This window comes from Molossus molossus, unplaced genomic scaffold (genome assembly GCF_014108415.1).
Source record: "Molossus molossus isolate mMolMol1 unplaced genomic scaffold, mMolMol1.p scaffold_m16_p_10, whole genome shotgun sequence".
Lineage (NCBI taxonomy): Eukaryota > Metazoa > Chordata > Mammalia > Chiroptera > Molossidae > Molossus > Molossus molossus.
Window position 1 is genome coordinate 77,272,054 of NW_023425345.1, and position 70,727 is coordinate 77,342,780.

Sequence of the window (70,727 nt, forward strand, 5' to 3'; positions counted from 1 at the left end):
TTAGTTGCTTGGCTCCAATCTCTTCTTCAGCCAAAAGATCTTTGACTATGAGTGGTTCACAAAGTTGGTGCTTCGTGAATTCCAATAGAGACAAAGAGACAAAGAGAAGTGAACAAGAGACAAAAAGAAGTATAAAGATATGGGCAGATTCGAATCATTCTCTCCAGAGGCATCTTTTCTCCCAGGACAACTCTATTAACTCTGGAACATTGATTCAACTCCATGTTGATAGAGAGTGGCATGGTCACATGACTAAACTCAATCTCTAGCCCCTTTGCAGCAAGGTATGGTCTTATATAACTGGTGATAACCAATGGAATATAAACAAAAGTGATATGTTACTTCCAAGCTGAGGAAGCTAAGAGTGGTTGTGCCTTCTCCACCTGCTTGCTCTTTCCTCTTCCCAGCAGGATGACAGCTGAGTAACCTGAAGCCACATATTTAAAGTCACAGATACACAGCATGAACATATCTGGATTCCTTGACCCCAAATACCCATATTGGACTATGGAATACATAAATCTTTGATGTTAACACACTGAGATCTGGGTTTTGTCTGTTGCAGCTGTTATATCTACCCTAACTAATACGTGAATCAAAGTAGTAAGGCCAAAATGACAAGAAACCAGGCTTGAGGTACTGTAGAATTTGAACTGTGAGGGATATAGAGGGAAGAGGGGAGCACTTAGGAGTAAGAAATTCTTGATTAGAATCCCATACTTGCTGTGTGACTTTGGTCAAGTTATTCAATATTTCTCAGCCTTGGTTTCTGATAAAATTACATAACAACAATTATGATCCACTTTGTAGTATTGGTTATGAGGGTCAAGTGAATCCAAAAATGTTAAAGGCTTTTGAAAGCAGAAAGCTTCAAATGTCACTGGCTATTATTTCAGCAGTTGACACAAAATGCTTATTTAAAATATTTTGTGTGGGGTGGGGGTAGACTGAAGAGGGCAAAAGGGGTCAAATATATGATGACAGAAAGAAACTTGGCTTTGAGTGGTGTGCACACAATGCAATATACAGATGATGTATTATAGAATTGTACACTTGAAACTTATATAATCTTATTAACCAACATCAACCCAATAAATTTAATTTTAGAAAAATTTTAATAAATATAAATGAATGAATAGGAACAAATAGGTGGAGAATATCTCAGAGTCACATCTTACTCCCCATTGATAAAGAAAGGACTAAAGCAATCTGAACACTTTGAGATTAGAGTGGGTTTGTGGGTCTGTGGAATGAAAAAGGAGCTACAGGACCTGAATATTATGGAGAACCCTAATGCATCCTTCTACCCAGTCCATGGAGCCAAAGAAATAAGAGGACAAAAGAAAATGGGACATAGACCCCCAAAGAAAAGTCCAAAACAATTAGACTTTGCCCTAAAATTATGTTAATGTTTTTCCTATTATTATAGACTGAATGTGTGTGATCACCCAAAATCCATATGTTGAAGCCCTACACTGTGATAGTATTTGGAGATAGTACCTTTGGAGGGTAATGAGGGTTAAATGAGGTCATAAGGATGGGCCCTTCATGATAGAATTAGCGCCCTTATAAGAAAAAACAAGCGATGTTGCCTTTTCCCACTCTCCTCCATGTGAGAACACAGTGAGAAGTTAGCTGTCTACAAGCCAGAAAGCAAGTCCTCATCAAGGAACCAAATCAGCCAGCATCTTGATCTTGGACTTCTGAGCCTCCAGAAATGTGGGAAATAAATTCTTGTTGTTTGTGTCACCCAGCCTATGATATTTTGTTATAGCAGCCTAAGCAGACTATAACACCTACTTCCCACAGAGTCCATAGTTTGGAAACACTAAGCAACAGCCTACAAAAACTGATACACCAGCTGCTTCTGTTATGTTTGTAAAGCACCCAACAGAGTACCTGGTACATGGCAGCCACTCAGTAAATACTAGCCATTATAATTTTCTGAGAAGCATTTGTGTTATATTGGAAAAGATAGAAGTTTTAGAATGAGATTGTTCTGAGACACCTTGGGTAAGTTACTCTTCGAGGTTTTTTTTCTGCATCTGTAAAATCTAATAGCACCTTGCATAGTTATTGTGGTGATTTGACAAGTGAAAGAGCCCTCTCACATAATAGGCACTCAACCAGTGGTAGCTCCTCAAAGCATTCCAAGGGCCCAGGACAAGCTTCCATTCAAAGTTTATTATGTATCAGGCACTGGGCTAGATGAAGAAATACCAGAGTTAGGAATTTTACAAAAGAGAAAAAGATTTTAAACTTTAGAAAATAGGATTCATTTCACAGCAGCTCCTTCCACAGCCTCTAGACACTAGACAAAATGAATCTCTAGAGTCTAGAGAGAGTCTTGTCAATCTTCTCCCAGCCCCAGTCAGGAGTTAGCCTATATTCTGAAAACTCCACAGTTCAAGATCTCACAGCCACACTCAGGAGTATTTTTGGATACCTATAACTGTCACTTCCAACAGCCTTCACACTAACATTCCCTTTGTTAAAAAAAAAAAAAAATAAGTCAGTGACTAACTTTCTGTTCCTAATGGGAATCAAGTCCAAATCTTTTAACATGATGTATTCATTAAGAAAATATGATTGGTCCAGCTGGTGTGGCTCAGTGGTTGAGTATCGACCCCGGCACCAAGAGGTGGCCGGTTCGATTCCCGGTCAGGGCACATGCCTAGGTTGTGGGCCAGAGCCCCAGTGTGGGGGCATGTTCTCTCTCGTCGATGTTTCTATCTTTCGGTTCCTCTTCCTTCCTCTCTCTCTAAAATCAATAAAGAAAAAAAGAAAACAATGTTAGCCTGGCCAGTGTAGCTCAGTGGTTGAGTGTTGACCCATGCACCAAGAGGTCACCGGTTGTGGGCCAGATCCCCAGTGGGGGGCGTGCAGGAGGCGGCCAATTGATGTTCTCTCTTATCAATGTTTCTGTCTTTCTCTCCCTCTCTCTTTCTAACATCAATAAAGGGAAAGAGAGAGAGAGAGAAAAGAAAACACTATTGCCCTGGCCAGGTAGCACAGTCAGAGCATCATCCTGATACACCAAGGTTTTGGGTTCAATCCCCAGTCAAGGTACATACAAGGGTCAACCAATAGATGCATAAATAAGTGAAACAGCAAAGTCAATCTCTCTCTCTCTCCCTTCCTCTCTCTAAAATCAATAAATAATTTTTTTTAAAGAAACACTATTGCCCTGGCCGGTTTGGCTCAGCGGTTGGAGCGTCGGCCTGCGGTACAGAGAGACCCGGGTTCGGTTCCCGCTAAGGGCACGTACCTCGGTTGCAGTCAACCAATAGATGCATAAATAAGTGAAACAGCAAAGTCAATCTCTCTCTCTCTCTCCCTTCCTCTCTCTAAAATCAGTTTGTCCCCGGCCCTGGTTGGTCGTACGAGTGGCAGCCACTCGATGTGTCCCTTCACATCGATGTTTCTCTCTCTCTCTCTTCCTCTCTCTCCCTCCCGCTCTATCTGAACAAAAAATGGAAAAATGTTCTCGGGTGAGGATTAAATAAATAAATAAATAAATAAATAAATAAATAAATAAAAAGAAAAACACTATCTACTATAAGACATAAAGCCCAAAATTCTAATGGTGTAGCAACTAGAAACTGATTTAATGGTCAAGTGGAATTCAAAACACATGTTCGGGGATTAATATCCAAAATATATGGACTACTCATACAATTCAATAAAGGAAGACAAACAATACAATTTAAAAATGTACAGAGGACCTAAATAGACATCTTTCCAAAAAGGACATATAAATGGCCAGGAGACATATGAAAAAAATGCTCAATATCTCTAATCATCAGAGAGATGCAAATTAAAACAACTATGAGGTATCACCTCACACCTGCCAGAATGTCTGCCATCAACAAATCATCTGTAACCAAAAAAAAAAAAAAAACAGATTATCAAACAACAAGTGCTGTCGAGGGTGTGGGGTAAAGGGGACTCTAATACACTGCTGGTGGGAATGCAGACTAATGCAGCTGCTGTGGAAAACAATATAGAGTTTCCTCAAAAAATTAAAAATGTAACTGCCATTTGATTCCACATCTTAGAATATATCCTGATACACCAATCAGGAAGAATATGTGCACCCCTATGTTCATAGCAGCGCTATTTACAATAACTAGGATCTGGAAGCAGCCCAAGTGCCCATCAGTAGATGAGTGAATGAAAAAGCTGTGCTATATTTACACAATGGAGTACTATGCAGCTGTAAGAAAGAGAGATCTCTCATCCTTTGAGATAACATGGAGGGACTGGAGAGTATTATGCTAAGCAAAATAAGCCAGGCAGAGAAAGACAAGTACCTCATAATCTCACTTATTTGTGGAACATAATGAACAAAATAAGCTGTCGACCAAAAGAGATCCAGAGTCATGGAAGTACAGAACAGACTAACAAACCTCAGAGGGATGGGAAGAGATAAAGCAAAGAATTTATATGCATATATGCACAGCCAATGGACACAGACATTAGGTTGGGGAAAGCAGGAAGGGGGGTGGGAGCGGGAAGGAGGGGGGTCAATGGGAAAAAAAGGGGGACATCTGTAATACTTTCAACAATAAAAAAAAACAAAAATTATGTTCATGATTAGCAGGGGCTCTGTCAAGTGGTGATTAAGGGATCTAGAGTCCTTCAAACCTGTGGTCCCATCATCTTTAACGATTGGTCTCCAAGGTCACTGTGCTTAAGGTCATATGCATCAAGCCAGAAAGGAAAGAATGTGAAGGATCTCCCTTAAGAGGTTTTCATGGGTCAAACCTGGAAGTGAAACAAATTATTTAAAGGGAAACTGATAAAATGTGATCCAGATATGTGTCTAAGAAAAAGAAGGAAAACCAGGCTGGTGTGGCTCAGTGGTTGAGTGTCGACCCATGCAACAAGAGGTCGCTGGTTTGTATTCCCAGTCAGGGCACATGCCCAGGTTGTGGGCCAAATCCCCAGTGGGGGGCATGCAGGAGGTGGAAAATCTGTTTTCTCTTGTTGATGTTTCTATCTCTCTCTCCCTCTAACTTCCTCTCTCTCTAAAATTAATAAAGAAAACAAAAATTTTTTAATGGAAAAGAAGAAAAGAGATTCTGGTGAACACATAGCAGGCTCTGCCTCACATGGCATTCAGGATTTCTCCACACTCTGGCTTACACTTACCTTTCAAACTTGCTCTTTCAAAGTTGATACCATTTTCCAGTTATGGTTATTAGTCAGCTTTGCTGCAGTAACAACCAATCCCAAAATCTCAGTGGCTTACAGCAGCAAAGATTTTTGTCTTTTTGTTGTTGTTGTTGTTGTTGTTGTTAGTCCTCACCAGAGGATATTTTTTCCATTGGGTTTTAGAGAGAGTGAAAGAAGGGGGAGAGACAGAAACATCAATATGAGAGAGACACATTGATTGGTTGCCTTCTACACGCACCTACCCTGACTGGGGGCTGGGAATAGAACCTGCAACCCAAACATGTCCTCAACCAGGAATCAAACCCTCAACCCTTCAATGCATGGGCCAACGCTCTAACCACTGAACCACACCAGCCAGGGAAAGGATTTATTTCTGACTTATTTTTACGTAGGTTGTGGGCAGGCTGCCGTTCTACTCTATGGGTCTTCTGATTTCAGGACTCAAGTAGAAGGAACAAGTCTCCTGTGGAATATGCCCATTCAAGTGGCAGAGAAGAAAATGGAAACACATTCTCAAACATGGTATAAGTCACATTTATTCACATCCCATTGGCCAAAATATGTAACGTGAGCAAGTCCAAAGTCAGTGAAATGAGACATATACTCAGGAGATACACACGGCAATGGGCAAGGAAGTGAATAATTTCAAACAGTAAGTCAATCTATTACAACTGCTATTTTTTTTTTTTTGCAATGTTTATTAATTTATTTTTGTTACAGATGTTTCTCCTTTTTCCCCTCCCCACCCCAGCATTGTTGTCTATGTCCATTGGTTAGGCATATGTGCATATAAGTTCTTTGGTTTATCTCATTCACCTCCCCCAACCCCCTCCTCTGAAGTTTGTCAGTCTGAACTGTACTCCTTTCTATGTCTCTGGGTCTATTTTGTTCATTAACTTATTTTGTTCATTATATTCCACAAATAAGTGAGATCATGTGGTATTTGTCTTTCTCTGATTGGCTTATTTCACTTAGCCAGATCCCTTCATGTTGTCTTAAAGGATAAGAGATCTTTCATTCTTACTGCTGCATAGTATTCCGTTGTGTATATGTACCACTGCTTTTTTATATACTCATCTATTGATGAACACTTGGGCTGTTTCCAGATCTGAGCAATTGTAAATAGTGCTGCTATGAACATAGCGGTACATATATTCTTTCTGATTGGTGCATATTCCTAGAAGTGGGATCACTGGGTCAAATGGCAGATCGAGTTTTAATTTTTTGAAGAAATACCATATTGTTTTCCATAGTGGCTGCACCAGTCTGCATTCCCATCAGTAGTGTACTAGAATCCCCTTTTCTCCACATCCTTGCCAGCATTTGTTGTTTGATGATTTGTTGATGGCAGCCTTTCTGGCAGGTGTGAGGTGATTCCTCATAGTTGTTTTAATTTGCATCTCTCTGATGAATAGTGGCGTTGAGCATTTTTTCATATGTCTGTTGGCCATTTGTGTGTGCTTTTTGGAAAGATGTTTATTTAGGTCATCTGCCCATTTTTTAATTGAGTTCTTTGTCTTCCTTTTGTTGAGTTGTATGGTACTCTATATATTTTGGAAATTAACCCCTTATCTGATGTTTCGTTGGCAATTATGCTCTCCCATTTGGTGGGTTCCCTTTCCATTTTGATGGTTGTTTCTTTTGCTGTGCAGAAGCTTTTTAGTTTGATGTAGTCCCATGTATTAATTTTTTCCTTTGTTTCTCTTACCTTAGGCATTGTATCAGTGAATATTCTGCTGTGTGTGATGTCTGAAATGTTGTTGCCTACATTTTCTTCTAGGATTTTTATGGATTCATGAGTCACATTTAAGTCTTTTATCCATTTGGAGTTTATTTTTGTGTATGGTGTAGGTTGGTGGTCTAGTTTCATTTTTTTGCATGTAGCTGTTCAGTTTTCCCAACACCATTTATTAAAGAGGCTGTCTTTACTCCATTTGATTTTTGTTGTTGTTGTTTTTCCTTTTTTGATTTTAGGGGGGGGAGATAAAAACATCAATGTGAGAACACTGATTGGCCGACTCCTACATGCCCCCCACTGGGAATCTGGCCCACAACCTGAGCATGTGCCCTGACCAGGAATCAAACCAGCGACCTCTTGGTGCATGGGTCGACACTCAACCACCAAGCCACTCCAACTGGGCTATCTTTACTCCATTGTATGCTCCTGCCACCTTTGTCAAATATTAGTTGAGCATAACGTCTTGGGTCAATTTCCAGGTTCTCTGTTCTCCTCCATTGATCTATATGCCAGTACCATGATACAACTGCTATCTTCTATCTAAGTACATGACAGACATTATTAATTAATCCCAGAATTCTTTCTTCCCAAACCTTCTCAACACAACATTTCAGGCAGTCATTACCAATAACCTGAGTTTGGAAAGAAAAGAAAGTTAAAATTGATGTGCTGTTCTTTGTTGTTTTTTAAATTTTTTTCTTTATTGCTTTCAGAGAGAAAGGAAGGGGGAGAGAGAGAGAGAGAGAAACATTGATGAGAGAGAACATTAACTGGCCACCTCCTGCATGTCCCCCACTGGGGATTTGGCCCACAACCTGGGCATGTGCCCTAACTGGAAATCGAACCGGCGACTTCTTGGTGCATGGGTCAATACTCAACCACTGAGCCACACCAGCTGGGCTGTGCTGTTCTTAAGTGACCTCCTAGACTCCATTAAACATTACATATTTCCACCTCTGAATCTTTGCTTCAGCCTGGAATAAGCTCATCCTTCCTAGACTTGGTCCTGCAAACTATCTAAATCTAATCCATCTTGCAAATATCTATATTCATTCTTTCAACAAAGTTTAATGACTACCTAGCCTAGTACCTGACATATATTTACCAAATGAATCTGTTTCACACCACCTTACGCCTTGCACATAAATACCCAGTAAACATTTGTTCCCTGATTAATTAATAGTACAGTTTGGTTCCTTAGAGCAATAGAATTTAGTATCACATATCAGGAGATTTGGGGGTGAGAGTATGGTGTACCTACTAATGACTATGGTGTACCAACTACTTAGGCTTGAATCCTAATTCTACCATTTACTAGTTGGATGACCCTAGGTAAATCACTTAATTATCTGTGCCCTCATTCTTCATCATATGTAAAATAATTTGGGGGGGGGGGGCTACTATATAAGGCCATTATTGTATTAAACAGAACACCTCTTCGTATACTTTAAACACATTGTAAGTGCCCAATAAATGGAAGTTATTATTTTTAGCTCCAGTTGAGACAGACTGCGTTTTCATCCAAGCATTTATTCTGGGTGTAAGACATAAATCAAGAACACTTGGAACTTTGGTCCCTGAACAGGCCTCACTCTTTTTTTTTTTTGCAAGTCTTTTTTTGTTTTGTTTTTGGCCTCACTCTTAACTTACCCCAGGACCTTGAGCTCATCCAGTGACTTGTAACTCATAAATCCTAACTAATTACACAGATGTCCTCCTTAGTGTTTGTGAAGCCCAGTGACTTATAGTTAAGTGCTTGGAGATCTTCAGATGAAAGGGCAGGCACCAGACACCCTATTCAGTCATGAAAACTAAAAAAATACTACCGAACAACTTGGAAAATGCAGGGACCCAGAAAGAACAAATCACTCATTAGACTGTAAGCCCCTAATATGGAGTCGGGGAGAGAGGTCATTCAGAATGCCTCAGACTACTCGGAGGGTCCAGGACCAGGTGGGGGACAGGATGCCTAAATCTAACAAAACTTGAGCTATGGGAGGAGTGTGAATCTTTCACCTCTCCTCAGTTAAAACAGGAGCAACAACATGTATTGTTATCCTAATTAATTTAAGCCAGTTAAAAGGCTTGGGCAAACTGGCCCCTGTAAGTGGCTTGTTTGTGAGTTGTGACTGGTCCTGAATTATGTCAGGCTCCCCTTCCAATTTCCTGCTTCTACTTCACCTCCTCCAGCCCACCTCCAACCCCACCTCCTCCCCTCAGGCAATGGACCCTCTTCCTAGACCCAGAGGTCACTTGAGGGGAGCCCAGTCGAGGAGTGTATTGCCAGGCCCTTCACTGAAACCTTCAAATTGGGGGGGGGGGGGGGTACTAGCGGTGCACGACATGCAGTTTTTACAGGGACTGTCCCCGAGGTTGAAACAAAGACGAAACTGCTAGCACAGCTGTTAGTTTCCCATCCCTTAAATGGCAGGTAGTTGTGAAGTCGTGGCAAGAACACTGCACTTAAGAGAGTCATGCAATCCTGGTGTTCTATCATCTCATAACTTTGATATTTTAGACTGGTTCCTTAACCGTTTTTGAACTTTAGTTTCTTCCTGTATAAAGTGTGGAAAACAATACTACCTATCTCACACTTCGTTGTTAAAAGCAAACGAGAGTGCATTTGAACTCGTTCGGCCGGCCCATTGTAAAGTATTACACAGAGAGCGTTAGAGCCGTAACCCCTCCCCATCCCCCAACTACGCACGTTACAAACCAGCAGTCACCACTAATACAGCCTGCCCCCTCCTAAGGGATCATGGGCCGTGAAGTCTTTTGATGGCCACACCCTCGTTTGCTATCCTGCAAGCGAGAACTACGCCTCCCAGAATGCAATGATGAGGCCGCCGCCACGACTGCTCTCCACTCCGCCCTCCTTGCTCAATGGCCTCCTGGGATATGTAGTTCCAGATCCAAGTTGGCTCGCCAGCAAAAACCGGTAAAGGAACCACAACCCCCAGAAGTCCTCGCGCCCACTCTTCTCCCTCCCCTCTCGGAGTCGGAGTGCTGTTTTTGTTGTTGGTGAAAGGTGAGGGAACAGCTGATCCGTCTGTGGGGTAAGAAACTTGGCCTAATCTGGGGGGATCTTATGGGGAGCCACCCAACTTTCCAGTCTGTAAAAAGATTAGCTAAGGGCACTATAGAAGGGGGATGCAAAAAGCGTTTGGATTTTATTTTCCGTACTGAAGAAGCCACCCCCACTGTTTTGGGTGTTCTTGGTCTCAAGGGGGCCCTGATCAAAGGTTGCCTCCCTCACTGTTCTCACCTTCCTCTGTCCTTCTCTAAAAAGCTTGGTACGCTTAAAGGAGCTGGGGGGAGGCTGAAGTCTTGGCTCATTCTCCCCCATACAAGACTTGGCCCTCACAAACCTTCCCTTTCCCCTTACCACCCCCACACCCCTCTTCAATCCAAAAGCGGGGGGTGGGGGAGACCTTCCAAGGTGTAGAATGTCAAGGAACTCTGGAGCCCTACGGAGTGGAGTGATGGTGTCCCACCATGCGAACACCTCAGTTTGGCTGCACACAGACACCTTAGGTACCCAGATCGCTCTTTCAGGCCTGGGGAATGTTTCCAACTGTTAAGGATTTATTTGTGTCAAGTATTTGGGATTTCCAGACTTAGATCTTTGAGATAATTTATCCCCCCTTAGAAGCCAAATAATTGTATTTGGAGAAGACATTAACTAGTTTTAAGTAGGGATTTTAAGAGAGATGAAAATCCAAAGAAATCTTTTTCCCTTGATTTAGTCTCTATTTTGGAAGTAAAAGTTGCTCCTTTTTGTAGAGTTGGCCCACCTTTCTTGCTCTACTGAGTGCCTGTCTTCCTTTAAAGTTACTATCCCCTTTACTTCACTCTGGTGTGAGTTTGTGATGTTTGGGGGTGTGCACATGACTAATGGCTATGGCTGATTGGAGGCAGTCAGCTGTAGCTGACACAGGATATAGATTAGTTGGCGAGAGAGGGGTGATGAGGAGGGCCATGTCACAGCCCTGGGCTGAGGAATTTTCTTGCTTGTTATTGTTCTCTTTCCTCACCACACCCCCATATTTTCCAGTTAACTCTCCCCACCTAACTTGGAACACCTCTTCCTCTCAATTTCATCCTATAGTGTGCTTCCAACTACCAATCCAAGCAGATGGAGGAGTGGAGGAATTCAGCACGTGGAATTGTGGCTAAGGGGAGCAGAGAGAGATGGGGAGGGAAACACTGGAGCTGTGTTGCCTATAGTCAGACCTGTCAGTTTCTAGTCCTACTTTAGGCAGGACCTGAAGAGAAGAATATTAAGTTCTTTTTGAACTATCTCTTCCTTCTTTCAACATTATATATACATTGCCCCTTCTCAAGGTTCCTTACTTGCCACCTTCCAGTCTGTCCCCTGCCCAGAGGTGGGGCTTTCCTGGCTCCAGGCCCCCACATTCCATCTCCCCACACCACCACGTTCCTGCTGAGTGTTTCACTCCACCCCTGTAGCAGCCGCCTCCAGAATTCTTGACTTCCTGGAATAATGAAGTTAAGGACTGAACTTGTCTTTCCTTGTATCCTCCCTTTTCCTATGTCTTTTAGATGAGAGTGAAGTTGTTTTGTGTTGTTTTGTTGTTTAATTCATGGTGTTAGACAGCTGGGGGGATGGTGAGAGCTCAGGAGCCTGAGGATTGAGCTATAGCTGCTCTCCCCCCCTCCACTCCCCAAGCCATATTTTAGCTCTGAAGATGCAGTCATTACTTTCAGAGATTGCTATTTCCAGGTGTCATAGTCATTCCTGTGTACGGTTGGGTCAACAAGTTCAGGAGTACACAAGGAGACCTGATCAGAATGAGGGGACCCCACACCTCAGTTGGATTTTTAATTCCAGAGACAGATGATGTGTGGGATGGGATATAGACATGGAGGCTAAAGATTTTGAAATTCTCAAGGATGTTAAGAGGTGAAAAAAGAGGGACTGAGGAGGACAGAGCCTGGAATAGTGAGATTTGATCAATGGGGCAGTGAAAAGGGAGCAGAAATGAGAGAGACCTTAACTCTAGGAAGATTTTATGACTTGGAGTGGATGTAGTGTGAGACAGGACCAGGACTGACATGGAAGGCCAGATTTATGACCTGTAAACTAAAAGTGACATCTCTAAAAGGGTCCTGTAGCCCTCATGGACTAGATACTAAATATGACTTCATCTCTAGGTATAGTGGCAGAGGCTATGTGGAGTGGGATGGAGTTGGAGAGAAAAAAATGGAGTGGAGAGACTTTAAGATATTAACCCTTTTTTCGTAGGAGGGCACATATCTCAAGGGAAAAATGGAAGACTCATCAGTAAGCCGAGTACCATCTCGGGGTGGAGTCAGCTTTCTGAATGTGGCCCGGACCTACATCCCCAACACCAAGGTGGAATGTCACTATACCCTTCCCCCAGGCACCGTACCCAGTGCCAGCGACTGGATTGGTATCTTCAAGGTATACCTAGAACCTTTTGATTCAAGTTTATTGGCCATGGGTTGGTTGGAATAGGGAGACTGACTAGGTTCTTGGATTTTCAACCTCAAGTTGATATAAGAGGAAGCAAAAAAGATGTCACAGATGAGATTCCATCTATATAAGCAAAGCTCATCTTCTTCCCATCTTAGCCTTGCTCTCTCTCTTTTTTTTAAATCCTCACCTGAGATACTTACCTGGCAGGGGAGATACCATGATCACGAAGGTTGTTTTCCCAGGGCAAAGCTTATCCATTGCACTCCAGATGTGCTGACCCCTGCGATTTCCCCAAATGTGGCAAACTCGACTGTATAATTTGTGGTAGTGGGGGACTGCATTAAAAAAAAAAAAATCCTCACCTGAGGATACTTTTTCCATTTATCAGAGTGATGTGGGGGGGGGGGAGAATCGATGTGAGAGGGACATATTGACTCATTGCCTCCCGCATCACCCTGACTAGGGCTGGGGACCCTTTGGTCCATGGGCCAACGCTCTAACCGCTGAGCCAAACTGGCCAGGGCAGCCTTACTTTCTTTTGACATATTAGTATCCCCCCACTTTCCCTGTCTTTCATCATCCTTACCACTGAAACACCATCCTATTTCCCCATTCCATCCCTCAGCCCTTTCTACCATCTATAGCTGGTAGTTCCATCACCATAACCCTCTCTCACCTTGGACTTTCACAGGTGGAGGCTGCCTGTGTTCGGGATTACCACACATTTGTGTGGTCTTCAGTGCCTGAAAGTGCAACTGATGGTTCCCCCATCCATGCCAGTGTCCAGTTCCAAGGTACAAGGGAAGACAGAGAACTGGGAGGGAAGAATCAAGGGGATGGAGGTTTGGAAAAATGAAGTGGACTTAGAAACATAAAGGTTAGGCATAGAGAACAAGGAAAAATAAGTGCAAATAAAATAATATGCAACAGGCTCAGCAGACATGGAGTTATCACAGAATCAAGGACATAGAGATGGAAGGAACTGTACAGTGCAACTAATCCCACCTCCTACTGAAAGAAAGAGGAACTAGAGGGTAGGGAAGAGGGAAAGGTGGTGTCATATATTGAGAAGGTAATCATTAGATTCTGCAAGACGGGTTCAAATCTCAGCTTTAATACTTACAAGCAGTTTAACACTGGGCAAATTACTCAACCTCTCTGTCTGTTATTTTAACATTAAAAGGGAATGCCTGGTTAATAGAGATAATAAAAGGCTTTTAAATGATATAGGAAAAACTGTTAGCACAGTGCCTGGTACATAGTGGGCATTCAATAAATAGCAACTGGTATTATTATTATTATTATTATTATTATTATTATGTAGGGTAGATTTGGGAAAGAGAGGAAGAAAAGGACTAGGCAGAAAGGAGAGAGAAGAGAGAAGAGTATCCCAGGGAACAGAAATAGCCTATGGGCAGTGGAGAGGAGAGAAAAAAGAGTATGGAACAAGGAGCAAGGGGCCAGAGCCAAAGACAGTGGATAATAAAAGATACCAAGGGGACCTGCTGAGCACTGGAGGGCCTGGGACCATACTATGGTCCTGGGTCCATTCTTCTTCCCACAGCCAGCTACCTGCCCAAACCGGGAGCCCAGCTCTACCAGTTCCGATATGTGAACCGCCAGGGCCGGGTGTGTGGGCAGAGCCCCGCTTTCCAGTTCCGAGAGCCAAGGCCCATGGATGAACTGGTGACTCTCGAAGAGACTGATGGTGGCTCTGACATCCTGCTGGTTGTCCCCAAGGCAACGGTGCTGCAGGTGAGAACAGAATAACAGAGCTGTTCCTGGGCATGAAAGTGAGAGGACAGCATTGCAACGGGCCCCTTCCCGCTGCACCCTCTCCTAGGCTATAATTTCAAGTGGAGACCTCACTGGGAGTTACACAGAGTCTTGCCTTCAAGAAAGTCTCAATCCACCCAGCCGGTATGGCTCAGTGGTTGGGCGTCAACCCATGCACCAAGAGGTCGCTGGTTCGATTTCCGGTCGGGGCACATACCCAGGTTGTGGGCCCGATCCCCAGTGGGGAACATGCAGGAGGAGGGCAGTTGATGTTCTCTCTCGTTGATGTTCCTATCTCTCTCTCCCTCTCCCTTCCTCTTTCTCTCTAATATCAATTTTTTAAAAATTTTTTAAAATTTTTTTAAAAAAGAAAGTCTCAATCTAACATAGACACAAACATGTAGGACAGGAAAGCAAGCCACCCACAAGCCAACATTACTCAAGATTCCATCAGAACTTTTTGAGCATTCCTTCTTCAAGTGCTACATCCTGCCCTAGGCCCTAGGAGAAGGTGCAAAGGGTAGAAGAAGGCCACTTCACGAAAGAAAAGACCAGAGGAAGGGGAGGATGAAACCCAGTCTCAGAGCAGGTGAGGAGTGAGAACAGATAGATAGGGTTCCAGACCTGTGCCGTCCAATACTGGCGGTGCTACCCACATGTGGCTCTTGAGCACTTGAAACATGACTGGTCCAAAATGAGATGTATGGATAAAATACTGACTTTAATTTTGAAGACCTAGTCTTTTTAAAAAGTGTAAAGATCTCCATAATTTTTACATTGATCACGTCAAAATAATATTTTGGATAGACTGAGTTAGATAACATATTATTAGAATTAATTTCACCTGTTTCTTATTAGCACTTCTAAGTGTCTACTAGAAAATTTTAAATTATATATGTGGCTTGTATTATTTTTCTGTGGGACTAAGTAGAGAAGAATTAGGGAGTAAAGGCAGATGTTAGCAAGGGAGACTTCCTGAAGAAAGGTGAGGACCAGGGCTAGGTGGGGAGGAAGTACACTCCCAGAGAAGAGGACAGGCTGGAGGAAGGTCAGATAAGGAGAATGAGTAGCTTGTCTTTGATTTGGATAAACTCCAGCTCTCTAGAACCCTGTAAACACATGGAATCAACACAAGAAAGAAGACATATCTTTTTTTTTTTTTTTTTATCCTCACCTGAGGACATTTTTCCATTTTCAGATAGAGTGGGAGGGGGAGAGAGGAAGAGAGAGAGAGAAATATCGACGTGAAAGGGACACATCGAGTGGCTGCCACCTTTACGACCCAACCAGGGCCGGGGACAAACTGCAACCGAGATACGTGCCCTTAGCGGGAACCGAACCGGGGTCTCTCTGGACCACAGGCCGACACTCTAACCACTGAGCCAAACCGGCCAGGGCAAGACATTTATGTCTTACATTAGTCAGAGATGTATAAGCTCTTACACTGTATTCTGTTTTTATATTTATTGTTCTCATTATAATTATCTTACAACAACCCAGGCCAAAGGATCATTTTACGGGTGAGAACACAGAGGTTCAGAGAAGTTAAGTCACTTGTTCAGAGTCTCATAGCTCATAAAAATTGTATTGGAGATTTAAACCCAATGTCTGGCTCCATAACCAATAGGTTTAAATTAAGGGAGCCATCTCTTTTGTCTGTGTGGATTGAGAAAGATTTTTACCAGATGAGGTATTCCTGCAATTGCTGAGCCAAGAAGGGGCCAGCCCTCAGGTGGGAAGAAGTAAAAGAGGAGTGGGGCCCTGGCTGGTGTGGCCCAACTGGTTGAGCATCGTCCTATGCACCGAAAGATTGCTGGTTAGATGCCTTGTCAGGCACATACCCAGGTTGTGGGTTGGATCCCCAGTTGGGTGCATACAGAGGCAACTAATAATGTTGCGCACTCACATTGATCTTTCTCTTTCTCTTTCCCTCTCCCTTCCTCTCACTCTAAAATTAATTAAAATATTTAAAATAATAATAATAAAAAGAGCCCTGGCCAGTTTGGCTCAGGGGTTGGAGCGTCGGCCCGCGGACCGGAGAGTCCCAGGTTCAGTTCCCGCTAAGGGCATGTGCCTTGGTTGCGGTTTGTCCCCAGCTCTGGATGGGGTTGTATGGGTGGCAACCAATCAATGTGTCTCTCTCATGTCGATGTTTCTCTCTCTTCCTCCCTCTCTCCCTTCTGCTCTATCTGAAGATAAATGCAAAAAAATGTCCTTGGGTGAGGAAAAAAGAGGAGTGGGCAGTTAAGAGTGCCTGAAGCTGGTGTGTCTGGTGGGGGGCGGGGGTTAGGGTACAGTATCCTATGCTGAAGTAACTTCCCAACCCTGAAATGCATTGCAGAGTGATGGGGTGGGATCTTGGAATGGGTGTTTCACAAGCACATCCCCTTCTCATCCTGCCCCCTGTAGAACCAGCTGGATGAGAGCCAGCAAGAGAGGAATGACTTGATGCAACTGAAGCTGCAGCTGGAGGGACAGGTCATGGAGCTGAGGAGCCGAGTGCAGGAGCTGGAGACGGCTCTGGCAACTGCCAGGCGGGAGCACGCAGAGCTGAAAGAGCAGTACAAGGTGGGATTTGGGCTGGGAGAGGACAGGGCCTGGCTGCTCACCCAAGGTCCAAAATCTGAACCCAGTGAGGAGGATAAAGGGGAGATTGTAGTGGGCTTTTCATGGTTCTGGCATCAGAGAAATAGGTTTAAAGTGTAACAAGTGGGATCAAGCTTGATATGACAGGAGACATGTCCCAGATTTGTAAAAGACTCAGTTCTCTGAACACAGGAATGCTGAGGTAGGGTAGAGGTGGCTGTATTCACTGTTAAGGAGACTTTCCCTTATAGTTTCTTTTTCAAGGAAAGTTACTGGGTAAGGGGGTGGGAACAAATTCTGGTATATTCCTCCTAAGTCTTTGCTCCACTCTTTGAGATGAGCCTCAGCTTTTCTTCTGGGGGAACCTTTATTCCAGGGGCTTTCTCGGTCCCATGGGGAACTCACAGAGGAGAGGGACATCTTGAGCCGGCAACAGGGAGACCATGTGGCACACATCCTGGAACTGGAAGATGACATCCAGACCATCAGTGAGAAAGTGCTGACAAAGGAGGTGGAACTGGACAGGTGAGGGGACCTTCTATACTGCATTACATTTTGTGTTTGAGGCAGGCAAACCTACTCTCTGTCTCAGGTGGTTTCTCTTTCCTTTCTCAACCTCACTTAGGGTATTTCAATGACTGAGGATATCTTTTTTCTCCCTTGCTGTCTTCCATCTTTCCTAACTTGTTCTGTATTCCTCACCTTCAGAAGTAATCATAGTTACCAATTATTGCGTAGTAAAGGCTAAGCAGGACCTAGGAGAACATTTGAAAAAAGAGAATGGCCCTGGCCAGTTTGGTTCAGCAGTTAGAGCGTCGGCCTGCGGTCCAGAGAGACCCAGGTTCGGTTCCCACTAAGGGCACGTACCTTGGTTGCAGTTTGTCCCTGGCCCTGGTTGGGTTGTGTGGGTGGCAACCACTCGATGTGTCTCTCTCACGTCGACGTTTCTCTCTCTCCTTCCCACTCTATTTGAACAAAAAATGGGGGAAAAAATGTCCTTGGGTGAGGATAAAAAAAAAATGGCTAGAACAATCAACACAAAGTAAGAGGATGGATTTCAGATTTTACCACAGCAAAGAATAAGGTTTAGACTTTGTTCTCACTATTAGGAAGTGATAGAACTAGTGATTCATAAATGTTATGGAATCTCCCCTGAAAAAAGGATTAAATCATAGATTTTTTTTTTTTTCTTTTTTTTTTTTTTATCCTCACCTGAGGACATTTTTGTATTTTTTGTTCAGGTAGAGTGGGAGGGGGAGAGAGGAAGAGAGAGAGAAACATCGATGTGAAAGGGACACATCGAGTGGCTGCTACCCGCACGACCAACCAGGGCCGGGGACAAACTGCAACCGAGGTACGTGCCCTTAGCGGGAACCGAACCCGGGTCTCTCGGGACCGCAGGCCGACGCTCTAACCGCTGAGCCAAACCGGCCAGGGCTAAATCATAGATTTTTAGCATTGGGAGGAATGTAAGGTATTTAAGAGGGTATGTAAAGAAGATCACTACCTCGGGAGGCAGCCCCCTACCTCGGGAGGCAGCCTCTTCTGCTGTTGGACAGCTGACATTTTTGTATCTTTTGTGTTAATTCAAGCTCTACCACTCTGTAACTTTTACCCTTTGGTTTAGACCTCTGGAGCCACAGAGAATACATTTCTTTCTTCTACCAGCCAACTATTATTTCTACCAAATAACACAAATATTGACCTCTTCCTCAGCCTGTTCTAGAGAAATACTCTAGTTCTTTCTTCCATCAAATCACAATTTTCTTTCATTAGTACTGGTAGATAGACTGTATATTTTTTCAAACTCTTTAAAGGAAAGAGGCATCTGTCCAAAGCCCAAAGTAAAAGTGATTTGCGTCCTGGCCAGTTTGGTTCAGTGGTTAGAGTGTTGGCCCGCCGACCAGAGTCCTGGGTTCGGTTCCCACTAAGGGCATGTGCCTCAGTTGCGGTTTGTCCCTGGCCCCAGTTGGGGTCGTGCAGGTGGCAGCCAGTCAAAGTGTCTCTTTTACATCAATGTTTATCTCTCTCTCTTCCTCCCTCTCTCCCTCCCACTCTGTCTGAAGATAAATGCGAAAATGTCCTCGGGTGAAGATAAAAAAAAAAAAGTGATTTGCTCCCTGAAGCTTTTTCAATCCAGGATAGTTAGTCTTGCCCTAGGGAGATACTAAATGTCTAGGTTCTATTTTATTTTTTTTTATTTTTTTTTATCCTCATCCGAGGACATTTTTCCATTTTTTGTACAGACAGAGTGGGAGGGAGAGAGAGGAAGAGAGAGAGAGGGAAACATCGATGTGAAAGGGACACATCGAGTGGCTGCCACCCGCACGACCAACCAGGGCCGGGGATAAACTACAACCGAGGTACGCACCCTTAGCGGGAACCGAACCCGGGTCTCTCCGGACCGCAGGCGGACGCTCTAACTGCTGAGCCAAACCGGCCAGGGCTAAATGTCTAGGTTCTAGATCATGGAATAGAAAAGCAGGGGTCAAACTGAGCATCTGGGAAAGATTAGGGACTGTCTAAACCAGAGGTCAGCAAACTATGGCCCACATGCCAAATCTGACCTGCCACCTGTTTTGTACAACCCGCAAGGTAAAAATGCTTTTGATAGTTTTTAATGGTTGAAATATTTTTGACGTGAAAATAAGTGGAATTAAAATTCCAGTGTTCATGCTCTGGCTGGGTGGCTCAGTTGCTTAGAGCGTCATCCCAATACACCAAGGTTGCAGGTTCAGTCCCCAGTCAGGGCACATACAAAAATCAATCAATGGATGCATGGATAAGTGGAACAACAAATCAGTGTTTCTCTCCCTCTCTCTTTCAGATCAGTCAGTCAATCAGTTGTTTTTTTTTTTATCCTCACCCAAGGACATTCCTCCATATTTTGTTCAGATAGAGTGGGAGGGAGAGAAAGAGAGAGAAACATCAATGTGAAAGGGACACATCGAGTGGCTGCCACCTGTGTAACCCAACCAGGGCCAGGGACAAACTGCAACTGAGGTATGCGCCTCTAGTGGGAACCGAACCCCGGTCTCTCTGAACCGCAGGCCAACACTCCAACCGCCGAGCCAAACCAGCCAGAGCAGTCATTCAGTTTTTTTAATCCTCACTCGAGGATACTTTTCATTTTTTTATTTTTGTTGTTAATCCTTACCCAAGGATATTTTTCCATTGATTTTTATTTTTATTTTTTTTATCCTCACCTGAGGACATTTATTTGCATGTTTTGTCAGATAGAGCAGGAAGGAGAGAGAGAGAGAGAGAAACATTGACATGAGAGAGACACATCGAATGGTTGTCACCCACACAACCCCAACCAAGGCCAGGGACAAACTGCCCCTAATAGGAACCAAATCCAGGACTCTCTGGTCCTCGGGCCAACGCTCTAACTGCTGAGCCCGACCGGCCAGGGCTGATTTTTTTTTTTTATCCTCACCCGAGGACATTTTTGTATTTATCTTCAGATAGAGCTAGAGGGAGAGAGGGAGGAAGAGAGAGAGAGAGAGAGAGAGAGAAACATCGATGTGAGAGAGACACATTGACTGGTTGCCACCCACACGACCCCAATCAGGGCCAGGGACAAACTACAACCGAGGTACGTGCCTTTAGTGGGAACCGAACCCAGGACTCTCCGGTCCACAGGCTGACGCTCTAACTACTGAGCCAAAACAGCCAGGGCCCCATTGATTTTTTAGAGTGGAAGGGAGAGAGAGAGAAAGAGACAGAGAGAAACATCAGTGTGAGAGAGACGCATCAGTTGGTTGCCTTCTGCACCACCCCAGCCAGGGCCAGGGATCAAACCTGCTACTGAGGTATGATTCCCTTGCCAGGGAATCGAATGCACAACTGTCAGTCTGAGAGCCAAGACTCTAACCACTGAGCCAAACCAGCCAGGGCAATAAATTGTTTTTTAACTTCCAGTGTTCATAAATAAAGTTTTATTGGAACAGCCATGCTCGCTCATCTACTTTTTTTTTTTTTTTTTTTATTTTAGAGAGAGAGGAAGGGAGAGGGAGAGAGAGAGAAACATCGATGAGAGAGAACATCGATCGGCCGCCTCCTGCATGCCCTGCACTGGGGATTTGACCTATAACCTCGGCATGTGCCGTGACCAGGAATCGAACCAGCGACCTCTTGGTGCATGGCTCAACACTCCACCACTGACCCACACGGGTCGGGCTCATTCACTTATTATTTATGGCTGATTCCTCACTACAGAGACAGAGTTGAATGGTTGCCATGGAAACCACATGGCCTGCAAAAAACCCACCATTTTTTTTTTTTTAATTTTCTTTCTTTCTTTCTCTTTCTTTCTCTCTCTCTTTCTTTCTCTCTTTCTTTCTTTTTAAATATAGTATTTGTGACCTATTTTTTTTTTCTAATTTTTTTTTCTTTATTAATTTTAGGGAGAGAGAGAGAGAAACCTCAATGAGAGAAAACATCGACTGATCGCCTCCTGCATACCCCCCAACTGGGGACCTGGCCCACAACCTAGGCATGTGCCCTGACCGGAAATTGAACCAGCAACCTCCTGGTGCATGGGTCGATGTTCAACCACAGAGCCACAGCAGCCAGGCAAAAAATATTTCTTAAAATATATCTTTATTGATATTTTTAGAGAGAGAAGGGAGAGATAGAAACATCAATGTGAGCCTGGCCGGTGTGGCTCCATAGTTGAGCATTGACCCATGCATCAAGAAGTCGCTGGTTCGATTCCCAGTCAGGGCACATGCCCAGGTTGTAGGTGGAATCCCCAGTGGGGAGCATTCAAGAGGCGGCCGATCAATGTTCTGTCTCGTCGATGTTTCTATCTCTCTCCCTCTCCCTTCCTCTCTCTCTAAAATTAATAAAGAAAAAAAATTTTTTGCCCTGGCCAGTTCAGCTCAGCAGTTAGAGCATCGGCCTGCGGACCAGAGAGGCCCAGGTTCGGTTTCCTCTAAGGGCACGTACCTCAGTTGCAGTTTGTTCCCGGCTCCAGTTGGGGTCGTGTGGGTGGCAGTCACTCGATGTTTCTGTCACATCGATGTTTCTCCCTCTCCCTCTTACTCCCTCTCTCCCTCCCACTCTATGTGAAGATAAATGCAAAAATGTCCTCAAGTGAGGGGAAAAAAATTTTGTTTTAATTTCTTTTTATCTTTATTGTTGAATGTATTACAGATGTTCCTCATTTTTCCCCCATTGATACCCTCCTCCCCACCCCCGCCCCCCTTCTGCCTTTCCCACACTGTTGTCTGTGTCCATTGGTTATGCATATAAGTTCTTTGGTTTATTCTTCTCACCCCCCAATCCCCTTCCCTTTGAGGTTTGTCAGTCTAGCAACCAATTTGTACTTCTTAATCCCTTCATGTTTTTCACCCATTACCCCAATCCCCCTTCCATCTGGCAACCAACAATATGTTCTCTGTATCTATGAGAATGTTTCTGTTCTGCCTGTTCATTTTGTTTGTAGATTCCATTGTCAATAGATATGTATTCATTGCCATTTTGTTTGTTTATATAGTTTATCTTTTTTTTCAAAAAGACCCTTTAACATTTCATATAATAACGGTTTGGTGGTGATGAACTCCTTTAATTTCTTTGTCTGGGAAACTCTTTCTATGGCCATCGAGTCTAAATGACAGTTTTGCAGGATAAAGTAATCTTGGTTGTAGATTCTTGCTTTTCATCACTCTGAATATTTCTTGCCACTCCTTTCTGGCCTGCAAAGTTTCTTTTGAGAAATCAGCTGACAGTCTTATGGGAGACCCCTTGTAGGTAACTAACTGCTTTTCTCTTGCTGCTTTTAAGATTCTCTCTTTGTCTTGAACCTTTTGCATTTTGATGATGATGTGTCTTGGTGTGGGCCTCTTGGGGTTCATCTTGTTTGGGACTCTCTGTGCTTCCTGGACTTGTATGTCTGTTTCCTTTACCAAGTTGGGGAAGTTTTCTGCCATTATTGTTTCAAATAGGTTTTCGATTTCTTGTTCTCTCTCTTCTCCTTCTGGCAAATGTTGGCATGCTTGAAGTTGTCCCAGAGGTTCCTTACACTATCCTCATTTTTTTGGATTCTTTTTTCTTTTTGCTGTTCTGATTGGGTGTTTTTTTGCTTTCTTATATTCCAAAACAATGGTTTGCTTCTTGGATTTACCTACTCTACTATTGAATCTGTGTAAATTATTCTTTATTTCAGTTAGTGCCTCTTTTTTTCAACTGTGCATCCTTCATTTCTGACTGGTCCTTTTTTATGCTCTTAAGGCCCTCACTAAGTTCCCTGAGGTTCTCACTAAGTTCATTGAGTATCCTTATAAGCAGTATTTTGAACTCAGTATCTGTTAGGTTACTTATCTCCATTTCACTTAGTTCTTTTCCTGGGGTTTTGTTCTGTTCTTTCATTTGGGACGTGTTTCTTTGTCTCTTCATTTTGGCTGCCTCCCTGTGTTTGTTTTTATATATTACTTAACGAGAGGTATGGGGCTCACTGAGACCAGATGCTGCTTGTTTGAAAGAATTTAGGAAAACCTGAAGCAGGATCCAAGGCAGGCCAATCTTATGGTTAAGCAACTGGCAACAGCTTGGATGGGCCTGAAAAGTGGGTGGGGCGGGGCCTCAGAGAATCACCAGGGCGGGGCAACCAGTGTGAGTCAGGTTGCTGGAGTCCCAGATATGGTAGCTGTCTGCATCCCCGGGGAAGGGCTCACCAAAGGAACAAAGGCCTCTGATAGCATGTTTGTCCTGGAGAAAGCCCCAATGCCAAACAGTTCAGTTCTTCCCGTATGTCTCTGGTGCCCCTCTAGCTGCCTCCCCTTTAGCTTAGAGGGAGTGAGTCCGATAAGTCCGAGTCCGATCACAGGCCCTATAAGAGGAGCTGCCTGGTGCTCCAGCTACCTCAGCCTCCCTGAGCCTCAGTTCCCTCTGGTTTTTCCAGCCAGAAGTTATGAGGACTTCTTTTCCTGGCACTGGAACCCTGAGCGGGGTGCCTGGTGTCGGATGGGGACCCCTCAGTCCTCAGAGAGGACCTTCCCAGCCGAAGTATCCCCCTGATTTTTATCCACCACACGTGGGTGTGGGACCAGCCTGTCTGCCTCCGCCCCTCCTACCAGTCTAGATGTGGCTGCTGCTGCTTTAATTCCATAGTTGTAGGACTTCCATTCAGCTTGATTTCAGAAAAAAAAAAATTTTTTTTAAGCCAATAATTAAAATAGAAACATCTATGTGAAAGAGAAACATCAATCAGCTGCCTCCTGCACGTCCCCTAATGGGGATCAAGTCCACTACCCAGGCATGTGCCCTGACCAGGAATCAAACTGGGACCTCTCAGCCCATGGGACAGTGCTCAATCCACTGAGCCACACTAGCCAGGCAAAGCCAAAAATATTTACTATTAGGCCTTTTACAGAAAAAGTTTGCCAACTTCTAACCTAGACCAAAAGTTTATAATCAACAATGACTATCCCTTGTCTAGAAAAGGCTGGATTCTGGTCTCTTGACTTAGTGAAAACAACCAGAGAGCCATCAACAGAACACTCCTTAAAGTAATACAAAAGAGAAGAAAAAACTGTTTATTTCTAGATTGTGCTCTAGAATCAGGAGTCTTAGGTACTTGGAGCTTAGAACTTGGTTTGGGAATTTGGGCATCTCAGAGGGAAGTGGAGGTCTGGGCCCAGCGGAGCACCAATAGAAGAGCAAAGACAGAAGTTCAAGTCCTTCATTCCTTCTCTGGTGACCAGTTGATTATCTGACCTTCCATCCCCCATTCACAGGGTTAGAGACACAGTGAAGGCCCTGACTCGGGAACAAGAGAAGCTCCTTGGGCAACTAAAGGAAGTGCAAGCAGACAAGGAGCAAAGCGAGGTAAGGGCTCAGGGCTGGTGTGCTTTCTCAATTGTTCATCCAGTGTTTGTTGGGCACCAAAGCGGATAAAAATGTAAAGAAACGTGTACACTCTCCTAGGAAACATAAGTCATACACATAAATCAGGATTAGTCAAAGGGGAATATAATAAGTGTCAACAGAGAAATGTAATAAAGTGTTATGATGCTCCACAGAGGTGAATGGGAGCACATCTTGTTAGGAACATTAGAAAGGACTTTTAAAAGAGGGACGTAAACTAGCTTAGTATTTCTAAATTATTTTAGCAGCAGAACCCTTTCTGTTCCATCTGCCAGTGAAGTTTCACATCTTATTTGGAACCTCATTGAATAAATAAAAGCAATATTTTATTACTATAAAGTAATATTTGTAAAGTCAAATGTATAACATTTACATATGTGGTAATGAAAGCAATTAGGTCATTTTGATGGATACCAAACTGAAATTGGAGGCTGTAGGTAAGTATTCTGTCAGCCTCAGTAGCTAATGTATTTCTGTATTTTGTTAGAGTTGAATTGGTGATCGCTAATGTATTAACTTGTGAGTTTGTACATTTTATCACAAAATTTTTAATATTTTTAAATATTTTAAGTTTAAATGAGTATTTGCAGAACCTCTAAATGGCTTCCTCAAAACCCTAGGCGTCTATGGAAGATTGTTTGAAACCATTTGCTCAGCAGTAAAAAATAAGTAGAATCTGAGTAAACAGAGATGAAGGGAGGCCATTCTAGGAACATAAGGCTCAGAGTCCAGAACACTCAGGGCAAGTGAATGTGTGGGTGAAGAGTTGAGATAAACTCTGGTCAGATTGTAGACAGTCTTGAGTTTAAACTTTATTCTGTAAGCAGTGAGAGGCACTGATGATTTTCAAGTAGGTGACATGTACTCAAAGAAGGTTAATCTGATTGCCTTGTAGAAAATGAGCTAGTTGTGAGTTTTTTGTTTTTATAAACTGCCTATTGTAACAGTTCATTGCATTTTAACAAGAAGGAAATGGAAACATTTTATTTTATTTTTTTTTCTTTATTGATTTTTTTAGAGAGAGAGAGGAAGGGAGAGGGAGAGATAGAAACATCGATGAGAGAGAACATCGATTGGCCACCTCCTGCATGCCCCCCCACTGGGGATTGGGCCTACAACCTGAGTATGTGTCCTGACCAGGAATTGAACTGGTGACCTCTTGGTGCATGGGTCGACGATCAACCACTGAGCCACACCGGCCAGGCAGTTGTGAGGTTTTTTTTTAGCGCTCCAAGCAAGAAATGACCAGAGCCTGAGCTAACATGGTTGTGGTGATAGTAGAAAAGAGAAAAATGCCTGAGAACAAGATGGAGGATGGAGAAGCAATAGGCTTTTCTGTGGGCTGCTAGGGAGAGAACAGAGCCAAGCATGGCACCAGGGTATACAGCTTAAGTGACGAAGGAATTAGTTTGAGCCATGGACAGAAATAAGAGTGGAAAGACCTAGTGTAGAATGGGAGGTAGAATATGCTGAGTTTGCAGGGCCTAGAGGGCGTCTAGACTGAGTTTTGATTTAAAAGCAAAAGTGGGCAAGCAGAAATGGAACTTGGGATACCTAGTTTTGTAAGACCCTAGGCTGTGTTGTTGGATAGCTCACTTTGGGAGATGGAGACTGGATGTTCAGGATTGAATCGCTTTGAGCTGAGAACCCAAGAAGAACTGCAAGAGCTGAATGCTTGAGTTTATGTTTAATCTGAGAAGTGGAACTTCCTTATCACCCCAAATACATATACCCCTTTCTTTACCTGCTCTCCACCTCCATCAGGCTGAGCTCCAAATGGCACAACAGGAGAATCGTCGCTTGAATTTGGAGCTGCAAGAGGCCAAGGGCTGGCAGGAGGAGCAGGTTGCTCAGACCCAGCGACTAAAAGACAAGTTGGCCCAGATGAAGGACACCCTAGGCCAGACCCAGCAGCGGGTGGTGAGTGAAGCCCCTAGGCAACAAGAAGTAAAGAAAGTTCCAAGGGCAAAGTCTGGGGAAAGACACGACTAACTAAATACCCTAATCCTGAGTCCTAATGCAGGGTGGGGGAGGAGGTAGCCTAGTTACTACCTTCCTGGTTCACAGTGACTCACTGGGAGCCCTGATCTCCATCTCTTCCTTTCTTCGGAGGCTGAGCTGGAACCCCTGAAGGAGCAGCTTCGAGGGGCCCAGGAACTTGCAGCCTCAAGCCAGCAGAAAGCTGCCCTTCTTGGGGAGGAGCTGGCCAGCGCAGCAGGAGCCAGGGACCGCACCATAGCTGAACTACATCGCAGCCGCCTGGAAGTGGCTGGAGTCAATGGCAGGCTGGCTGAGCTCAGTCTGCATTTGAAGGAGGAAAAAAGCCAGTGGAGCAAGGAGCGGGCGGGGATGTTGCAGAGTGTGGAGGTAGAGGAATGAGGGGACCTGGCAGGCTCACAGCCACTGCCCCTACCTCTATATGGTCAGATCTCCTAAGAGGAGAGAAAGGGGGGAGTGGGAACCTCTAAAGACTTAGGGGTGGGGAGGGGCTGTGAGGGAGAAACACTTCACTGTCCAGGTGTGACCCATCCCTAAATAGAGTGTCCCAACCCTGATCTCTGTAGCACCTTCCTTGGTTACCATCTTGACTCAGAAACATTTACCATTCTAGGCACCAGACCCTTGACCTAATGACCATTGCTGGTCAGCAAGGTGCCTTGCTTTCAGGTCTCTTCCTTCATTCATGACCTAGAGAGAATGAGGAAGGCAAGAAGGGGAAATCGCTCCCAAAAGATTTAGTTATGTAAAGGAAGGGTCACAGTGAGGGATGGTGCCATTGCCAATGTAGTCTCTTTTTCTTCATTCTCCTATTTTCCTTTCTGGCCATCTCCCAGGCAGAGAAGGACAAGATCCTGAAGCTAAGTGCAGAGATACTTCGGTTGGAAAAGGCAATTCAGGAGGAGAGGACCCAGAATCAAGTGCTCAAGACTGAACTGGCCCGGGAAAAGGATTCTAGCCTGGTGAGGCACCCAGCCACCCCTGAATCCTGGTCCTCCTGAGGCCAATGCCCCCTCTGTCTTAAGTGTGAGCTCAGAAGTGTGAGGTTCTCACTTGTATGTTATGTGGCATCTCACTTGCACACCTCCCAGCCCTCATTGATTTGAAACATTCAGTGTCCCTTTCTGCTCTCAGGGCACACATTCTGGGCCTAGTAGTGATGACTTGGGAGAACTATGGAATGCCCCTGCTATGCCCCTGCAGCCCAAGTAAACCAGGTCCACACTCAAGAGGCAGAGACTGAATCTCTTGTGGCCAAGAAAAGGGGTTCATAGAAAAGTGGTGGGGCTTCCCCTGTGTGTGCTGGGGCAAGGGAGGAATGAAGGCACAGAAACATTGATTGTTGGGTCCCAGTCCCAGAGCCCAGGTTGTTTTGTTTTTTTTCTTTTTTCTTTTTCTTTCTTTATTTTTTTAATCTTTATTGTTGAGTGTATTACAGATGTTCCTCATTTTTCCCCCATTGACCCTCTCCTCCCCACTCCCGCCCCCCTCCCACCTTTTCACAGACTGTTGTCTGTGTCCATTGGTTATGCATATAAGTTCTTTGGTTTATTTTTTCCCATCCCCCAACCCCCTTCCCTTTGAGGTTTGTCAGTCTAGTAACCAATTTGTTCTTCTTAATCCCTTCACCTTTTTCACCCATTCTCCCAACTCCCCTCCCATCTGGCAACCAACAAAATGTTCTCTGTATCTACGAGAATGTTTCTGTTCTGCCTGTTCATTTTGTTTGTAGATTCCATTGTCAATAGATATGTATTCATTGCCATTTTGTTTGTTTATATAGTTTATCTTTTTTTTCAAAAAGACCCTTCAACATTTCATATAATAACGGTTTGGTAGTGATGAACTCTAACTTTTCTTGTCTGGGAAAGTCTTTATATGGCCATCATTTTTAAATGACAGTTTTGCCAAATAGAGTAATCTTGGTTATAGGTTCTTGCTTTTCATCACTCTGAATATTTCTTGCCACTCCCTTCCAGCCTGCAAAGTTTCTTTTGAGAAATCAGCTGACAGTCTTATGGGAGACCCCTTGTAGGTAACTAACTGCTTTTCTCTTGCTGCTTTTAAGATTCTCTCTTTGTCTTGAACCTTTTGCATTTTGATGATGATGTGTCTTGGTGTGGGCCTCTTGGGGTTCATCTTGTTTGGGACTCTCTGTGCTTCCTGGACTTGTATGTCTGTTTCCTTTACCAAGTTGGGGAAGTTTTCTGCCATTATTGTTTCAAATAGGTTTCGATTTCTTGTTCTCTCTCTTCTCCTTTTGGCATCCCCAAGATGCAAATGTTGGCACGCTTGAAGTTCTCCCAGAGGCTCCTTACACTATCCTCATTTTTTTGGATTCTTTTTTCCTTTTGCTGTTCTGATTGGGTGTTTTTTGCTTTCTTATATTCCAAATCGATGGTTTGCTTCTTGGATTTACCTACTCTACTATTGAATCTGTGTAAATTATTCTTTATTTCAGTTAGTGCCTCCTTCATTTCTGACTGTGCATCCTTCATTTCTGATTGGTCCTTTTTTATGCTCTTGAGGCCCTCACTAAGTTCATTGAGTATCCTTATAAGCAGTATTTTGAACTCAGCATCTGTTTGGTTGCTTATCTCCATTTCGCTTAGTTCTTTTCCTGGAGATTTTTTCTGTTCTTTCATTTGGGACGTGTTTCTTTGTCTCTTCATTTTGGCTGCCTCCCTGTGTTTGTTTCTATGTATTACTTAACAAGAGGTATGGGGCTCACTGAGACCAGATGCTTGTTTGAAAGAATTTAGGAAAACCTGAAGCAGGATCCAAGACAGGCCAATCCTATGGTTAAGCAACTGGCAACAGCTTGGATGGGCCTGAAAAGTGGGTGGGGCGGGGCCTCAGAGAATCACCAGGGCGGGGCAACCTGTATGAACCAGGTTGCTGGAGTCCCAGATATGGCAGCTGTCTGCTGCCCCAGGGAAGGGCTCACCAAAGGAACAAAGGCCTCTGACAGGATGTTTGTTTTGGAGAATGCCCCCTCTCCAGCCCTCGCTCCAGTGCCAAACAGCTCAGTTCTTCCCTGTATGTCTCTGGTGCCCCTGGAGCTGCCTCCCCTTTAAGCTTAGAGGGAGTGAGTCCAATAAGTCCGTGCACGGGTCCTTTAAGTGGAGCTGCCTGAGGCTCCAGCCACCTCAGCCTCCCTGAGCCTCAGTTCCTGCTGCCTTTTCCAGCTAGAAGTTATGGGTACTTCTCTTCCTGGCACTGGAACCCTTAGCAGGGTGCCTGGTTGGTATGGGGACCCCTCAGTCCTCAGAGAGGACCTTCCCAGCTGAGGTATCCTGATTTTTATCCACCACATGTAGGTGTGGGACCAGTCTGTCCACCTCCGCCCCTCCTAGCAGTCTCGATGTGGCTGCTGCTTTAATTCCGTAGTTGTAGGACTTCCATTCAGCTCAGTTTCAGGCGGTTTTGAATGATGATTGTTCTGTAGTTCAGTTGTAACTTTGATGTGGTTGTGGGAGGAAGCGATACCATGTTTACCTACGCCGCCATCTTCTCCATCTCCAGAGCCCAGGCTTTTTGAGGTACCTTTTAGACTTCTATTCCATTTGACCCTTTTCCCTCAGGTGCAGTTGTCAGAGAGTAAGCGGGAGCTGACAGAGCTGCGGTCAGCCCTGCGTGTGCTCCAGAAGGAAAAGGAGCAATTGCAGGAGGAGAAGCAGGTGAGAATCTATAAGTCAGGCCCCCTGGTTGCCAGAATTGAGGGGTTGGGGGCTAAAAACTTTGTGTATTCTTGTCATCTCTTGGCTTAGAAACTGGTATCTCTTGCCCTGGCCAGTTTGGCTCAGCGGTTAGAGCGTCGGCCTGCAGTCCTGAGAGACCCGGGTTCGGTTCCCGCTAAGGGCACGTACCTCGGTTGCAGTTTGTCCCCGGCCCTGGTCGGTCGTGCGGGTGGCAGCCACTCGATGTGTTCCTTTCACATCGATGTTTCTCTCTCTCTCTCTGTTCCCCTCTCTCCCTCCCAATCTACCTGAACAAAAAAATGGGAAAATGTCCTCGGGTGAGGATAAAAAAAAAAACTGGTATCTCTAAGAGGGCCCAGAAGCTAAAAATGGAACCATTATTCAGCTGATTTGGTAGGACAGGATGATTGCTAGGGGCAGGGAGGGATGTAGCGGGTGAAGAATGGCCCTTGTGGGGACGTGAGGATCTACCTTAAACTTCCCCACCTTTGGTGAAGGTGTCTAGTCCTCAGGAGCTCAGTTAATCTTCAGTGCAAAAGAAAGTTCTACAGGTCAGCAAATTTGGCATCTTTCTAGCCTCTTGCACCTCTTTCTTCCCCAACACCAGGAACTGCTAGAGTACATGAGAAAGCTGGAGGCCCGCCTTGAGAAGGTCGCAGATGAGAAGTGGAATGAGGATGCCGCCACAGAGGATGAGGAGGCAGCTGCAGGGCTGAGTCTGTACCCTCCCAAACTTGTGACACCTCTTCCCCGCTCCACCTTGCCCTGTTGCGGAAAGCTCTGTGTGACCTCTCTGGGAGCTGCCTCTGCCTTCTGTGTTTTGCCTTTTTTCTTCCCAGTCTCTGGCCCCTGTCTGATTTAGCCGTATCCTTTACCCAAAGGAGTCAGAGATGATCCAACCCTCTAACAATGCATCCTTCTTTCTCTGCCTACTCCCTCACCTACAGGCTGCCCAGCAGCTCTGACAGACTCAGAGGATGAGTCCCCAGAAGACATGAGGCTCCCACCCTATGGCCTGTGTGAGCGTGGAGACCCAGGCTCCTCTCCTGCTGGGCCACGAGAGGCTTCTTCCCTAGTTGTCATCAGCCAGCCAGCTCCCATCGCTCCCCACCTCTCAGGGCCAATCGAGGACAGTAGCTCTGACTCGGTGAGCAGTGAGAAAAGACAGAGCTGGGGCAGGGAGGAGGGGTAGGGCCAAGCCCAAGTGGCCCAGCCTCCAGAGCAGGAAGACAGCTATACAGAGCTCTCATTTTCCCCTGGGGAAGAGGAAGCAGGCCCAGCCTCTCTTCACGGCCACTCAATGGACACCACCCCAAACCCAATCCAACCCAACAGCCTCACTACTGCTAGCCCCTGCTCCCCACACTTTCTCTTTTTATCCATCAGCTCTCTTCAAAACACCTTTCCTGCCCCACTCTTCTATAGCCCTCTGTTTTCTGGCCTGGACTGTTCCTCCCTTACGTGTCCCAATGGGCTACTCCCCCATCTTGAAACACTTCCCCCAAACCCAACCTATCTCTTTGGTGCCCAGGAGGCTGAAGATGAGAAGTCAGTTCTGATGGCAGCTGTGCAGAGTGGGGGTGAAGAGGCCAACCTACTGCTTCCTGAACTGGGCAATGCCTTCTATGACATGGCCAGGTGAGTGCAAAGAGAGGACAGGAGGGAGGTGGGCAAATGACAGCAGAAAGGGCATCCAGGTGAATAGTCCCTCTGTCCTTCCCCCAACCTTTCTCCTGTTGGTCTCAGCCAAGAAAAGGAGACAGAGGTGCAATTAACACAGAAAATTACCCACCACTCTAAATCCCAGGTGCCTTCTAGTAATCCCTCCCCTCAGCATAACACATGTGTATTCAGAGGCCCTGCCTTTAACTGGCTTCTGTGTTCTAGTGCCATCTTCCATGGAGCCCAAATTGCCCTGCATCCCCTCTCACCTGCCCCTACCCCTTTCCCAACCACCAGGTAGGTACCTAGGCTTCATCTGGAGGAAGGGAGGTAGGTGACCAAGCTCCCCAGGGCTAAGAACAGAGAGGAGACTGGGATCCAGCATCCATCTGGCCACTCCTGAGGTGCTGTCTCTTTCCTGACTTCCCTGGGGGGACACTTTGGGTGGCAAAGCTGCAGGGGTGGGGGATTCAGGTATCAGATTGCCCCCTCTGCCTTCCTTTTCTTCTGCAGGTCAAGAGGGGAAGGCAGAGGGAATAGAGATTTTTATCACCTAGTCCCCAGCTTTGCCTGGATGTGAGATGGGCTCAGGGCAGGGTGGGGGTGATGCTGTCATCCTTCTTGGCTAGAGCAGGAAGATGAAGGACGATGTCAGACTCATTTTCAGCCTCATTAGGCAGCAGACGGAGATGGAGGGAGGAGAGCAGGAGGCTGGAGGATGGGCTCTGCGCTGTGGGGACCAGCAGGGGCTAAAGAAGGAGGGCACAGGAAACTAAGGCCTCCAGTATTGTGGGGAGAAAGATGCTGTGGAAGAAGCTAGGAGAGAGAACTACCAGGATACTGTTAGGAACAAGGGAATCTGGGAACCCAGGTGCATGGGTCCCTCTCCCTGAAGTCTGCAAGTGAAGAAGGCAACAGAGCTCACCTGACTCTCTCCTTTCCCCTCTGTCTCTCTTTAGTGGCTTTGCAGTGGGCCCCTTGTCAGAGGCCAGCAGTGGGGGCCCTGCCACACCTCCATGGAAGGAGTGCCCTATTTGTAAGGAGCGTTTCCCAGCTGAGAGTGATAAGGATGCCCTGGAGGACCACATGGATGGACACTTCTTCTTTAGCACCCAGGACCCCTTCACCTTTGAGTGATCTCACCTCTCCCTAGTACAAACACAAACACACACTTACACACGTACACACACTCACGCACAGGCACACATTTAGGTCTCATGCCTCTTCCATTGGGCTCCATGATATTCTGTGAAGAACCACTCCCATGTGCCGTGTTTTTTTTTATCCTCACCCAAGGACATTTTTTTTTTTCATTTTTTGTTCAGATAGAGTGGGAGGGAGAGAGAGAGAGAGAAACATTGACGTGAAAGGGACACATCGAGTGGTTGCCACCCTCACGACCCTACCAGGGCCGGGGACAGACTGCAACCGAGGTACGTGCCCTTAGTGGGAACTGCTGAGCCAAACCGGCCAGGGCCCATGTGCCGTTTTTATCCCAATCTCTCCAGCCTCATTGTCTCCGACCCAACTCTTTTATCCAAACAGAGGTTCTTCATGGAAGCAGTGGCTGAATTTACCCCCTGAAATGGTTTTGGAGGAACCAGGATGGAGGAGGCCTTCCCCAGGGGGCATAAAATCAGCCCTTCCTAGTCCTGGTTGCTTCTGTCACACCAGCCACCACACACACCACTGCCACTGCACGCACACACACTCACACTCACACAGTCTCTGATGCCCCAAAGCCAATCCCAGGAGCACCCTAGCCCCTCATTTGGGGTCTATGTTTGTTCCCCTGAGTTTCCTCTGGGGCCTTCATTGAGGCAGCAGCATGGGCATCATGACCTCTTCGGGTCTCTCAGTTCTGAGCTTCATTGGTTCCTCTTACTATGCCCCATTGCCTTCCACATCCCACCCCGGCCTTTTTCCATACCATTAGATACTAAGTTTGGACGTTTCTTTCTCATTTTTGAGGTTTTCTGTACTCTTATCTCCTGCCCCTCCTTGCCACACACTCCTACCCCCCAGTGTCCTCACATAGAAAGAAATAATGCATTGTGCCTTCTGTGAGGGGTTGGGGAACAAATGGTCCCAGGTTCTCCCACTTCCCAGCCCTTCCTTCCTCTCCAAGTTTCCCCACAGCAATAAGAGCTTTCCCCCCAATATCCCTCCTCCCACCTGTAGTTTGGACAAATATATTTATATGGTATGTAAAACTCTTCTAATAAAATGTGTTCTTATCATGAAGTGTAACTAGAGCAAAGAAGGTCCAGACACCTAGCTCTCAGACCTTGGTGGAGGGGCAAGGGAGGGAGGGGACTCCAGGCCGATTTATCTCATCATGCCTGCTGTGCCAGCCACCAGTGGGAAGAGTAGGAGGGAGGAACCTTTGTCTCAGGTGGAGGTCTGGCTTGGAGAATACTTCAGTGGGGGAGGGAGCGAACTTGCTCAGGGTTTAGTCCCAGGGTGGAGCTCAAGGTACCAAAGTGCAGGCCTTAGAAGGCAGGGAAGGTTTCTACTACTCAGACCTTCACTCGCTATAGCACCCATCACTATACCTTGGGCCAAAGGACAGTGATTACTCCTGTCAAGAGTATCCACCTTTGAGTATCTACTTTATTAAAAATGCCCTAAACCCCATACCACTGAAGACTATTTGATATTTCTCCTTCTCTTCCCTGTTGCCATCCTCACACACCCATACATACACTCTGACTCCACAGTCATGAAAACACATTCATCCACTCTAACCAGCTTCACAGGCTAGACTGAGACAGCATCATAAAGCATTTATTAAAGACCTGCATGCTCACCAAGGCTCTCCAGAATGCCCAGTACAAACCATGCCTATAGCCCCCTTGTTCACCATCCCAGTAGCTCTTTTATCCACCCTTCATTCCCTTCAGGGCCCCTGGGTGGGCCACTGCCACCCCACCATTCCCTCTCTATTCACCTGAAACCCTCCTATCCACCCCCCTTCCAGCCCCACCTGGATGACATCTTACATCCTTCCTTCTTCCCTCACATTGCTGTCTCCTAGCAACCCCATCTCGTTCCCTGAATCCCTTCCAAGGAAATTAGAGATAATGGATCTCTCCTTTCTCCATTTCAACTCCTCTTTATTGATCCTCCTTTAATGAAAGTTAATTATAACAATGATTTAATTAATAGAATCCCTCTCTTCCTTTATTGCTTCCCGTATTAAGACTATTAATAAATACGAGCTGGGCTGACAGAGGCATCCATCACCCGCCTGGGATTCCCCCATCCCTCCTTTTTCCCTCACCCGTGCCCCCTCCCTTCTACTCTTGGCCTATAAACTTGCCGGGGTAGTGGGGGTTAATCAGAGAGGAATTATGAGCCAACATCCCCAGCAGGAGGTGCATTTAATGAAATCACTTGTGATTTACTTCTGGGGGAGGTTAGAGAGGGAAGAATCTGGAACCCAGATATCCTGGCTTCCAGAAAGGTGGCCCCCTAGTACAAAAGAGGAGGAAGAAAGACAGGAACAGGAACCCAGGACCCCTTCATCCACCCCACAGTCCCTGCCAAGGCACCCCCCCCCCCCACAGGAGCCACATTGGTAGTTGCACAGGCTGCCAGACTAAAAGCACTTAGGAAAACTGCAGCGTAGGTTTCATTCTTTTCCACCTCCAAAACTTGACATGGGCTATTCTCACCTCCATCTTTTCTCTGCAGCCCAGTTCTGCTTCGCCTTACTAAACCTGCTCTATGAAGCCTCTGTCCCAGTCTCATCACACTCCTCCACCCAGACATTTAGCACCCTCAGCTGCTCTTTTCTCTGCCCTTTGTATGACTTCTGAGATGCAATCTGCACTTTCAGTCTGGGAGTTTAGAGCGATTTCTCTTTCCTACCCCAGTATCCAGGGCCTGGCCTCTGACATAGGGAGCTCAGGGCAGATAACTGACTGCATGATCAGGGAGGAAAGAGCATTTCAACTTGAATTCTTTTTCCTTCTTACTGTGTGGTATTTGGCAGCTCAGCCTTTCTACTCATTTAGCTTCGGTAATGGATCATCTCTTTCCCCCTGCTTCCCAGCACCCATACAGAAACTGATGGACCTGAATGGGCTTGAGATCCTGGTGTGAGAGGAAAAGTCAAGCCGAGAAACAACAAATAGGAGCTCAGGTGTCAGTATTTGGTAGGAGATGCATGAATTCAAACATCACTCCTGAGCTCTTACAGAACCTCAGTGGCTGCCTGTTCCCTACGGGAATGTGAAGTGCAGACTATTGAGTGTGACAGTCAGGCTCTGCACTATCTGGTTTCATTTTCCATTTTCCATACTATCTTTTTATTTTATCCTCACCAGAGGACATTTTTGCATTTATCTTCAGACAGAGCAGGAGGGAGAGATGGAGGAAGAGAGAGAGAGAAACATTGATGTGAGAGAGACACATTGAGTGGTTGCCACCCACACGACCCCAACCAGGGCCAGGGACAAACTGCAACCAAGATATGTGCCCTTAGCGGGAACTGAACCCGGGTCTCTCTCGTCCATGGGCTGACGCTCTAACCACTGAGCCAAACCAGTCAGGACAATTTTCTATACTATCTTAAGGAACCCTGGACTCCAGTTTTATAGAACCACTCCACAAAAGTAGGCACTACTTTTGCATGCCTCTGAACATATGCTTTCCCCTAAGCTCAAAATACACCTCCTCCATGAAGCCCTACTTGACTTCCTTTAGTTATTCTCTGAGATACCACTTAGAACACTTTGTAAAAACACACTACATCTTATTTACAAGTTACAAAGCTTCCCATGGGGGCTGAGTCATAAAGAATAAGTATTTGTGAGCCACACATCTATAGGCAGAAGGAACAATATGTGCAAAGACATAACTTGCTCAGAAGTCTAAAAACTCAAGTAGGGCTTCAGAGAGGATTATACACGATGTGTGAAGTAAGGCTAGAAGGATGGACTAACAGACCTTTACTCAACAGATATTCATTGAGTGCTCTCTGTGGGCCAGGCATTTTTCTAGGCACTGGGAAACAGGAATGCCTACCCTCATGGAGCTTACACTCTATTGGCAGATCAGGAAAGTCCAGAGAAACCAGTTAGGAACCTACTGTAATAACCCCAGAAAAAAATGGTGAGCACTGAATTTAAATTATGTCCAAAGGAAAGGAGGCAGAAATCATTAGGGTGCAGAATTAATGGGTCTTGCCTGGCCAGTGTGGTTCAGGAGACTGAGCGTCATCTCATGGATTGAGAGGTCCCAGTTCAATTCCTGGTCAGGGCACATCCCCAGGTTGCGGACTCGACCTCCAATAGGGGGCATACAGGAGGCAGTCGATGTTTCTCACATTGATGTTTCTATCTCTCGCTTCCTTCCACTCTCTAAAAAAAAAAGATTAGTGGATCTTGGTGATAATTAGATAAAAGTAGTGAACAAAAAGAGTCAATTTGATCCCAGGTTTCTGGTTTCAATGACCAGACAACCAGTGATGCCATTCACCAAATAAATAATACAAAAGGAGAAATACATTGAGGGAAAAGATGATTGGTACAATTTTTCTTGTTGAATTCCCAATGTCTTTGGGACCTTCCAAAGGGGAGAGAGATCCAGTAAACAGCTGGATAGGTCCAGAGCTCAAGAGAAATTGGAACTGGAGATAGACTTAAGATCCTTGAAAGAAAAGGTGATAAAAGTGAAGAAAGATTACCTAGGACTCTGCCATGTAGAGTAAGAGGGTAAGAGGGTAGCACCCGGAGATCATCATTGTGGAAGGGAAGTATGGAGAATGCGGAGTCACGGAGAAGACAGAAGGATTAGCCAGAGAGGTAGGAAGCAATTCAGGAGAAATGAGTCAAGGAGAGACATTAGCAGCAACAGGTGTGGCAGAGAGGCCAGGGTACTGACTCCTAGAAATCAGTGGATTAGCAGCCAGGAGGTACCTGGTGGTTCAGCAAGTAGCTTAAAGGAGAGTGTTGCAGGTGGAAGTTATTATGCAGATGGACTTCACAGAACCTGCAATAGAAATGTACAGTAATTCTTCTGACCTGTGGGATTAGGAATATAACTCCAGACTCACATAAAAACAAAGACTTCTAATTTAAGGTGTAAGAAAAATCAAGGGCAGGAGCCAAGATGTCTGGGTCCAACATCAGAGATCCTACTGTCTCTCATTAGCCAGATGTGAAGCACACTCTAAGCCTACACTGTCCACTATAGTAGCCACCAGCTACATGCAACTATCAAACTTGAAATGTGGCTAAAATGAATTGAGATGTTTTAAGTGCAAACTGCATAATAGATTTCAAAGACAGTACCAAAATAAATAAATAAATACTTTTATATTGATTGCGTGTTGAAATTATATTTTGGACATACTGGGTTAAATAAAATATATTATTAAAGTTAGTTTCACCTGATTCTTTTTACTTTTTAAAAAATGTGGCTACTAGACATTTTTAAATTATGTATGTGACCTGTGTTAAATCTCTACTGCACAACACTAGCCTAAACCCTGCTACTAACTAGGACCTTCACAGCCTGTATGTCCCTAGACTCACCTAGACTCTCAACATCTAACAGGAAGATAAATTCCTGGAATTTTCATGACTGCATTCTATATGCAACCCTATGCCCCATGCTCCCAATGCCATACCTATGACAAGAAATTCCAGTGCTTAATACCCAGCTCCAGGTCCCCCTGTCCTGGTCCTTCATTTTTTTTTTTTTTTTTTTTCTTTCTCTGGGTCTGTTGATAATAAGGTGAGAACAGAAATGTCCTGTTCTAACTCCGACAAAAGTGGATTTTTCCCCAGCTTGGTCCAGAATCTCCTAACCCTAAATTTAGAAGCCATGTCTTCCTGTTTTCCCCATTCCTCAATGCCTTCTTTGCATTTCTGAAGCTGTGAAAATCTCCCAAATTGGTATAAATACAGTGTTGTGGCAATCACACAGGCTTTTGTCTCTAAGATTTAATTTGTCATACTTTCTAACCATGTGACCTGGAGTTAAACACCTCATATCTCTAAGCTCTCTGAAAAATGTGGACACCTCCTACCTGGAAAAGTTATTGTGATTATATGAGCTCAGATATATAAAATGCTTTGTACAGAGTCTAGCACACAGTAGGTACTTTGTAATTTGAGGATTCCCCTTTGCATCTTACCTCTGCATACTTGGGGAGTTAGGGAAAGAAACAGAGCAAACACAGGTTAATGTATATGAACTGACAGAACCTCAAAACCAAAAGGGTGTTTAGAGATATATTTCCAGCTTCTCATTTAATTCAGAAATTCCCTGAACTATATCCTTCATTGGTAGTCATCCAACGTCTGCTTAAACATCTCCAGGGGCCAATCATTGGTTCACTCAATAAACAAGAACAAGGCACTGTGGGAGCCACAAAGAACAGCATACACAGATCTTGCTGTTAAGGGGCTGATATATTAGCATAAAGGATATATAGAGAAATAACCATAAGGTAAATGCAGTATATGCCAACTGGGGTGCCATGACAGCCAACCAACAACCTTACAAGTTAACCTATATTCAACAAAGGATAGTTCTAATATTAAAATCCCAAATCTCAGACCTCAGTTTTCCCATTCATTTCATGGAAAATGGAACAAGATCTTTCTATACTAGGTCATGGTTCATCCTTAAGGAGGACATTTCTGTAATAACCTTAAAATTCCAGGAGGATGTGAATGTGGAAAATGCTGAAATGGATGAATGAGGAGAAGTGTGGGGAAAACAGGATAGCTACAAGGTCCTCCAGTCTCTTCTGTATTACAGAACTTCTGGGAGTCCCTGGGTGTCCACCCACCCTCTACATACTACCAGGAATTCCTGTCCCCTGGAAGGCTCTGCACATCCCTACTCTCAAGACTTATCCAAATGTTTTGTCTGTGTTTTACTCTCCCTTTTCTCCCCATCTCTATTACATTTTCTTCATCTTTTATCAGAATCTGTATAATTTTCTTTGTGTTCATCTGTTTCAATATGTCCCTCTCATCATTTAGATTTTTGTTATGTTATTCTTGAAGTCTTTCTGCCTTGTCTTTGTTTCCCTTTCTTTTACTCTTTCATCATTCTCCATTTTTTGGTCGGTTTCCATTTTTCTGTCTCTGGCCTAGCTTTCTCCCCAGCTGCCGCAAAGCCATAAACCCAGCCGGCCCTGCAGCAGGCAGCCGCCAATCACTGGGCTCCAGGAGATGAGGGGAGGGGGCTGCAGAGAGATGGGGGCATGGAAATGCTGGGGAGCTGTTGCTACAAAAGGGGAGGGGAGAGGCAGAAAAGAGCAGAGATGCTACTCCCAGAAGGCAGCCACAGCTGCCTCCACAACCGTGTCTGGACCCCTTTCCAGTAGGGAGTAGACACCCTGCCTCTCCACAGGGTATCTGGGTCTCTTCTGTATACTCCCCAAACCATGATTTCTTATTTCAAACACTGGCCACAGATTCATAAGAGATTTGCCTCCTCCTTCATTCTTAGGCCTCCTAAGATGAGGGAGGTAAAGGATCCTAGGGGTCTGAGGATGTCTGGGACAAATGCTTACATGAACATTGACAATAAAATGATCCTCAGTACAGGGTGCAATGAAAGATGTTGAGTAGCAATAAGGGTTGGAAAGGCTAAGATGAGGGGGAATCCTAATCAGCCAAGAGTGAACCAGAAACTTGGGCACTCCAGGCTTCTTACCAGCTCCTTGGCCTTTCATTTCTAAAGCAGGATTGACATCCAGAATCTAGGTTGGAATTGGGCATTTTAGGGTGCTGCATAATGGGCAACTACCCAGCTCATGGTCACAAACCTACAAGGTCTGGGGGGAGGAGGGGAGCGGCTAGAAGGGAAAGCAGAGAAAGGGAGGGATTAGCCCAGAGATTTAGAAGAGCAGAAGAGGAGGAACATTTCAGTCCTTCCTGTATAGGGGAGAAGAAAACAGGCCCAGCAAGTGGTAATTCCTGGTGTGCCGGCGACCCCTGCTGGCTATGCACACCACTGCCTGGGAGAAGAGGATACAGCCAGCCTGTGTGAGTTCTGTGTTGGTTGAATGTGACAGTACTGTATGTATGACTGTGCCAACTCGACAGTGGGTTAATGTGTGACAATGCACATAGCGCTGCCTGTGATTATGTGTGGGCACCCTGGATGAAGGCAATAATATGACCAAGCATATAGCCACAAAGTTCAGGTTCTGAACTCCTGGTTCTGGTGTGGGGAGTGCAGGTATTTGGAAAGGGTGAGGTCTTTGAGCCCAGCATATCTTCTCACCCATGTAGTGTTAGTAATACAGATCCACTCAGTGAGGCACTGATGGTGTTAAAGTAAAATGAACCAGTCCAAGTGTAGGTGGGAAAGTGATGGCTTTAGAATTAGCCTTCCCTGGGTTAAATTTCTGATCGCCTAGTTACTAGCTGAATGACCTCAGGCAAGTTATTTAACTTCTTTGAGCCCAACTCCCTCACCTATAAAAGTATAATAATACCTATCTCACAAGGTGGGTGGGTAAGTGTTTAGCACAATGCCTGGTAAGAGTAAGCATTTAATAGATGTTAATTTTTGGCTTCCTCTTCCTTTATCTACTCACACCCCCAAAGTTGAGCAGAGATTTCAAAAGGCAAATAAACAATGGAGGATGATGTTGACAATGATGATGGTGATGGTTTATATTTACATCACTCATGCAAATCATTTTAAACATTTTTTTTAAAATCCTCATCCAAGGATATTTTCCCATTTATTTCCAGACAGAGTGGGAGGGAAGGAGAGAGGGAGAGGGGGGGAGAGAGAGAGAGAGAGAGAGAGAGAGAGAGAGAGAGAGAGAGAAACATCGACATGAGAGAGACACATCTATTGGTTGCCTCCTGCACAACCCGACCAGGGCTGGGACCAAACCACAACTGAGGTATGTGTCCAGAATCGAACCCGTGACTCTTTGGTCCAAGGGTCGATGCTCTAACTGCTGAGCCAAACCAGCCACGGCTAAATATTTTAAATACACAGTTGTTTTTTTCTCTTTTTACTAGCCAAGCATATCATGATCATGTTTTACTGGGATAGAAATAACCTGGTGTTATGGCAGGTATCTAGAAGGATGGCTTATGAAGTGATAACAAGGCATGACAAATCTTTTTTTATTGTGATACATTTTCATTACTCAGGTTAATCAGGAATTAGCCATTAGAACAAGGGCTTAAGATAAGTACATGACAATCATCTGTGGAGATCAGAATCTCCTGATTTTCCAATGAGTATCTGATTGTTATTGCTGTTGTAGGGGGACAATTAATGCTTTGATTGAACTGATCTTACAATATTAGAATATATTTTAGGAGACATGTCAAGGAGATATGACAGTAGTTAGAAATAGTATATTCTGAAATTTCAAAGAAGACAGATTTGAATCCCACCAAAGAATATTCTAATTTCTACAGCTGTCCAGTGACAGGGGCAAACTGCTTATGAAGTAAAGAACTCTGCAGAATGTGGCTGACTCCCTGGCAGGCTTACTGTGAAAGAAATTTGGGCTATAAAGGGAGATCGGACAAAAGGCCCTCTGAGGTCCCTTGACAGATACACTCCAGTGCATAATGAATACTTAGCTTGGTAGAAGTTTTGCTCCAAATGGCATTACTGCCAAACCCATAGTCACTGTTTGTCACCATGGGAGTGGGAAGGGGGTTGATAGTAATAACAACTGTATTTTTTCCCTCTCCAAGACTGTTCTTTCAAAAAAAGGACAAGGTTCTAGAATCTTTCCTGCCCTAATCATCCCCACATTCCTCTTGATTTCTTCTGCAATCCTTTTTTTGTTTTGTTTTTCCTTTCTTGGCTTAATATGATTTATCTTTGAGTATCTTAAAGAAAACCTTACTTGAAGAAAGGGCTTTCTCCATCCTTTAGTTTTCTGCCTGTAGGAGGAGGTGGGCTGGCAATGGGTGGGGGAGGAGGAGGAAACAAACATTTGTGGAGGTTATATTTAGTGCGGATGTTGTAATTTATGCTTTTGATTAAGAGAAATGTCTATCTGCTTTCATGCAGGTAAATGTGCATGTATATATTGTTTTGTAAATGTAGATGTAAATATAATGGGTCTGCAGGAATTCTCTGTTGTTCTGGCCCCTCTGAGGGATTTTGCCTGTGGGGAAAATCTATGTGCATTTCCTCTGAGGATTTCAATGCTTTCCGTGTGTACAGATTAGCCAGGAGTTATTCTTCTCATTTTAGGAGCTTTGTACACAATCCCAGGTTAGTCTGTCCCCATCCTAGGCACAGGGGTGTTGTCACATCAGGACTCATCTGCCTTCCAAGTGTGTATCATTTTATTTCCCGGCTGTCACAGGGCATGTAGATCCCTGTGCCCAACCTGCCCCACATGAAGCTATGTGTGCCTCACAGCCCCTCCTCCCACCTCTTTAAAGAGTCCTTGGCACCCTCCCCTCCTGGCCACCCCCACTTTCCATGCCAAGAGAGATCTAATTACACAGAAATTAGTACAGAGAAGGATCGTTTGCTTTTATGGCATCAGCGCCAGGGCAGCTGTAAATCTGGGGCCACTGTTGCAGCTGCCTCTGGACACTGTGCAGGCTGTAGGGGGGCTCTCACCTCTATACCCCCTTCCCTTCTTTGCTCCATCTCTGCCCAGCTGCTTGGGCCTCTACCCTATTAGGTACCCATCTTAATGGAGGAAGCTTGGGGAAAGGGAGGGTGTGGTCAAACAAAAGATGACACATAATAGGTGCTCAATAAATGTTCTCTGAATTGTTAGAGAGGAGTTAATCCCAGAAATGTTAACTACTACTCAACTACCCAGACCAGTGGTCAAACCATGAATATTCCTGGTAAGCAATTACCAGGTAGTCTCTACTTTTTTAGGAATCCAGATGAAGTATGTGGGGACAATCAGTCATTCTGACTTCCACTTTAGAGACCCTGATCTCCTTCTCAGGCAGTATGAGATAATGAAGACAGCCCAGGGTTTTAAGATCTTGATTCTTCTGTTTACTAGCTAAGTGACCTTGGGTACACCATACATCCTCACTTGATCCTTGGTTTCCTCATCTGTGAAATAGTGGTCATGAAAACTAGCTTTCAGGTTGTTGTGAGACATCAATGAGAAAGCACTGCACCAAGAGGAAAGTGGTCCACTAACCATCATTATTACTCTTAATGTGTGGTTTTTAATGCTTTTTTTTTTTTTTTTTTTTTTTAGAGAGAGAGAGAGAGGAAGGGAGAGAAATAGAAACTAGCTAATACTTCCATTTCTCCATTACCCTTTAACTAGACTTTATTCTAATCAACTTCCATTCAAGTGCCACCATAAAATCTGGGGCAATAGGCTATGCAAGAGGGTTAAGCCCAACCTAGGATGAATGTTTATTTATGCTAAGAGTCTCATCAGAAGCCAAGGGTGAGAACAGGTGATTCCAACAATCCTTGGACACCTAAAGAAACTGTTTCACCCATAGCCAACTTTCTCCAAGAGCCTACCTTAGCAGTGATTATTTTTATCTCCATTATTTTCATGAAGGGTATGCATTTGTTCCTTGTGGTATTGAAGAGTCTTGTTGTTATGATTAGGTAGAAAGAATTAAGGACTTATAGAGTAGCAGAGACAAAAGCCAAAAGACCAGTTTCCCAATTTCCTGCCAACACCTTCTCCAAACCCAAGTACTAGGGGTCTCCTGCCTCTTGTCCTCTCCTGCTCTGACATCTCCAGCCCAGGGCACTCAGCCAGGAATATCTGACTTTACCCTTATGTGGATAACTCTGCAGAGCTCTAAGTGGTGTGTAGGCCAGGAAGGGGAGATCCAAAGAAAAGAAAGGGTATTCCCTTTCCCTAACCCATCTTCCCAGATCTCCAAGCACCGTTTGTGCAGGATGCCCCCCCCCCCCGCGCCCCACTATCACCACCACCATTGAGGGCAGGAGGAGCCAGCAGCAGAAAGCTGAAGCACGTCTGTGCCCGACTTCTCACCCCCTGATCTGCGTCCCAGGGAGGGTGAGGATTTGGCGTGAAGGGCAGACCGACTGGGGGATCTCTGGCCCCCGCCTCCCCCCACCCCCAACCCAACTCAGGCTGCAGTCTCTCCTCGTTGTAGCAGAGCGAGAGCAAAGGGACGGGCAGTAAAGATGAGTGATGGCGCGGAGACAAGCAGAAATACACCATCATGAAAATGCTAATGACTCCTTGCTCTCTTTCTTTATGGTTGGAGTAATACAGACTTCAATCATAAAAACAATCTCCCAACATTTTAATGGGCTCCATCATGCCCGCACTTGTCGGTATATTTGAAGAATAAATCACCCTCCCCGCTCGGAATGAATTCGCTGTCAAACTCGGCTCCCTCGGAGAAAATGGATGGGGAGCGAGGATGGAGGGGTTTTTTTGGGGGGAGGGGGTCCTCTCCCCCTCTAACTCCCTCCTAAATCGAGCTTTTTAGATCTTTGTGCGAGACGCCTGCATCCTGAGTAAGAGGAGAGGGGCAACGGGAATTGAAGAGAAGGTGAGCCTGAAAGGAGGGTTTGTGGCAGCAAGGGGCAGGGACTGAGGGTCTATACACGCCCCTAGGATGGATGTGGACAAGAGAAAGGGATAGAAATGGTGGAGGCAACGGACCTAAAGGGCAAAATCTTGACACTGAACCAAGAGAATGCAAAAAGTAGACAAATACGCATTATTTCTGCGTTATTTGGAAGGATTTCTTTCACACTAGGCCTCAGGCAGAGGCGCCAGGTAGAAGGAAAAAGTTCGAGAGATCTCTTCGGGGAAGAAGAGGCAGAGACAACAAGAAACAGCCCCGGAATTCCTGTTCTGAGCTTGCAGGTTTCAGCGCAATAAGCCACAGGTCCACAACGCAGGGAACAGGCTGCGAGTCCCCAATAATCCTCATTTCCATACAGGTGGCTGTCAGCCAATGAAAACTTGCGATGCGCGTGCTGCGAGTAGCCAATCCCAGTTACGGATGAGCCCAGCTGCCTGTTCTAATTTCATCTTGATTGGTTGTGATGTTGCTAGGCAGAAATGGGGTCCCGGAGATGGATGCTGGCAACTTTGAAGACAGGTGGATATGAAAATATCTGGAAGCCTAGGCTCCTGGATTGACATTTTCCTTCCCGAGCTCCTTCATTCTTAAAAAATTAATGGAGTCAGTGAATGACTCACCCTTTTCTCCTCCACTTGAGTGTGCTGGAGCCAAATAGCTACAATTTTTTCCCCAAACATCTCCGAGAAATCTGGCTAATTCGAGGGTCTTCTAATCCGAAAAATCCCCAGGGGAGGGGAGATTTCAACCTCACGCTCGATCTTCCCACCAAGGAAGTCCTTTCTGAGGCCTATCTTCAAGCCTTCAGGCTGTGATTTAAGATCAATTTTTTTCTAATACGCTCAAGAAATGGAGAAATCTTGCTTCATGTTCTTCCTTCAGACAGCAAAATTCCAAAAGCAAGAGATTTCCCTATCTCCTGGCCACTCCACCTCGACCCAAAGGCACCTCGCAGACCCTGGGAGGGTCAAAGCGGCCATAATCTCCCACCAAAGGGCATTTCCAAAGTCGCCGTTTCTGCGCCTTCATCTTGCATGTTATTTGCATAAACCCTGTTCCCCTGTCCACCCCCAAAGCCAAACTCATCCACTTCTTCCCTTCCTGGGCCCATCTCCCTGCCACCCACCTCCGTAGCTCTTATCGCTCCACACCCTACCCCTCCCACCAGCCCGCTTGCCCCCACTCCGGCGCATTCCCCGCCAGCAGTCTCCCCTGCTGGAGACGGGGCACCGGATCCTCCCGCGGCTCCTGTGTCACAGCCTCCCCCGAGGGGGGCCCGAGGGGGGCGGAGTGGGGAGAGGCGGGGGCTGCCTCCCGGAGCTACGAACCCGCTGTTCTTAACAAGATGGTCCGCGAACAATATGCCACCATTTAAATCTGAACGCACGCCAGCCGCCGATTGTGATGTTAATTCGGGGATGATTTAGGGGGGCGGTACCGAGAGGGGCTGGCCGCCTCTCTGTCAAAGTGCTGTCCCGGGGCTTAATATTTGTAATTGAAGCTGATGAGGACTCCGTCTCTGTTTCCACTGATAAAAAAAAAAAAAAAAAAAAAAATGGCAGGGAGGGAAAAAGACCAACTAAATTATGGGGCTGGGAGAAAAACATGATTAATCAAAGGTTTGAACTGTCGCCGTGTTGGAGGCCCAGTAAATCTCGCCCGGCCGGGGCTTGTGAAGGCCGGAGGATAAATTTGAGTTGCTCGGTGTTTGCCGCCCCTTTCTGTTTGCCTCTCGGTTAGCACGTCAATTAATTCGATAATTGGATTTGAAGACATGTCAGGAGATTATAGAGAGGGAGTCGGGAGGAGTTGGTGTGGAAGAAGGGGTCTGGGGATGGTGAGGGAGAAGGCCAGCAGTAGGGTCAGGTGGTGCAGGAACCCGGAGAGCCGGGCTGGTCCAGATAGCACTTCACCCTGCAGCCTCTGCTAGCAGCTAGCGAGGAGGAGAGCCCGGGAAAGGCGGCTGGGCTGTGCCTTACCCTCCAGCTGCAGTTCCCAGCCTTCTCTCACATATGGCTCCCTCCAAGAAGCTTTCCAATCTTTTCTCTAAATTCTGCCCTTGTGTGGTAGCCTCCTTTCCCAGTTCTGTTCTCCATTTGAAGCTGATGGGTATCCCTGCCTGAATTCATTTGCAATTGTTTCTATATTGGTTTGTAAACAAAGTTTAACTGTTCCCTAGTCCCCCTCCTCCAGTTCACCCCATCTGACCCAGAGTTCCCTACACCCTACAGATTCTCAGAAAGGCAGGGAAGTAGACTTGTTTTTTAATCCCTACCCCAGTGATCAGAACAAGACTTCTGTCCTCACCACCACCACCACTTCCTCTCCCCCACACATATTTAGAATTCTAACCTATAATCAAAGCTATCTTCTGCTCAACGAAAATACCTTTACAAACGAATGATATCCACATAAAGAATGACCCAAAACTTCAGATCACCAGGCCATTAAATGCAGCCTGACACAGAATTAGATGCTTCAGAAATTCAGCCCTTTAGTAAACCACAGGTGGGCCCCCCAAAGGAGTGTACTCATTTTCTAGAAGGGGAGTAATTTTTTTAAGGGATCTTTTGTTCTTTTTTTGTTTTTGTTTTTTCTTTTGTTTTTGATTTGGGAGTGATCTTGATTTGATTTGGGGGACATGGTAAAGTCAGAGGAGAGATGAAGTTTGCCTGTGGGGGGGGCGGGGAGAAAGAGAGAGAGAGAGAGAGAGAGAGATCTCTTAGAGGATTTTTTCCCCTAGACTCTGTAAAATTTTATGCAAGGATAGAGAAGAAGGTTGAAAAAAAGGCATAGAGGAGAACGATTCAAATAATTCTGCAAAATAAGATGAAATTGGAGGACAGAGAAGGTGGTGAGGACAGGACATAAAAGCCATCCTGCCAGGTTGTCTAATGTTAAAGATGCTCTAGGAAAGGACACTAACAGTCAACCCGGTCAGAGACTACCCTGCTGAGAACAGAACACACAGCTACCCCTGATACACAGACAAGGAAGACTGAGGAGGAAGAGCTGAGCCAAATAACAACATGAGGGGTACAGCAAACCAATTTTTATTTATGCATATCAATTTAAAACACTGATGCCAGCCAACCATGCTTACTTGTTCCGATATTCATCATCCTTTGTCTGCATACGTAGGAGACAAAATCCCATATATGAAAGGACAAAATGGAGGATTTTGGCAGCTTTGATTTCTGTGTGGAGGCTCCTCAGAGCAGTAGGTTTTTGCCTGCTCTTTTATATGACCTGATCTCAATCTCTTGCCCATGTGGATGAAGCTCCACACTTAGAAATGAATTGGCCCTACTACCTGCTTTTGATTATAGCCTGGTTTTGGCTATGTGTTCTCTAAATGAACCCTTGATAATAAGCATCCTGTATACTGGGAAATATTTTTATTTAGACCTAGAAATTGAAGGATGAAAGTCACAGGAAGAAATGGGGTTCAGGTGTTCTTCTGCAACTCTCTCTATAATCCCCATCAGCCAAGTCTTTCACAAAGTCTTCAAGGTCTTCATATATAACCTCTCAAAAAAGAACACCCATTTTATGAATGACAATAACACATGCTGCTCCTGATGCCACAAGGAGATGAAAGATGAGATTTAGAGGATCACCACCAGATTTAGGCAGTTGAAGCTGGTGGAAAGAGCACAGAACTTGAAGTCAAAAGAATAGGATTTGCCCGGCCAGTGTGGCTCAGTGGTTGAGCGTTGACCCATGCATTAAGAGTTCACTGGTTCGATTCCTGGTCAGGGCACATGCCCAGGTTGTGGGCCCAATCCCCAGTGGGGGGCATGCAGGAGGTGACCAATTGATGTTCTCTCTCATCGATGTTTCCATCTCTCTTTCCCTCTCTCTCTAAAAATCAATAAAGGAAAAAAAATTAAAAAAAAAAAAAAAAAGAATAGGATTTAAGCCTTGGCTAGGTTGCTCAATTGGATGGACCATTGTCCATGCACCAAAAGGTTATGGGTTCAATTCCCAGTCAGGGCACAAACCTAGGTTTCGGCCTTGATCCCCGGTCGGGGCCTGTATGGGAGGCAACTATCGATGTTTCTCTCTCACATAGATATTTCCCCCCTCCCCCCTTTGTTTCTCTAAAGATCAATGAAAAACATGTCCTCTAGTGAGGATTAAAACAAAAGAAGAGGCTTTAAGACTGGTGCTCTCACTCTTTAGTTATATGATCAGAAGGGACTAAAGACCAGAAAGGTAAAATGACTTCTGCAGTCACACAGAAAGCAAATGGCAGGACCAGGTCAAAACTCAGTTCTCCACTCTATCGATTCATTGTGTAGTCTGATTCACAGTGTGGAATCACACTTCTTGGATTTAAGTCCTGCCTTTCTGCTTACTAGCTGTATCTCAGTTTCCTCTTCTGTAAAATAGGGATAATAATTGTACCTAATTCATAGGGTTGTTGTTAGGATTTAGATAATTTATGTAAAGAAATCAGCACAACATCTAGCACATAATAAGTATTCAATATCTGTTTTTATTATGGTAATGGATATAGTTCTCATCTCACCAATATGAATGACACAAATCGGCAAAAAGGTATTCACCAAAGTCTGTAAAATGCTTTGTGATGTAATCACTACGCCTTAAGGGAAGGAGTGAACACTGCCTTAAAATTGCCTTGAAAGGACTGTAGGCTCTCTGTTTTGATGCCTCTAAGACTACTTCTTTTCTCAAAACAGTCTTACACCTTAAAGTCTGCTAGAACTAGGTTCATTTAGGAGGGGTACATCTGAAACAGTTGTATGAGGAGCTCATTATTCAGTTGTTTCATTCATTCATTCATTGAATACCTAGCTGAAATACAGCATGGTTCATCAATCAAATGTATATTGAGGGCCCATTATGTGCACACACTTTTATAGGCAGTTATCAAACCACAAGTCCATAACATTATTAGCTTCTCTAGTAAAGAGGAGATATAGATATAGATGATATAGATATAGATATAGATATAGATATAGATATAGATATAGATATATAGATGATATAGATATAGATATAGAGGTATATTATGACTCTTTGAATCCCCAGCACCTAACGACAGTTCAGGTACATATTGAGTTCAGGGAACTCAATAAATATATACTGAATAAATACATAGATCCCATGAGAAATAGAAGATAAATAGAAACATAGCTCTCCCTTAGTAAGCTTAAACTCTATTGGGGGGTGGGGGGGAGGAAGAAGACTTGCATACATGAAAGAGTTAGAGAACAATACAAGACAGTAATCATACTAAAACCACGAATAAGTTCTAGGTGATAAAGACTAGGAAGAGCTCAAGGGAAGTGGGGGAGGGTGGTGGGTAGGGATGCTTAACGTGAAAGGAGTGGACCTGAAATAAAGAGTAGAATTTGGAATGGCAGAGAAGGAAGAAGAGGGTATTCCAACTGCAAGAGTAGCAAAAGTGACAGCATGTGGTAAGAATCTATACATATTGTCTCTATGTTTGAATCAGTCTCAGTGTGTGAAAAACAGACTCCATGTTTGCAACCATGTATTTCTCTGACCATGTTCCTGGTCATCAAGAAATGATGTTTGTATTTTCTATTATTTTAGATTATTCACATCTTCTTTCCCTATTTTAACCTGAAAACCAAGAACCAAAACAGTAACCAGCTGCTACTGTCAGCAAAACAGATTGTAAAAGCAATTACGCCATTATCATTTCTCATTTATCTGCATCCAAGACAACTTACTCTTCCTTTTTCTCCCACATGGTCCTAGCCTGAGCTGGGATTAGTACTGCCTAGATTATTACCATCTCCCTTATAAACTTATTTTTCCCAGACACACTCCTCCCAGACAGCCTTGCCTGAAAAATACTTTATAAATTTTTTTAGCCTTCATGGTTACTGTGAGGGAAACATGATGGTGAGTGAAAAAAAAAACAATGTAAATGAGTAGTGGTTATTAAATACCAAGTGGAACTAACTTACAGAGCATATCTGTAGCCATTTTATTGTCTGTGCTGCCATTCTTCTGTTCTTTATGTCTAGGAGTCTTCAGGCTGCATTTATCACTCACCAGTGGCTGGCACGAGCCACAACCCTGCCTTAGCGTCTGTGGAATAATACTGGGGAAAATTCTTGTTCTTGTATAAACTCCCAATCTGATACATAAGGCAGGGCCTAATGATTTAGGCAGCGTTAAAAAAGTAAAGACACAACCAGGGGCCCTATAATAGTTTCAGTTTCATTTAGTAGGGAGAAAATGGAGGGAGTAGAGCCCAGAAAAAGGGTGAGATTCATGCAGGCTCATTGAGTACAGGACCAAGTTTAGAGGAAGGTCAGCCTAGAGAGTAGGGCTCCTATGTTGTGGAGCCAGCCCATCAGGGTGGTTCATAGGTGTGGAGATGCAAAAGGACTAGGTTGGAAGAAGAGTTAGGAAATGGCACCACTCCAGTGACCCAGGCCAGAACACTGAGCACCCCTTCTCCTCCACCCCTTACAATAATTGATCACTGAGGTCTGATCACTTCTTTCTAAACCTCTTGAGCTCTACCTACTTCTCTCCATCTCCACTACCACCTCAGAGTTCAGGCCACCACCATCTCCCACCTGGATTATGATAACAGCCTCCTATTGCACTCCATACCCCCAGTCCTGACCCCTACCCAGCCATTCTCCACACTAGAGCTAGAACGATCTTTCTAAAATGCAAATCTAAGCCTGGTTGGTGTGGCTCAGTGGTTGAGCTTCAACTCATACAACAAGAGGTTGCCACTTTGATTCCCAGTCAGGACACATGCCCAGGTTGTTGGCCCAATCCCCAGTGGGGGGACATGCAGGAGACAGCCAAGTGATGTTCTTTCTCATAAATGTTTCTATCTCTCTCTTGCTGTCCCTTCCTCTCTCTCTAAAATCAATCGAGAAAAAAATTTTAAATGCAAATTTGAGCTTCTCACCTTTCTGTTGAAATAATCCCTTGCTGCTTTCTGGATAAAATCCAAATGCCTTAACTTGAGGCTCAAGATCCTTCAGGATCTTGCTACTAACAACCAGCCTCACCTCTCTGCACCCTGCCACACCCACAACTATTCATTCTGGCCACACTAAATTGCATGCCCTTTGGGAAAGAGATCACGTAATCCCTCTATTCAAAGTCTTTGTACTTACTGCTTCTTCTCTATGGGACATCCTTCCTATATAGGTCCTTCAAGGGTTTTATAAATGTCACCTCCTCCTGGAAGCCTTCCTTGACTACCACTTCTCAGAACTGGATTCATGTTCTTCCTATGTGCTTCCAAAGCATCAAGTACTTACCCCTCTTACCATGTTGAAATGACTTGCCTTTTAATTCTCTGTATTCCCTGCTAGACTATACACACTAAAAAGGTAAGGATGATTTTTTTAAATCTTCACTTTTATTTTTAATTTTTTTCTTTATTGATTTTTAGAGGGAGAGGGAGAGAGAGAATAGAAACATCGATGAGAGAGAACACCGATTGGCTGCCTCCTGCATGTCCTCCACTGGGGATTTGGCCCACAACTTGAGCATGTACCCTGATGGGATTCAAATTTGGGATCTCTTGGTGTATGGGTCAATGCTCAACCACTGAGCCACATCAGCCGGGCAAGCAAGGAAGCTTTTATTCACCATTCAGTCATTCATGAAGGTTCTGTTGAGAGCCTAGTATATGCCAGGTACTATTCTAAATGCTGAGGATATAGTGGTGAACAAGGTCCCTGCCCTGATGAAGCTTATCTTTTAGTGGGGAAAAAAAAAGCAATAAAATAAAAATAAAACTATGATAACTGCCAAAAAGAAAAATGAAGGAGGGTAAGAAGATAAAGGAGGAAAGGTGATGGCTATTTAGACTGGGTGGTCAGAAAAGGCCTCTCTAAGGAGGTGATATTTGAGATGAGACCTAAATGAAATGAAAGAATGAGCATGATGCCCTGGCCAGTTTGGCTCAGAGGTTAGAGCGTCGATCCTTGGACCAGAGAGTCCCAGGTTTGGTTCCAGCTAAGGGCAGGTACCTCGGTTGCAGTTTGTCCCCAGCCCCAGTTGGGGTTATGTGGGTGGTAACCACTCGATGTGTCTCTTTCATATCAATGTTTCTCTCTCTCTCTCTTCCTCTCTCTCTCCCTCCCGCTCTATCTGGAGATAAATGAAAAAATAAAAGTGTTGTCGCGTGAGGATAAAAAAGAAAGAACGAATGAGCATGATTTGGAAAAGAATGTTCCAGACAGAGGAAACATTCTTTGGGCCTGCGTGGGAACAAGTTTAGTGTGTCTGAGGATCAGAAGGAGTCTAGTGTAGCTGAACCCTAAATTTTTTTTGTGAGTACTCAAAAACTATGGGGAGTTTTAAAGTTGCATTATCTGACCTACATTTTAAAAGATCATTTTATCTACTTACTGTGTGGAAAGTAGACTGTGGCAAAACCAGATTGGAATCAGGGAGGCCAGCTAAAAAACTATTGTAGTGGTCCAGCAAGAGATTTTAGTGGCTTGGACCCAACTAGATTTTGGAAGTGGTAAGGGGTAAATAAATGTGGAATTGTATTTTCAGTGTCTAGCATGATGTCTGGCTAGACATTCAATAAATATTTAATGAATGAATTAAGAATTAATTAATTCAACTAAATGAGGACTCTGAGCTGGAACTGAAATCATCCATCCTTTAAACCTCACTAATAGCTGCCACTAACAAAAGATCAGTACTAGGCCATATATATAAATTTCTATAAATCAAGATATAGATGACAAATAACCCAATAGGAAAAGAGGCGAAAGACATACATGAATAGGCATTTCACAGAAGAGGAAACATGATTGGCCAATAAATATATGAAAAGATGCTCAACTTTATAAATAATCAGGCAAACATAAATTCAAACCACCATGAAAGACCATTTTATATTCAACAGATTGACTAAATACCAAGGTTAGTAAGAATAGGGTAGCAACTAAAACTCTTATATTCTTTTTTTTTTTTTTTTTTGGTATGTGCCCCTAGTGGGAACTGAACTGGGACTCTCTGATCCACTGGCCGACGCTCCAACCACTGAGCCAAACCAGCCAGGGCAAAACTTTTACATTCTTTGATGGGCATAATATTAGAAAACAATTTGACATTACCTAGAAAAGTTGAAGATATTCATATTCATGAATATGAATATGAAGAAACTATTGCCCATGTATAACAGGAGACATGTACAGATATGTTCTAAGAAGCATTTCTTGTAATGGAAAAAGCTAGAAATAAACCTAACTACTCATCAATAGTAGAATTAATCAACAAATCGGTGGACTATTATACATCAATGAAAATGAATAAACTACAGCTACCTACATCAACATGGATGAATCTTAGAAACATAATGTTAAATAACAAGAGCAAGCAAAGAAGTCCAAAAACAATACTATACCACTCTTAGAATTTTTTTTTAAAAGGGTGAAGCCCAAAATAAACAATATATGGCAAAAGATCAAGAAAAACCTTGAAATGGTAAACATAAAATTCAGGAGCTATTCTAGGAGAGAAGCATGTGGGCCCCTCAGTGGAATTGGTAATTTTTTTTCTTTTCTTGAATTAGGGGCGGTTTATTGGGTATCCATTCTATTATTATGCTTCATGATTTATATAAAATGTTAGCTCTGGGAAGGTAAGGATTTTTGTCCTATTTTGTTCACAGCTATTTTTCCAGCACCTAGGACAGTGTCTGGCATATAGGATCTCAATAAATAACTGTTGAGTAAATGATAATACATTACTTGCAACTTTTTTTTAAATTAATTAATTTATTTTTGTTACAGATATTTCTCCTTCCCCCCCCCCCACTGATTCCCCCCTCCCTGCCCTGTCCCCAGCTTTGTTGTCTATGTCCATTGTTCATGCATACATGCATATAAGTTCTGTGGTTTATCTCTCCCCCCACCCCCTCTTCTGGGGATTGTCAGTCTGTACCCCACTTCCACGGCTCTGGGACTACCCCATTCCTCAGACTGTTATGTTCATTATATTCCACAAATAAGTGAGATCATATGATACTTGTCTTTCTCTGTTTGACTTGTTTCGCTTAGGATAATACTTTCCAGGTCCCTCCATGTTGTCTCAAAGGATAAGAGAAACTATTGTAAATAGTGCTGCTATGAACATGGGGGTACATATATTATTTCTGATTGGTGTTTCAGGCTTCTTCAGGTATATTCCTAGAAGTGGGATCATTGGGTCAAATGGCAGTTCCATCTTTAATTTTTTGAGGTAACACCATATTGTTTTCCATAGTGGCTGCACCAGTCTGCATTCCCACCAGCAGTGTACTAGAGTCCCCTTTTCTCCACACCCTCGCCAACACTTGTTGTTTGATGATTTGTTGATGGCGGCCATTCTGACAGGTGTGAGGTGATACCTCATTGTTGTTATATTTGCAACTTTTATATGATTCAAATATTTCATACTTTTTTTTTTTAGGGCAGTGAAACTACACTGTATGATACTATAATAGTAGATGGAAGTCATTATACTTTTATTTGGGGGGGTTGTTGTTGTTGTTCAGGTAGAGTTGGAGGGAGAGAGAGGAACAGAGAGAGAGAGAGAGAGAGAGAGAGAAACATCTACGTGAAAGAGACACATCGAGTGGCTGCCACCTGCACAACCAACTAGGGCCGGGGACAAACTGCACCGAGGTATGTGCCCTTAGCGGGAACCAAACCCTGGTCTCTCGGGACTGCAGGCCGACGCTCTAATTGCTGAGTCAAACCGGCCAGGGCTCATACTTTCTTTAAAAAAGAAAAATACCGCCCTGGCCAGTTTGGCTCAGCGGTTAGAGTGTTGGCCTGCGGTCCCGAGAGGCCCGGGTTCAGTTCCCGCTAAGGGCATGTACCTTCGTTGCAGTTTGTCCCCGGCCCTGGTTGGTCGTGCGGGTGGCAGCCACTCGATGTGTCCCTTTCACGTCGATGTTTCTCTCTCTCTCTCTCCCTCTCTCTCCTTCCCACTCTATCTGAACAAAAAAATGTCCTCCAGTGAGGATAAAAAAAGAAAAATACCTACTGTAATCATGATGCCCCTTGATCATTGTAGCTGGAAGCCATACTGCCTCCTCAATTCCTATTACCCATATAACCTATTAAATTTTGCCATATATTATATATGTACATGTCTTTCTTACTGATTATAAATTTATGAAAGGATTATGCCTTCCCCTTTATTCCCACTCACAATATATAGCACAATACCTTGCACATAGTAGATGCTTAATAAATATTGGTTGATTATTCGATGTCACAGGAGACAAGGGCAAATCAGGAAGGATAAATCTATGCTATTTACATTCAAAAATGAAAGAGAACTTAACAATCATCTAGTGTTTTCCTATATTTTGTAGGTTAAAAAATAAAGCTAAATTCTATAAAGGGGACATGATTTTGTCAAAGTCACATAATTAATTAGTAAGTTTCCAAAATCTAGATTCAGATCTCTAGTTTGCTGGCCTTAGCTCTTCACTATATATCACAATGACTTTTATTTTCTGTTTTGTCTATGTGTGTTCCTTGGCTTGGGAGCCACCAAATTGCAGGGACCAAATTTGTTCACATAGATATTTAATCATGGCTTCTAGATAAATATATGGGACTTGTACAAATTCATCACACAGATTCAGAAGAACTTAGTTTCTTCCCCAGCAAAAAGTTGGTTGATCATCATTTGCTGCCAACTCTCCCACTGATCCTTCCCTCAGAACTCTGGATACTAATGACCATTTCCCTTCCTTCATTTATTGTCTTTCTCCCAGAGTAGGGTGGTTCACTAATGGCTCACAGTCCTGCTGCCCTGGGGAACTTATTTAGCAAGAGAAAGTGGAAAATCCATCAGTCAGTGCCTACCAGCCCCAGGAGCCTGAAGTTAACAATCACAAACAGAGGAGTTTAAGACCTAAGATTAGTCCTTATTTGCAGTGCAAAGGTACCACAGTCCTCCCTCGTTTATTGCGGTTAATCAGTTCCAGACTCTAGCGGTTGCACCTGGCATTGAAGGATTCCTGGGGTGCTCTAATACATAGGCCTACAGTCCATATGTACAGTAATTTTCATTGTAATTGTAATACAGGAGTGTGTAATTGACTCAGACAACCGAGTGCGCGTTGTATTACTTTCACTATCTTGATCAACTTTTTAATGAATATATTTGAAAAAACCGCGATAGAGTGAAGCTGCCAAAGTCGAAGCCAAAGTCGCAAGGGACGACTGCACTTCAACTTGTACAAAATTCTTTTTTTTTTTTTTTTATCCTCACCCGAGGATATTTTTCCATTTTTTGTACAGATAGAGTGGGAGGGAGAGAGAGGAAGGGAGAGACAGACAGAAACATCGACGTGAAGGGATACATCGAGTGGCTGCCACCCGCACGACCAACCAGGGCCGGGGACAAACTGCAACCAAAGTACGTGCCCTTAGCGGGAACCGAACCCGGGTCTCTCCAGACCGCAGGCCGACGCTCTAACCGCTGAGCCAAACTGGCCAGGGCGTACAAAATTCTTTATTTAGCAGAAAGAGAATCCTAGAAAGTTAACTCTGGATGGAAACTTAGAGACCACCTCATCTCTCTCTGATTTTTCCAAATGAGAAAACTAGAGCTTTGACAAATGAAGAAACTTGCAGTTACTCAGATAGTAGCAAGGTTGGGAGAAGACTCCCAAGTCTCCTGCCTCTAAGTCAGCTATTCTGTCCATGCCGTGTGCTGTGTGCATCTAGCAAAATGCATCATAAAGTAGCCTCATCTTAAACCATCTGCAATGAAAAACAAATTATTCAAAACCTTCCTCTTCTGCCCTGGCCAGTTTGGCTCAGCGGTTAGAGCGTCGGCCTGCGGTCCAGAGAGACCCGGGTTTGGTTCCCGCTAAGGGCATGTACCTCGGTTGCAGTTTGTCCCCGGCCCTGGTTGGTCGTGCAGGTGGCAGCCACTCGATGTGTCCCCTCACATCGATGTTTCCCTCTCTCTCTCTTCCTCTCTCTCCCTCCCACTCTGTCTGTGCAAAAAAATGGAAAAATGTCCTCGGATGAGGATAAAAAAAAAAAAAAAAAAAAATCAAAACCTTCCTCTTCTATATGGCTTTTTTTTTTCTTTTGTGCTTCCCAGTGTCCTAGACTCTCTCGCTCTGTCTTTTTTTTATCCTCACCTGAGGACATTTTTGCATTTATCTTCAAAAAGAACCAGAGGGAGCCCTGACCAGTTTGGCTCAGCGGTAGAGCATCGGCCTGCGGTCCAGAGAGACCCGGGTTCGGTTCCCGCTAAGGGCATGTACCTCGGTTGCAGTTTGTCCCCGGCCCTGGTTGGGTCATGTGGGTGGCAGCCACTCGATGTGTCCCTTTCATGTCGATGTTTCTCTCTCTCCCTCCCCACTCTATCTGAACAAAAAATGGAAAAAGGTGAGGATAAAAAAAAAAAAGAAGAACCGGATGGAGAGAGGGGGAAAGACAAAGACAGAAACATCGACATGAGAGAGACCCATTGACTGGTCACCACCCACACGACCCCAACCGGGGCTGGGGACAAACTGCAACTGAGGTACATGCCCTTATCAGGAAGGAACCCGGGTCTCTCTGGTCTACAGGCCGACACTCCAACACACTCCAACCGCTGAGCCAAATCGGCCAGGGCTAGACTCTTTCTTTTTATCCCTCTAATGTTTCTCTCTGTGAATCCCTCCCTCTGTTTGGGATTTCAAATTGAGCTACAGCATGCCTGCATGATTCTCTTGATTCTTCTTGGCTAAACCACTGTGTCTTTCTAAAAGCAAACATGCATAAGCCAATCAAGACTCTGGACGACCTTTGTGGAAAAGAACACAATTTCTGTATGAGAAGTGCTGGACCTCCCTCCTACCCTATCTAGTCAATTAAAATGAGTCTCTGGCCCCATTTTGGATTGTTAACCAATCCTAAAAAAGAAAAGATCAATCTCATTTCTTCGTCACTATTGTGTAGGGAGGCTGCTAACCAGTCAGAATCTGCCACTAACAGTCATTAGAAAAGCTGGCGAATCAGGCCATCCTTGTTACATGGTCTGGTAGGAAAAGAAAGGAATTGATTGGAAAGGATAGTTCTGGCTCCACACCCTTTCCTTCCTGGACTTTTTTTTTTTTTTTCCTCAGTAAAGTGAAGGAAGAACCCTTTCTCAAGCCATTAGTAAAGAAGATTCATAGGCCCTTTGCTAGTGTTCACTTGGATCATCTTTTGTTGTCTTCAAATTTACCCCTCTCTCACATACCTTTGTCCATTTTTTGTAATCTCACCGTTCCCTTATTGATTTAATTTCTGGCTTCAGATCTAGTAGCAATAACCCCCAGGTTTCTCAGCCCTCCCCACAGATCTCCAACCACCAACCTGTCAAATAACTTGTTTTGGATGATTTATGTAGGTGAAAAAGTTCAGTTAAGTGATAGACTATTTTCAACCATCATTGAAAGGACCTTGTAATAACGTCTCTCAGGAGCAGTGCAGAATTGAATTGCAATAATAATAATAACGATAATAATAATAATAATAATGTTATTTCTGTTACTAGCATTTGTTAAACTCTTGCTGAGTTCTAAGTACCTTGTTAAAAGCTTCATGTTTATTATCCCAATGTTCGCTGTGGGGTAAGCACTATTATCATTCCCAATTTACATAGGAGGTAATTCATCGAGAAGGATTTAACAGCTTGCCCAAGGTCACACAGCGATTTGGGAAACCGGTCTTCTCTGAATCCAGAGCCCAGTGAGTAAGGGTGAAATAAACATGCCAAGCTGTAACAACTTTTGAGAGGAGCCATCTTTAGCTCCTCAGTGCCCCTTCTCCAAACCTCCTTTGGGATTCTTAGCGATATCTGAGAGGGGTCTATATTGTCGAAACAGCTGCAAAAACGTTTGGTGGTAGCGGTCCTAAGAACTGTGGACTTTTTGCCTGGAAGGATGTAAAGCTGAGAGCTAAAAAGAATTCAGTATGGGCGGAGTGGGGTGTCTGGAACTTGAGGGGATATCCTTGCCAGCCTGTCTTCTTTCGCTCTTCTCATAGCATATGACACAGTGCCTGGCCCTGCTCTGGTACTTGGTAAATACCTGTTGATTAATTCCCAGGGCTCTCAGCTTCATTCCTAACTAACCTTCCTGCCTCAAGACAACTACTGGCACTGGAGGGAGGTTTGGGACTTTCAGGGGAACCAGTGAGAATCCTCATCGAGCCGAAATCGTGGATTTAGGAAGGGTGGGAAGTTCCCCCACCATTCCCTCTTCGCCCGCTTCTCCGATTCCTCCCTACTCCTTCCCCTCCTTTTAGGAGCTCAGGGCCATAAAAATGCAGATGGAGGATCGGTGTGAAATAACGGGCCCATATAAATCCCTCTGCCGCCCGCCTGCAAGATGGATTGGCCACATTGAAATTCCTCCGCGAGGATAATTAAACTCGGGGCCTCATCCGGGCAAAATTACATTCCTGTAATGGCGTCGCTCGGGGTCCCGGGAAATTGCTCCGTGGGCTTTCAGCGGCGGTTTTTATCGCCGGCCGGGGTGTGCCTGGCTGCGGCTCGCCTCTCCTCCGGGACCGTAAAGCTGCTGCCGTGATTTATCCTCCCCTTCTCCCAAATCCGATTAAATGGAGGAGCTCGGGGCCGGGGCGCCGCGGGGCCCGGGAACCGGGAGGGGGCGGCGGGAAGGACGAGGCCAAGGAGGGGAGGACAAACGGCCCCTCAGAGGCCGGTGGATTTGGCTTTATTTACAGCCGCAGCTTTCTTTTTATTTTTTTATTTTTTTATGGGGGTTTGGTGAGCGTTTCCCGTCTTTCTCATGCTGCGTGTAAGCACGATGCCTGGACGGCCGGGGTTTGGACATGAGGGGAACTAGGTAGGCCTTGCCACCCTCTTCTTCCAAAGGGGCTGGTCAGACCCAGTCTTGGAGACAGGGGCCTAGAAGAATCAGTGAAGGTTGGGAAACCCCCCTCTTCCTTACAGGGTGGAAGGACAGGACGAGGGAAAAGCTGAGGGGTATTTCATAGGAGCACCTAATTGGAAGTCTGCTTATCTCAGCTCGAGTAGATGAAGCCTGGGCAGGGACATGGACATGTCTGGGGTGAGTTTGCAGCCTCACTCCAGGTCACTGGTACCCGTTACTCTTTGCATGTCTCAAGACTTTGGGTCAGGGTGCTTGAGTCCCAGTCACCATTAGCCCTTATCTTCCGGTTTGCTGATGCTAGTTTCCGCATGGCTGATCACTGGAATGAGAGAGAGAGAGAGAGAGAGAGAGAGAGAGGGGCAAAGCCACCAGTGGAAGCTGGGGTGTTTTGCTGACGATTCCTCCATTGAATAGGTTTCCCATCCATAAAGCCAGGATTCCAGGGTACAGAGAACGCAGGAATCCCGTCTTCATTTTCCTTCGGCTACATTTTGGGCACTAAACTCCAATCCCGATTGTATGCTATTTAACAGTGAATTTCTGGGTAGAATTGTTGTTGTTTTTTTAATGTGACTGCGCATGCTCGGGAAGGGGACCCGAGTCTAAGATCCCAAAAGTTGTGCAGACCATACTGCAGGCCACATTACGGGTTGGCTTACACTGTGCTGGTGTCCTCATTTCTGCAGATTTGCTCCGCCTGCAGTTTCTCCTCTCCAACGCCAGGTGGAGCGACTGGCCGCATGTCGCCACAGAGGTGGCAGGCGGCGCTGTGGCTCCCGGGCCGCCACAACATTGCAATCATTCTATCTTTGGCGGAGCGAATCGTTGATCCGGGTCGCGCATGCGCCAAGCCTTCCTTTCGCTATTCTGCCCCCCCCCCCCTCCCCTCTCTGTCTTCTCTGCACTGGGAGCAGGTAAGGCTTGGGCCCTCGCGCCCGCTTTGCGCCGCGCAGGCGCGTGGGATACAGTCCCTCGCGCGAATGCTTTGAGTCCCTTGCCTTGCATGCTCCCACCCTGGGCCTCACGCCCTTCCCTTCCCCGGTATCCCCGCGCCTTAAGGTCTGCTTTTTCCGCGTGTGGTTGACCTCCAACCGCGCAGGCCTGGCGCCATCTTGGATGACTCGTTGGGGGAGGGCGCCTTGGAGCTGGCGAAAGTCAGATGCCAGAGTGCTCATTTCACGAACTGTTCTGACTTAGCCCTTACAAACGCTCTTTTCTTACCCTCTTGCCCTTTCAGAGTTATCACAACCCCCAGATTCTCCCCTCCTGTCTCGGCTTTCTTCTCTCATCCTGGCTCCATGTCTTCCTTATCCTGAAACCTCCAGACTTAAGGACCTCAGGTGCCCAGCAATGGAGATAGTGGATCATCTAAAGCAACCAACCCCTCTAGTTAGCACCCCCTCAATTAAAAAAAAAAAAAAACATGAACGTGGTAGAAGTGAACAGAACACTACCTTCAGAACACTCTCTAATCTTGGAGAGCTATTGCAGAAAAGAGGCTGGTTTCTTTGGAACCTTTGGTTGCCTCCCAGTACCGTTCTCTTCCTTTCACTCCGGTAAAGTTGGAGAAAAAACAAGTGGCAGACTAATAGTGAGGTTTTCTGTTAGGGGCAGCAGGACCAAAAGGGTAGGGTGGAACCTGCATGGGATAATCTGCACCTGCCAGCTTTCGTTAAAGGTTTACTGAGAGCACCCAGACTCTGCCCTCAAGAGGAAAAAGAACGTTTAAGGGAGGGAATGGTTAAGTCAGCAGCCCTGTAACTCAGTGACTGATCTCTATGGAGGAAGAAACCCATGATGATTTAGGTCCTCTGATTCTGGATGGTGCCATAGCCTGAGGTGTTGTAGACCAACAATTGCAGACTTGCCAAGGTTAGGTGGGCAATGGAGCAGTCTGTCTTACTCGTTTTTTGTTTGTTTGTTTGGTACGTTCCTAGTCCACAGGCCGACACTCCAACGGCTGAGCCAAAGCGGCCAGGGCAGCAGTGGAGCAATCTGCACTTCCTGCAGGCTCCCTTAATTGCCTCCCTTGGTTGTGGTCTTAATATGTGCCAGCACCAGGTTAAGCTCTTTACATAAGTTGTTTTATTTAATCCCCCTAAGAACTACATTTTACAAATGATACTGAGGTTTAGTTCCTTGGGAAAAAATTTTTCAAAGCTTTAAACAGATTTTGGATTTTGACACAAGAAAACTTGAATAGTTCAGTACAAAGTTGGGTTAGAGTTAAATATGGGCAGAAATCAGAGTTCTGGACAGGATAAGAGTTCAGATTAATTTAAGATTCTGGATTCAGAAGTGTAACCTAGGAAAATATGAGTCCAGCTTATTTAAGGAAGTGTCATTTAACAGGCTTAACTAATCAGTGACTTTTTTAACTCTTAGCATGTTAGAAAGCATTCACCTATGAGTGAGAAGAGTTCAAGTCCTGGCTTTACCACTACCACAATCTCAAGACTGGTTTAGGATGGTGCCTTCAGTGTGTCAGTATGGCTAAGAATCATTTTGGAAACTTCTGTGAAATACAGAGTGCTTGGGCCTTAACCCCAGAGATCTTGACCAGGAAGGTCTAAGGTGATACCCAAGAATATGCTTTTTTTGTTGTTAATCCTCGCCTGAGGATATTTTTCCATTGATTTTCAGAGAGTGGAAGGGAGGGGGGGGAGAGAGAGGCAGCAGAGAGAAACATCAATGTGAGAGAGAGACATTGATTGGTTGCCTGCTGCACGACCAGGGGTCAAACCTGCAACCCAGGTACATGCCCTTGACTGGAATTGAAACCTCCACCTTTTGGACTGTGGGCAGATACTCTTAACCATTGAGCCAAACCAGCCAGAGCAAGAATATGCATTTTTAATACATACATCATCCTTACCCCTAGATACTCTAGTTCAGGTGGGCCTCTCACTTCACTTGGAAAAACCATGTTTAACTCACCTACTCCTCTCAGATAAGTTCAGTTCTACCAACGTAGAACTGAATGTCAGCATTGTTTTAGATCTTGGGGATACAAAGTTGAAGCCCCTTTACTGTGGTGGTGAAAGTGAGTACTTTAACAATTGTTGCTAACTAGAGTAATGGCAAAGTTCCTCATTGATCTTCCTCACCCTGCTAATTGATGTAGGAAATGAGAATTAAATGCTTAAAGTTAATTAAGTAAAAAGATTGTTGGAGACTCTTCTAGTGTCTTGGCCTTCTACAAATAACTCCCAAGAGTCTTTGAAGGGCAACTTTTTTAGGCTCAGACAATGAGGTCTTGAAAAGGGTTTCTTTTTTTCCCCCTTCATTGATATTAGAGAGGAAGGGAGTGAGATAGAAACTGATGAGAGAGAGAATCGATTGGCTGCCTCCTGTACGCGTGCACCCCCACTCCCAGATCAGGCCCACAACCTGGGCATGTGCCCTGACCAGGAATTGAACCAGCGACATCCTGGTGCATGGGATGATGCTCAAACACTGAGCCACACTGGTTGGCAAGTTTCTTTTGAATAAAAACTGAGGAAAACTTAGGCAAAGGACACTGAGGAAATTCCTGTGACAACCCCAACTCACGAGGCTATGGAAATTAATAATGGGTCTTGAAACTGGGACCAGGTGGCTACTTGCTCAGACCAGGGGAAGTTACTTGATTATAAGGAAATCTTGACTTCATGGTTCTAATTCCATCTCTACTAAGACTTGAGGTCAGTCACTCTGCTCTCTGGGCCATTAAATTTTCCAGAGCCCCTATTCTGCTAATAAAAATGTCCATTGGTGAGCAAGGACAGCGTTTACAATGCTCCTTCTATAATTCCAGCTTCCCTCATACCCTGAAAATGTATGCCTGCGCCAAGTTTGTCTCCACTCCCTCCTTGGTGAGTACCTGCCTTTTCTAGGAGTTTAAAGGAGGGGCATCTTGTCTCTTCCTTGCAGCACCTTGTTCTTCACAGTTGGGCTGGGAGAAGATCCTTTACTGTGCTAGCCTGACAGGTAAGCATATGAATGCTTACCTGCCCCATATCCTTTGGAAGCCAATGAATTGTTCTCGTCCAACAATCTTAGAAGAAGAGTATAAATGAGAGTCCAGACTAAGATCAGGTTATTTCTACCGTAAAACTTTCTGTAAATTGTAATCCTGCCAGAAATGGTAAACATGAAGTAGATTGCCTAACTTGGATTGAGTATGCACTGTGGTCAGGATTTTGTCCTGAATGTCGGAGAGCCATAGTTAAGAGTCCCCTCTGGGAGCTTAAATTTGGGTGGGAAGCTAACATATGCGTAAATACACATTGGAAAAATCTTTGACTCAGAAGCACCAGCATAGGAGAAATTATAAATTATTTAATGGTGGAAGCAATTGGTTCATCCATCTGTAGAGAAAAAAGAGTGATGCTGTTGGTGGGTACCATTTATTGAGCACTTACTATGCCTGACACTGGGTTTACCAGTTTGTATACATAATCTCATTTACTCCTCAAGTCAACCCTGAGATATATTATTCCCATTTGAAGATGAGAAAACAGGCTTAGAAAGATTTAAGGGACTTGTCCTAGGGTCACACAGTTAAGATGAATCTAGATCTATCTCATTAAAGCCCTGGCTATCAACCACCATTTTTTTCTGCCTTGGAGATACTGGCTTGGGGTTAGCCAGAAAAAGTTACCAGAAGGTGGTGAATTTAGAGCATGGATCTTTGTGCCTGTCTTCAGAAGGCAGATACATCATTTAGGGAATGATACTCCAGTCATTGGCTTCCTTCTTGTGGGCTAGTCAGTACCAACATAAATCTCTTACTGAGTGAAGCAAATGCTTCTAAGGCTTATATTTTTTCCCATTCTCAAGGCCTATGAAAGGGTAACCCCAAAGGAAGTAGACTTCCTTCTCTTAAAGCAAAGGAGAAGCCTGGGAAGCAAGAGAAAAGGTGAGGGTCTTGAACCAAGTATTTGCTAAAAGTAAAAGAATGATCCAAGTTTCTGATTTAAGTTTGAGAGAATGAAAGGGGCTTCAAATAACAACTTAGGGTGGTTCTGAAACTCCTCTCCACAGCCTTCCTTGACCTGCTTGCCTTTGTGTCATTCCTGCTAGGTCAGGAGCACCTCTCAGCTGAGCCGGTCACTGTCTGCAGTGGTGCTGAAAGGACCAGAGACACTGACAGATGAGGTACCTTATAGGTAGAATTGGGCCTGTGGTTTGGTGGGGAGGGTGGGGAAGGTTTACCTAGAAAAACCAGTAGGGGGAGTGTTGGGGGCAGTCATCACAGAGGAAAATTAGTGAAGGATCAAGGCCATTGTCTTTAGGTGGAGATGCAGAACGGTTGATAGCATACATGCTCTGGTGTTCCAGCTCTCGCACTGGTAGCACATGCCCATGTGTGCTGCTGATGACTGCCATTACTTGGCCTAATTTACTAACTTTAGTTGAGAACATTTAGTCCCAGAAAGATGATCTCTTTGGGGCACCAAGCACAGGCTAGGGTTTTGGTCTTAACACTTAGAGAACATACTTGAATATTAAAGGTATTTGAAGTTCACCTCTTGCATTAAAAAGTTCTTCCTGGCAGTATTTTAGGCAGTTTTCCAGAAAGTGAAAAGATTTTTGGGGGGAAAAAAACCCATGGGATTTGACAGCATAAAGTGTTTAAATGGTACAAAAGTTTCCAAAATAAAAAGAGGTTTCCTAAAAACTTTACTTCCGATATGCTTCCTCTTCACAGAGCCTCAGCAGTTTGGCAGCCCCACGTTCCCTGACCTCACTTATTTCTAGCCGCAGCATCCAAACCAGCACCATTTCAAGAGACATCGACACAGCAGCCAAGTTCATTGGGGCTGGGGCTGCCACAGTAGGGGTGGCAGGCTCTGGGGCTGGAATTGGGACTGTGTTTGGGAGCCTCATCATTGGTTATGCCAGGTAAGATGGGCCCTCTGTTGGCTCTCTGATATGCTTTCGAAAGGTTTGGATAGAAATATTTGGGGATCTAGAGCTGTACTATCCTATACAGTAGCCAGTAGCCACATGTGGCTATTTGAATTGAAATTTTAGTGAATACCAAGTTTGCCCTGGCCAGTGTGGCTCAGTTGGTTGAGCATCATCCCATGCACCAAAAGATTATTGGTTCAATTCCTGGTCAGGGTACATGCCCAGGTTGCGGGCTCAATTCCCCCACTGGGGATTTTGTAGGAGGCAGCTGATTGATGTTTCTCTTAACCTTTCTCCCTCTCTCTCTCTCTTTCAAAAAAAAGTACACCAAGTTTAAGTTTTTGGTTTCTTGGTCACACTGGCCATATTTCAAGTGCTCAGTAGCCACATGTGACTAGTGGCTACTGGACTGGACAGTGCAAATATACAAATTTGCTTCTATGTCCAAAATTCTGTTAAAAGCTTGTGTTGCTTTACCTTATCCATGAAGGCTTCCAGGGGTGACAGAGTAAGGGAAACAGAAATTATATGTTGGCTTTCAGAGTTGGGAGTTCTTGACCCCATTTTGATTCATATCATCTAAACTCCATAGGCTATTTGTAGCTTCTTTTTTTGTTTTGTTTGTTTTTTATCCTCACCCGAGGACATTTTTCCATTTTTTGTTCAGATAGAGTGGGAGGGAGAGAGAGGAACAGAGAGAGAAGAGAGAGAAACATCGACATGAAAGGAACACATCGAGTGGCTGCCACCCGCACGACTGACCAGGGCCAGGGACAAACTGCAACCGAGGTACATGCACTTAGCGGGAACCGAACCCTGGTCTCTCTGGACCGCAGGCCGATGCTCTAACCGCTGAGCCAAACCGGCCAGGGCTATTTGTAGCTTCTTAAAGTCCATAATCTTTTAACTGTTTTGAAATGAGAGAAGGTAGTGATTCCCTCTAACTCCCTTGTCCCCTAGAACGGTGTTTTTCTAATTGTGTTCTTAAAGCAATAGGGTTCTGAGGGTACACCCCAGAGACTGTCTTAGAGAATGAAGGGGAGAACAGTCAAACAAACTTTTACAAAACCCACTTTTTTTTATTATTGCATTCTGGCTTTTATATATTTCCTATTTGGGGGTTCTGCTGCTTTAAGTTTGAAAGCACTATGATAGGTCTTGCCACTCCAGATGCCTCTTCCATCCTGGTTGGGCCTTGGATAGGTAAGTGTCCAGGCCCAGAGGTCTTAAGTTTTGACAGTGATATGGGTGACCCATTACAGGTGGTTAGGTTTGTGCCTGGACCAAGTTCTACAATTTTGGATTGTCCGCTCCCCTCATTTAGTCTCTGAAGGGCCCTTGATGTGTTGGGGCAAGACTTTGGGCATGATGGTGTCACCCTGAGAGACTCATTACATAAGATGAGCTTTAGGGGATGAATTGTCCCTGAATCCACCTTTGATGTTTGTTCTTTTCTTTGTGTGGACTAGAAATTATCTTTTTTCTTCCCCTTCTCCCAGGAACCCTTCTCTGAAGCAACAGCTCTTCTCCTACGCCATTTTGGGCTTTGCCCTCTCAGAGGCCATGGGGCTCTTTTGCCTGATGGTGGCCTTTCTCATCCTCTTCGCCATGTGAAGGAGCTGTCTCCACCTCCCAACCTCCCATAGTTCTTTCTCCCATGTCTTGTCTGCCCTGTATGTTCCTTTTCCTTTACCTCCCCAGGCAGCCTGGGGAAAGTGGTTTGCTCAGGGTTTGACAGAGGGAAGACAAATAAATACTGTATTGATAATATGTTTCTTGAGACTCCTGTGTATATTTCTTTTCCACAGTTGGCTGAGTGTGCCTTGGTGAGAGTATAAGGCCTGAAGGGTGGTGACAATTCTAAACTCAACATGGGTATGGCCTCACTTGTTCTTCATTCTGTCAGGAAAGCTTTATTCAAATTAGATCTCCTTTTTAATAATTTTCACCTGCCATGGCCTGTTTCTTACCTTAGATGATTGGGTTAGTGGCAATTTACAGTGCTGGCTTAAAATTATGATTACTGGGTTCTCTGTTTCCACTGCAGCTATCCTGGCTCGGGCCTTCATTGCCACCCACCTAGTCTGTTGCAGTAACCTCTTAACAGGCCTTCTGCCTCTATTCTCCTTTTAGTATTTACTTCTACCCACCATTGCCATATTAATCCTCTTTAAGCATAGGACTGGTTTTGCCATTTACCAATTCAAAAACAGTCTGACCTCAACTTTCTCAGCTTTATGTTTTATTATTCCCATACAATCTACCAAAAGTGGACTATTTTTCATTTTCCAAATACTTTCCCTGAGTTCCTGTCCTTATCATATGTTCAGGCCTTGCCCTTTGACCATCTCTTTCTTTCTCTGAATCTTTGCTCACTTTTCTCTTTTTCAAACTCTCCCTTTTATCCTGAAAGATGTAGATTAAATGCTACCTACCTCTTCCTCCATAAAGCTCTTAACCTGGTTTTTATTCACCATCAATCAAATGAACATTAACTCCTATAAAGGACTAGTAAACACATATCCTTTATAATGCTTATATGGTCTATGATAAATTATGGGTTTGTATGTGCCTTATCTTTCATATTAGATTGTCAGTTTCTTGAGGCGGGGACTATCATCTTCATCTTTGTATTTCTAGAAGTATCTAGCATGATGAGGCTCAGCAATATCTTAGTCACATTTTTTATTTAATCTAAACCAACCACCTCGCTTCAGAAGTGAGGAAACAGGCTTTGAGAGGTCAAAGGACTAAGGAACATTTAGTAGCAGAGTTAGAACTAGAACAAGGATCATGTCTTGTTGCCCAGAATGTAAGACTGCCATACTGTTGGTCTTGTGGGACTATCCCCAAGCCTAGTGTTGCTGGTGACTTAGTTTCCCAAACGAGAAGGAAAGGGCAAAATAAGCAAACATAAATCTTTTCCCTTAAAAATGCCTCAGTAGGGGCTTTGGACAGTGGGGTTAGTATCAGGTTTGGCAAATAATTATATTTTCTAAAGGCTAGGTAAATTTCAAATAAGCTTTATCTTACATCTGCTTGAAATAAATGGGTAAAGGCCTTTCAGAAATGATAATGTAGATGACTACAATGTATTTTCTTTTGGTTCAATCAATGACTATAAAATTAAAACCCAGGGCAGAGACTTGACCCCAGGGTACATGGATGCTCAGTTAACAGGTCATCCCAAATCATTCACCCTTGCCCTTCTACTATTATGATCAGGGGTTGATAGGAATCCTATCTACATTTGGCTTTTAGATTGATATACTATCCCCAATAATTGTTCTGGGCTGTGGGGCTCAAAGTGGACCTCATAAGAACATCTCCAGCCAAGAGTATGTGAAAGATATCTACATATTTGGAGATGAGGAATAGCCCTTTTGTTTTGGTTACCTGAGTTTGAACCTCTGGTAGGAGCCTCCGT

At 44.6% G+C, this 70,727-nt stretch overlaps 2 protein-coding genes and 1 non-coding gene across 5 annotated transcripts; all 3 read left to right on the forward strand.

Moving 5' to 3' along the window:
* The first annotated feature begins 9,910 nt into the window (after positions 1–9,910).
* On the forward strand, positions 9,911–33,345 carry CALCOCO1 (calcium binding and coiled-coil domain 1). Of its 2 annotated transcripts, XM_036251473.1 has the most exons (15): positions 9,911–9,972; positions 12,183–12,362; positions 13,069–13,171; positions 13,942–14,132; positions 16,563–16,721; positions 17,116–17,264; positions 24,482–24,572; positions 26,376–26,531; positions 26,724–26,978; positions 27,446–27,571; positions 30,194–30,289; positions 30,918–31,026; positions 31,258–31,457; positions 31,842–31,948; positions 32,932–33,345. In XM_036251473.1, exons 2-15 carry the CDS (start codon positions 12,207–12,209, stop codon positions 33,107–33,109), a joined length of 2,076 nt encoding a protein of 691 aa, XP_036107366.1. In that variant the 5' UTR covers positions 9,911–9,972; positions 12,183–12,206; the 3' UTR covers positions 33,110–33,345. The 2 variants fall into 2 exon arrangements, with proteins under 2 accessions (XP_036107366.1, XP_036107367.1); XM_036251474.1 differs by lacking the exon at positions 26,724–26,978.
* Positions 12,570–12,739, forward strand: LOC118624864. The gene has a single exon (XR_004958526.1). It is a non-coding gene; the product is annotated as a U1 spliceosomal RNA (small nuclear RNA).
* Positions 33,346–62,292: 28,947 nt separating the features above from the next.
* On the forward strand, positions 62,293–69,074 carry ATP5MC2 (ATP synthase membrane subunit c locus 2). 2 transcript variants are annotated; one of them, XM_036251617.1, is made up of 5 exons: positions 62,293–62,319; positions 65,202–65,259; positions 66,470–66,544; positions 67,098–67,291; positions 68,800–69,074. In XM_036251617.1, the coding sequence occupies exons 2-5, from the start codon at positions 65,221–65,223 to the stop codon at positions 68,912–68,914; spliced, it is 423 nt and encodes a 140-aa protein (XP_036107510.1). In that variant the 5' UTR covers positions 62,293–62,319; positions 65,202–65,220; the 3' UTR covers positions 68,915–69,074. The 2 variants fall into 2 exon arrangements, with proteins under 2 accessions (XP_036107510.1, XP_036107509.1); XM_036251616.1 differs by lacking the exons at positions 62,293–62,319; positions 65,202–65,259 and adding exons at positions 65,370–65,374; positions 65,695–65,782.
* Positions 69,075–70,727: the final 1,653 nt, after the last annotated feature.

What these genes read in the sequence shown, in the direction of transcription:
- CALCOCO1 (XM_036251473.1), top strand. Translation starts at nt 12,207, where the DNA reads ATGGAAGACTCATCAGTAAGCCGAGTACCATCTCGGGGTGGAGTCAGC. An exon ending in CCAAGGCAACGGTGCTGCAG is followed by an intron (nt 14,133 to 16,562) that starts GTGAGAACAGAA and finishes TGCCCCCTGTAG; the next exon opens with AACCAGCTGGATGAGAGCCA. An exon ending in GCCAGACCCAGCAGCGGGTG is followed by an intron (nt 26,532 to 26,723) that starts GTGAGTGAAGCC and finishes CTTTCTTCGGAG; the next exon opens with GCTGAGCTGGAACCCCTGAA.
- ATP5MC2 (XM_036251616.1), top strand. Translation starts at nt 65,729, where the DNA reads ATGGTGGAAGCAATTGGTTCATCCATCTGTAGAGAAAAAAGAGTGATG. An exon ending in CAGAGACACTGACAGATGAG is followed by an intron (nt 66,545 to 67,097) that starts GTACCTTATAGG and finishes TCCTCTTCACAG; the next exon opens with AGCCTCAGCAGTTTGGCAGC. An exon ending in CTCATCATTGGTTATGCCAG is followed by an intron (nt 67,292 to 68,799) that starts GTAAGATGGGCC and finishes CCCTTCTCCCAG; the next exon opens with GAACCCTTCTCTGAAGCAAC.